General features: G+C 40.7%; 1 protein-coding gene across 5 annotated transcripts; it reads left to right on the forward strand.

Moving 5' to 3' along the window:
* The first annotated feature begins 3863 nt into the window (after nt 1–3863).
* On the forward strand, nt 3864–34772 carry LOC100347948 (zinc finger protein 84). Of its 5 annotated transcripts, XM_070065655.1 has the most exons (7): nt 3864–4129; nt 4979–5157; nt 24706–24748; nt 26514–26577; nt 27058–27184; nt 27424–27516; nt 28458–34772. In XM_070065655.1, exons 1-7 carry the CDS (start codon nt 3879–3881, stop codon nt 30728–30730), a joined length of 3030 nt encoding a protein of 1009 aa, XP_069921756.1. In that variant the 5' UTR covers nt 3864–3878; the 3' UTR covers nt 30731–34772. The 5 variants fall into 5 exon arrangements, with proteins under 5 accessions (XP_069921756.1, XP_069921758.1, XP_069921759.1 ...); XM_070065657.1 differs by lacking the exon at nt 4979–5157 and having other exon boundaries at nt 3889–4129; XM_070065659.1 differs by lacking the exon at nt 26514–26577 and having other exon boundaries at nt 3891–4129.
* Nucleotides 34773–72089: the final 37317 nt, after the last annotated feature.

The following is a 72089-nucleotide window of genomic DNA, read 5'->3' on the forward strand; positions in this document are numbered from 1 at the left end:
CTGCCTGCATATTATATTCACTTAGGGGCCAGAGAGCTATGCAACACTGTTGCTGGACCCTATCCAGTTATTTGTTTTTCCAATGTATTACTTTCTTGTCCTCTTAGCGCCCATTCACTCCCACCAGAGTAGACAAGAGAGTGAGTTTATTTAAGAGCCATTATGCTGAGCCAGTGGCAGGACACCTCTTTGGGACTCTATAATGTGTATTCTGGCTGTTCTGGGAAGAAATTTTTTTTTTTTTTACTTCTTTCCTGCTTCATTGGGATTTGTGTACCTAAGGTTGGTAGACACAAGAACTGTGGATTAGTGAGGTATTCCAAATTCAGCTTTGATTTATATAATTTTGTGGGTTTTAGAATTTAACTTTTTTAATTTAGATTGTTCTTACAGACACTGAATATATATTCTAGTTTCTAAGTAACTACATCATAACGAGGACCACTTTATATGGTAGTAGTTAAAAATATTTGGCTTGATGATTGCCATAGGGCTTATAGATAGCATCTGCCCATGAGATTGTGTCCTGGATTTGGGAGGATTTTATAAGTTGATTGGTGGTAGCCCTTTATTACTGATGAAAATTAATGTACTGAGAACATCTTGTCCTCTAAATAATAAAAACCAAATTAAGATTTATACATGAGTTCCCTTCTGACTTCATCTGCCATGGGAAAGCATTGAAATCCTATTGTTTCTGCCTTTTTGATCTCACCATACCTTGGTTCATGTATTACTAAATTAAATTAAACAAACTTTTTAATTGACTTCCCTGCTTTTTATTTTCCTTACCTTTGTGTCCAAAGCCTTTTGTAGTTCAGCCCACTTTTCCCTGCCTATATCTAGATGCTCCATATTTCTTACTCCCAATTTCTAGGGAAATCAAATAGCTGGTAGTTTTTTTTTTAAGATGTATTTATTTATTTGAAAGGCAGTTTCAGAGAGGCAAAGGCAGAGACACACAGAGAGAGAGAGAGAGAGAGAGGTCTTCCATCCACTGGTTCATTTCCCAGGTGGCCACAATGGCCAGAGCTGTGCTGATCCAAAGACAGGAACCAGGAGCTTCAACCAGGACTCCCACGTGGGTGCAGGGGCCTAAGCACTTGGGCCATCTTCCACTGCTTTTCCAGGTCATAGCAGAGAGCTGGATCAGAAGTGGAGCAGCTGGGACTGGAACCAGCAACCATGTGGGATGCCAGCACTTCAGGCATCGGGCTTTTATTCACTATGTCACAGCACAGGCCCCTGCTCGTAATTCTTTCAACATACCACACACAAGAATGATCAATAGATGCTTACTAAATAAATGAATGGAATCTCTTACATAGATAGGGTTAACATTTAACCTGCTTGGCTCTGGATAGTCCCTGTTTATATACTTCAAACTTGTGTAGTTATTAATATGCCCCTTTTATTATCAAATTTGTCTCAAAACAACAAATTGTGGCAGTCATCAAATAGATTTCTCCAAAATTGTGTTTATTTTTTATACCCTCATTTATTCATTCAAGTAAGAGACTGATTCTGTCTTGATGGTGAGTTTTAATGTCAAAGCAAACATGATTCTTGCTTTCATGAAGTTTTCAGTCTGGTAAGAAAGAGCAATCTACCCAAAGAGCATTGCCTGACATAGTAAATACTAGCGTGAAATGAATGGATAGATTTAAGCCTTCCTTATCCAGCAACTCTAATCTCATGAATTATAACTGACAGAAGTAATTATAAGCATAGAACTCCTTGTCATCCAGCTATCCATTTGTGTTTCTATTTAAAAACTTAAAAAAATCAAGTACACACATATACCTAAGTATGCATGATATTTATATGCTATCTTGATGTTAAACATAGGAAAAAATGACCATGGAGTAGTAGCTGCTTTGAATCTTCTTCCATTTTTAGACAAACTATAATCCTATGCGGGGCTCTACAGCATAGATTATCATTGTAGATATTCTTCTCTCTCACTTTTTGTTTTCCAGATGATAAATTGAAGGTTTTAGAAACTGAGCCCCAAGACGAAAGAAAGATTTCTAAAACCAGCATTTCATTTTGGTTGGCCTTTAATCTAGAGTTTTAACCATATTGTCATGGACAAATTCAATTCTAAACTCTTTCCACCCAAGTTTTCTATTCATAAATTGATAATACTATCTCCAGAACTAATCTAAGGTATAAATGATACGATGTAAGGCATTTACTTTCTTAACCTGGCTCCTACAAGCTACTTGGCGATGTTAGTTCTGTATCCAGTTCCCCTGTTTTCTGTACTTGGTGTATTAGAGGATGGCGTAAAATGATTTTAAAAGAACAGCAAACATCAATAACACACAAATAAAAATTGTATTCTCAAATCTGGATGCTAAACTATGCTGTCTACACCTCTGCTAAAAGTTACATTGAATTCATAGTCATTTATTATTTGAGAAGCTTTCCAGTAACAAAGCAGCCAGTAAGATTTTTCTGAGAAGACAGTTTATGAGAGAATCGTAATTTTGGGCCCAGTTAGCAGCAGTGGTTTTCACTTTCTATGATTTTGGTTCAAGAAAGGAAGAACACCAACAGCTCCTTGAGATTTGGGGGTGGGGAGGAAGAAAAGTAGGGATGCAACCAAAGAAAATGCCCTCTGGTTTCCAGTTTTTTTTTTCTCTAGATCTATTAACAATTTTATTGCTACTTGCTCCCAATACAACAACAGCATCAGTAGTGTACATGTTGATAAAAAGGAATGTGTAGCTTAGTAGAAAAGAAAGCTCAGAGATCAGAAGTATACTGAATATGCACATCTTTATGGGACGTGTATGTGTGTGACAGCTCAGCATTCCCCTGGGATCCGATGAATGCATGTTCATATAAACTAGAGAGAATTTCATTCTGGAGAATTTTTTTAGGGAAAAAAAGAACTTCTATTCAGGGCTAAGGGATTCTTTTACTGTCTGGAATTTGCCTCATTCGTCCAACCTTCTAAATTCTTGCACAAAGTAGCAGCGAATCTTTCGCGGTATAGAGTCAATAGCTTAGACTGGTAGTTTACAATGGTTAGAATGCAAGAGTCTGGGCATGCTGTGCTTTGAAAAGCTAACTGATCTATGTTTTCCTTTGTATAGTACATCTTTGACAGTTCCAGTAAAGACCTTTCAAAAACATCATGTTGATAGCACTTACCTCTTTCACATTCTCAAAAAATAATTTCTAATTCACTATTTCATTAGATAGCTAAGGTCATATTTTCTTTCTTTGAATGGAACAAATCATCCACTTTGTATTAACTGCTTCAAAAATTCATAACCTCAAATTTGTTCAATTTTAGCTCTTTGAGAAGGCTGTGGTACTTTGCTTCAATTTCTCCTCTATTAACAGAAGAAAACATGCATGCCTATGCCTCTCTAGTTTACCAAAATATATCTTTGATATTGGTGTAAATATTTAGTACATAAAAATACTATTGAGAAAAAAATCAACTTTTAATAAGTAGCTTAGGTTCTGAGTTCTATATACAAATACTTTACACTTACTCCCTGTTGAGAGCATTTCTGGTTTCACCGTGAGCAAGATAATCACTGACATAAATTACTAGCACATGATTGCAGTCAGATGCATTGTGGTTGTGAACATTTGGATATGAACCATGCAGAAAATAAATATCTCAATCCTTGACAAATGCTTTTTTGAACCTGCTTCCAAAACACTACTGTATTTGAGTGTCAATTCTAGTTCAATGATTTTTTTCTCAGCTACCAACATATAAATTATTTCCAACGCAGTCTGCCTCCACCCAAAAACCCAGCTGGTTTTTCTAGGAACGCCCTGGCCTGGACTCCATTTCCCAGAGGCGCCAGGTACTCTGACGTCTTCCGGCCTCCAATTGCCTGTAGCTGCGCATGCGCAAGCGCATGCGCGTGCTGCTCCAAGCGGCTTTAAGTTGGGAACGGAGGAAGTTCGCTTACTCATCAGTGGGTTCTGAGAGGCCGCAGTGCTGCTTCTCCCACCCTCGCCGCCTGTCTTGCCTCGCAAGTGCAACCCAGGCAATTTTCGAACAACCGCTGCTTCTGTGCGTCTGCGTCTGGCGCCCGTGGGTCCCACGTGCCGCGGACTTTCCCTGTCCCCCGCTCTCCGCTTTGCTCCACGGCAGGTACGGAAACGGGAAGGGGCGCGGATGCGTGAGGGAGAGGGGTGGGTGCGAGGGCGGCTGGCGGCTCCCAGCCGTGGGTCCTTGCCTGTCGGTGACCCTGGCGGCGTCCTCGGGCGCAGTCAGGGCTGGGCCCTGGGTGTCGTGTTTTCCACGGCCGGTCCCGCGTGCTACCTCGCTCAAACGCTCCTCACTGTGCTGTAGTTAGTGGTTACAAGAGCGAGGTCACCATGTGTGGTCACTGCGTAAGCTGCAGGCGGGAGCACAGTGAACCGGTGAGACCGCCTTCTCTATATTTAAATGACCCGCGGGATGCTGTCTGGCCGGGCCTCCTGCAGCATTCCGCGGCGGTTCCGTCCGCGTGGGGCTCGGTGGCGTTCAGCCGGGAGCCCGAGGCGGCAGAGGGGCGGGGAAGGAGGATCAAACTAGGATCTGCCCCCTGCCCGCATCCTGACCCTCGCCGGCCCCGCGGACACCTGGCGTCTGCGTCCCTGTGTGCTCGGCGTTTCCCCAGCGGGAGCAGCGTGCGTGGTGTACAGTGGGTTTGGGGATGGCTCCCTCCTCCGTGATTACTTAGCAGAGTTTTGCAATCCGGAGTATGAGGCCCCGGAAACGTGGCGGATTTATTTTGCTGTTTTTCGATGTCTGCCCACCCACCCTCACCCCTAAGCCCCTGGGACGGTCGGCAGATCTAAGCGTGCAGCGGCCTGGACTCCATTTCCCAGAGGCGCCAGGTGCTGACGTCTTCCGTGCGCCGAATGTCTGCGCGAGCGCATTGGGGGAGGAATGTGCGCATGCGCTTGCTTGGTTCTGTTGCTTGGCGTTGGGAACTGAAGTTCGCGTTCTCCTCAGAGTGGGCTCTGAGAGGCAGGGCTGCTGCTTCTCCCACGCTCGCCGCCTGTCTCGCTCCGCAAGTGCGACCCAGACGGTTTTCAAACAACCGCTGCTCTGTGCGTCTGCGTCTGGCGCCCGTGGGTCCCACGTGCCGCGGACTTTCCCTGTCCCCTGGTCTCCGCTTTGCTCCAAGGCAGGTACGGAAACGGGGAGGGGCGCGGATGCGTGAGGGAGAGGGGTGGGTGCGAGGGCGGCTGGCGGCTCCTAGCCGTGGGTCCTTGCCTGTCGGTGACCCTGGCGGCGTCCTCGGGCGCGGTCAGGACTGGGACCTGGGTGTTGTGTCTCGCACCGCCGCTCCCCGGCAGCCCAGTGCTACCTCGCTCAAACGCTCCTCACTGTGCACCGGAGGGGGGAACTGCAGAAGCAGAGCCGATCGCAGCCCAGCGAAGGAAGGCCGTGAGACTTCGGTTCTCTATATTTAAATAACCCCGCTTCCCACTTTGCAAGGATGGCAGAATGCCATCGGGCTGAGCTTCCTGTTTGTATCCTGAGGGGGTTCTGGTGGGGAGGGGCTCGGTGACCAGCAGTGGGTGTGGTGATAGAGGATCAGACTAGGGTCTGCCCCAGGGTCCCCCATCCTGCTCCTCGTCAACCTGGTGGGGTCCGCAGGGACACATCAGGCAGCTGGGGCCCTGCGTGTTTGGCCTTTTTCTCAGCGGGAGCAGCGTGAAGGGTGCTCAGTAGCTTTGTGGATTGATCCCTCTTTTTTTAACCTGGAGCTTGAAGCCATGGAAACGTAGCTGATGATATATTTTGGTGCTTTTCGATTTCTGTCCTCAGCCCGTCTTTATTCTGTTAGTAAGAATGTCAACTGTTATTACCTGCTTTTGATCCCTTTGTTAGAGTGGTGTTGTCACCAGATTACTAATTTATGAAGCTCATTTAGCATAATGAGGTTATCTAGGAAGTAAAATAGAAACTGAATCTTGGAAAGAGGTTATTAGGGTGACAGCATTTCTACTCTGAACCCCAGTGTGTTGTTTTTGACCTTGTCTACCACAATGCTTGTGAATGAACAGTTAATTGTTTCTGATGGGAAGAGCTGCTTCAGACGCATGAAACGACTGTAAGACCACTTTCTGAGCAACCACGTTTTGTGCCCATTAATATGACTTGGAAACAGCCAAGAACAGGATTCCTAGACTCTTGAGGGTTACTGGCTGCTCTTGGCACATCATTCCCTGCACTGCTCTAAGTTTCTGGCAAGTTGTTTACAATTTGTAAGAGAGAAATGTTTCCTGTGAGAGACATAATCTGGTAATGTAGCAGTGATGTCTTTAAGGAAAGGTGCCATGTGAGGAAGCAGTTTGATGGTGTCCATCTTCCCATTAATGACAGTCATTGATGTTAACCACATGTTGGGAAAAGGCATCCTCTCAGAATTGGATTAAGCCAGGAGGTTTCATCTATAATTTATCAGTTTTCTCAGTGTGAGGGAAAAGCCAAAATACTACATTATATAGATTTTTTTTTTTAATATTTATTTACTTGAAAGGCAGAGTTACAGAGAGGGAGGGAGAGACAGAGAGGTCAGTCTTCCACCCATTGGTTCACTCCTTAAATGGTCACAAGGCTTGGGCTGGGCCAGGCTGAAACCAGGAGTTAGAAGCTTCTTCCTAATTTTCCACTTGGGTACAGGGATTCAAACACATTCCCAGGTACATTAGCAGGGAGCTGGATTGGAAGTGGAGCAGATGGGTCTTGAACCAGTACCCGTGTGGGATGCCAGCACTGAAAGTGGCTGCTTTAACCCACGATGCCAATCCTAGGTGTTTTTTTTTTTTTTAAAGGGGAGGTTAATTTTTTCTGATATCACTCTCAATATAAATATTATAATTTGTAGTAGATGATGATTTTGGTTATATTTTGAGTTTCATTAAATTTCATTTTAGTGTATGTTTTTGAAGTTATTGGGTCCTAGTATTTATCTTATGTTATCCTTACTTTATTTATATTTTTTTATTTTTATTTATTTATTTGAGCGATAGAGTTATAGACAGTGAGAGAGAGAGAGACAGAGAGAAAGGTCTTCCTTCCGTTAGTTCACTCCCCAAATGGCTGCAGTGGCCAGAGCTGTGCCTGTTTGCAGTCAGGAGCCAGGTGTTTCTTCCCAGTCTCTCATGTGGGTGCAGAGGCCCAAGTACCTGGGCTATTTTCTATTGTTTTTCCAGACCACAGGAGAGAGCTGGATTGGAAGAGGAGCAGCTGGGACTAGAACCAGCGCCCATATGGGATGCTGGCCGCAGGCAGAGGATTAACCTACTGTGCCACTTCGCTGGCCCCTATCCTTGCTTTAATAAATAAACTTTCTCCCATCTCTTATTTAAACTACATTTTAGAAATGATTTATTTTGTGTATTTGAACGACATAGTGTCACAGAGTTAAAGATAGAGACAGAGGTGTCTTTCAGCTCCCAAATGGCTGCAGTGGTCAGGGCAGGGTCAGACTGAAGCCAGAAGCTTGAAACTCCATTAGGGATTCCCGTGTGGGTGGGAGGAACTCAAGTGTTGGACCAACTTGCTGCCTTTCACAGGTGTATTAGTAGGGAACTGGATTGGAGTGGAGCAGCTGGGACTTAAACTGATATTCATACGGGATCTGGCATTGTAGGTGGTAGCTTAACCCAGTGTACCACAATGCTAGCCTATCAGTAGACTGTTTTAAATTGAATCAATGACTATGAGAATGCAGATTCTAAATTCACAAGGGAAATGGAAAGAAGGTTCTAATTCCAGTTGGTTCCATGGGTCTTTTTTTTTAAGCTTTTATTTAATGAATGCAGATTTCATAGGTAAAACTTTAGCAATATAGTGGTTATTCCCCCTATACCCACCCTCCCACCCCCTCTCCTGTCCCACCTCCTCTCCTGTCCCACCTCCTACTCCCTCTCCCATCCTGTTCTTCATTAAGATTCATTTTTAATTAACTTTATATACAGAAGACCAACACTATACTAAATAAAGATTTCAACAGTTTGCACCCACCCACACACAATATATAAAATACTGTTTGAGAATATGGTCTACAGTTAATTGTCATAGTATAATGCATTAAGGATGGAGGTCCTACATAGGGAGTAAGTGTACAGTGACTCCTGTTGTTAATTTAACAATTAACACTCTTATTTATGACATCAGTGGTCACCCAAGGCTCTTGCCATGAGCTGCCAAGGCCTTTTGTGACCACAAACTCCGTCAATATTTAGAGAAGGCCGTAAGCAAAGTGGAAGTTCTCTCCTCTCCTCAGAGAAAAGTACCTCTTTCTTAGTTGGCCCTTTCTTTCCACTAGGGTCTCACAGAGATTCTTCATGTAGAACATTTTTTGCCACCGTGTCTTAGCTTTCCATGCCTGAAATTCTCTCATGGGCTTTTCAGCCAGATCTGAATTCATTAAGGGCTGATTCTGAGGTCAGCGTGTTACTTAAAGCGATTGTCATTTTATGAGTCTGCTGTTCCATGGGTCTTTATTGGACATCAGCTCTGACTGGGCCAATAAGCAAAGCAAAAGAAGTCAGAACTTTAGTTGATGTTTTGCTCTAAATCAGGATGGGGAGCATCCAGCCTATGGGTCATATAAGGTCCATGAAATCATTAGTTCTGGCCCTACCAAGGCAACTGCAGGTGGAACTGGATAATCAATCCACAAAAGGCTAATTTGTAAGTAGGTTATTTTTTACAGTCCATGGATGATGTTGTAAATATCCCAATGGGCTTGACAGAAAAACTTTCCCACTCCTATAAAATGATAGTGGCAAATCCAGTGCAGTTTACTAATCTGTTTATGAATGAATGAATAGGGACTGGTACTGTGCCCTAGTAGGTTAAGCCTCTGCTTGTGGCTCTGGCATCCTGTATGGGCACTGGTTCCTGTCCCTGCTGCTCCTTTTGTGATCCAGCTCTCTACTAATAGTCTGGGAAGGCAGTGGAAGATGGCCCATGTGCTTGGGCCCCTGCATCCATGTGGAGGGGCCCAGGTCCAGCTCTTACAACCATTTGGGGAGTGAAACAGTGGATGGAAGACCTCTGTCTCTGTCTCTCCCTCTCTCTGTAACTTTGCCTCTCAAATAAATAAAATAAATCTTTAAAAAAAGAATAGATGAATAACTACAATTACCAGTCCCTGTAAAGACAGGCACTTCCAGGCAACACATGCCAGACATCAATTATATTTCTAAATACCGTCAGAGATGCCAGCCATGTTGTTGAAATGGCTTTCATCCTTCTCAGAACAGAATCCTGTGTGATCAGAGAGTCATGTGCATCAAAAATAATGCTGCTGCTGTTGGCTCACAGAGAACCATTTCTGGAAATGCATGTTTATGGCCAGTGTGCTTGAGATATCCATGTGTACAATTGGTACTAACTCATGTACAAATGTTCTTTTCTAGATGTTCATGATGTGGGGATTCTTCAGTGTCTGGTGCTTGTTGGGGGAGATGAAGAGAGGATGCATATTTGAGGGAATTGCATAGCTCAAAACTGGTCTCTGAGTATCAAGTCTGCCATGAGTAGTGCTGCTTTAAATTATGGAACCTTCACCTACTCTATTGGGTGACTTGGTTTTACTAGGTCAGTAATGGAAAATCTCATTCTCTCCCATTCTCTATATATCTACCCTGCAAATAAATAAATAAATAGATCTTCCATCTGAGCTGGCTTCAATGGGTATAATATATTTCTCAGGGGATAATGTACTTGAAGGTTTTTGTAACTCTTTTTCTTTGCTTGACTCAGGTGAATTTTGCTTGGAATGTGTATAGACCAAAGCCAGCTATGTGTAGGCCACAGGAAGCTGTCTGATTTCTCTGAGTGACCATGGTGTGCTGCTGCTGCCCACTGTTCCTAAGGCCTGTGGTATCTCTTGCCTGAGCATCTGTAAGCCAGAAGGGTGGAGTCTCCACTACTTGGAGATTGCATTTTTTTCTCTCCTTTCTTCCCCTCTTTTTCTCTTGGCTGTTTCTGCTGGTCTACAAAGGAGACGTTTGCCCAGGAATAGTCACTGCCTTCATCTAAGATGCTATGTGGCCTCCTAACCTGGGAAGACTGCTTCTTGTGTGACAGTGGCCATTGAAGGGGACTCTGATGGACTCACACTGGGCATCTTCAAGGTGGACAACTTGTTTAACTTCCAACCCTCTGACAGTGCAGTGAATGCCACTGTATTAGCAAGTGTAGCTTTCTAGGGAATTTGATGGAGGAGAAGGGCTGAGGAAACTCATCATCCCTCATTTCATTGCTTTTCTGATTATGTTTCTCTGCTCTTGGTATTATTCCCCAGCTTTTCCATTGGTTCACATCCAGCAGATTGCATGATTCTATTTACACAGTTCTCAGCCCTTTTCCACTTTGAGCTATTTTTCAGAGAAGGACAAAGATGTTATCAGTCAGCATAAAGTATTTTAAGTGATTATGTTTTCATTTTGACTTCAGCACTGGAAAACTGACTTCTCTTGGGACCTGACAGTTTTTTTTTTTTTTTAATGACTTTTTAATAGATTTATTTATTTATTTGAAGGCAGAGTTAGAGAGAGGCAGAGAGAGAGAGCAAGAGATTGAGATCTTCCACCCACTAGTTCACTCCCCAGGTGGCCACAATGGCTGGAGCTGCGCCGATCCAAAGTCAGGAGCCAAGTGCTTCTTCCGGGTCTCCCACGTGGGTGTAGAGGCCCAAGTTCTTGGACCATCTTCTACTTTCCTAGGGCCATAGCAGAGAGCTGGATCAGAAGGGGAGCAGCCGGGACTCCAACCAGTGCCCATTGTTGGCAGCGACTTTATCCACTCTCCATAGCTCCAGTCCCCCGACCTAACAGATTTGATGAGTGCTTATCCTGGGGCTCACTTTGAGTGCTAGACACATTGTTCTGTGTGACTGTTTGATATGTTAGGTTTCTGTTTGTGGAAAAGTTTTTCTTATATTTTCCAAGTGCCTGGTTGGGTTACACCTGCCCATAGTGAGAACTAAACCTTTATTTGGCACTTGGAGACTTGGATTGCTGAGTCCTACAGTCTCCTGCATGAATTTAACCAGAAAATGTATCAGGAAGCATTTAGGCTGTGGGTAGACAGGGCAGTGTTCCTGGATCCTCATGAAAATTGATAAACTGATGCTTTTTCAACTTTTACTTCATTTTATTTTCTTCAGCAAGTTGTATCTGAACTTTGTTTCTACCTCTTCTAAAATTTTTGTGCTTCCACCCTCTTTACAACCACACATTAGTACCCTTTGTTCCTTCTCTATAATGCTGAGGAGAGTATGATGAAGACATTTCAGCTCTCTCCTCTGTCAGTACATGTTCCTCAGATTGTTTCCTTGAGTTAGGCACTGGATTAACTTGACTGCACTAAAAGGGATCTGCCTATACTCAGTGTAACTTTTCAATAAAAGTCATCATAAAATTTACCTGCCTTGTAAACCTCTCATCTTCTGTTTTGAAATATGTTTCACCCCCCTCCTTTTTTTTGGTAAAAATTAAAAATTTTATTTTTTTTATTTATTTATTTTTTTTTTAATTTCACAGGTAGAATTATGGACAGTGAGAGGGAGAGACAGAGAGAAAAGTCTTCCTTCCCTTGGTTCACCCCCCAAATTGTTGCTACGGCCAGAGCTACACCAATCCGAAGCCAGGAGCCAGGTGCTCAGGTGCTTCTTCCTGGTCTCCTATGTGGGTGCAGGAACCCAAGCACTTGGGCCATCCTCCACTGTCTTCCCGGCCACAGTGGAGAGCTGGGGTGGAAGAGAAGCAACCAGGACTAGAACCTAGGGCCCATATGGGATTCCAGCACCGCAGGCAGAGGATTAGCCAAGTGAGCCACGGCGCCGGCTTAAATATAGATTTACAGAGAAAGAGGGAGAGACAGACGGATGAGGATCTTGCATCTGTTGGTTCACTCCTCACATGGCCACAACAAACAGGACTGGGTAAATTGAAAGCCTGGAGCCTGAAACTCCATCTGAATCTCCCATGTTAAGAGTCGGGGCCCAAATACTTGAACTATCTTCTGCTTCTTCCCCAAGTGCATTAACAGGGAGATGGATCAGAGATGGTGCAGCTTTGATTTAAACTCTCACTCATGGGGCCAGCCTTTTGGCATAATCCACTGCCTGCAATTCTGGCATCCAAAATGGGTGATGGTTCATGTCTCAGTTGCTCCACTTATGATCCAGTTCCCTGCTAATGGTCTGGGAAAAGAGCAGAGGCTGGCTTAAGTGTTTGGGTCCCTGCCATTTATGTGGGAGACCTGGATGAAGCTCCTGGCTCCTGACTTCCACCTGACTCAGCCCTGGATGCCATCAACCGGCAGATGGAAGATCTTTGTCTCTCTCTCCCTCTTTCTCTGTCTCCCTTAGAATATATTTATTTATTTGAAAGGCAGAGTTACAGAAAGAGAGAGAAAGATCATCCATCTGCTGGTTCACTCCCCAGATGGTTGCAATAGCCAAGGCTGGGCTAGGCCCTGGCCAGGCCCATACCAGCAGCCACGAGCTTCATCATGTCTCCCACATGGATGGCAGTGGCCCAAGCAAGTACTTGGACTTTATTCTATTCCCAGGCCATTAGCAGGGAGCTGGATCAGAAGTGGAGCAGCTGGGACATGAACTGGTGCCTATATGGGATGCCAGCATTGCAGGTGGTGGCTTTACCTGCTACACCACAATGTCATCCCCTCTCTGTCTCTCTTTCTGTGCAACTACAATTTTCAAATAAATAAATCTTAAACTGACACTCATGGGATGCCACACACATTTGAGGTGGTGGTAGATTAACTCACTGTGTCACAATACCAACCCCACCATTCCCCTTCTGTTACTTGTGTGTCAAGATGCCTGTTGAACAGGTGTCAGCATTGTGTTACACTGTTCTACTTTAGTCTGGTTGTCATTTGTTGAGTGGGAAATAAGTGATCAAGGCTAGCTGTTATGTGATTATTGGTTCTTAAAGCTGCTATGTGATAGGGTGGAACTGGCTCATCCATTTTGTTTCTTAAAAATATAAATAGAAAATGAAATCCTCAAAGATAATATACCACAAAGTAGTTACTGGAGACCAATATTCCTTTTTTTCCCCCCACCTAACAGATTCAGCTGGTTTCTATGTTTCTATCTTTTTAGCCCAAACATGTATCAGACTTCTAGAGCAGGAGGAATATTTTTAGTCAATTCAGAACTTTTATTCAATTCAGAACTCATAGATGTTGTCCATTCCCTTCAGAGCACAAAAAACTCTGTTTTTGTCTGGTTTTCATTGTGTGGTGGTTCCATCCCCCACGGACATTGATTCTTTACACAGGAGTACATCTGAGTGGAGAAAAATTCATGCAGTCTATTTTTTGAAGTGAAATGGAATTTTGATCAAGACATTCTTGAGATTGTGATCAGCAGGGTGGGGAAATTTTGTTCATTGTGTTCCTACCTTGTGGAGTGCTCTGTGTTCTCCTTCCAGTGTACAGGCAGAAAGCCTATGGCTGTGTCTGACTGAGAGTGTTTGTGCAGCACTGCAGTATCTGAAGTTCCCTTTGTGACCATCTCTAACTGGACTGGGTTTGTGCCTCTTGCTCCTTTTCTTTTCCTTCAATACTGAAGCGGCCTTAAACAGAGTTATACTGGTTAGCATTGGTTCTTTTGGTTTTGAGTGCTTGGAAAGCAAGAGAAATGGTTTTTCTGCAGGAAGGGATTGAGGAGGCGCTAGACAAAGTCAGCAGTAGCTTTCTTGGCTTCATCATATGTCAGCTTGAGTCAGAATATTTATGGTCAGCTTTGGTTTTTTTAATTTTTTGAAACTTTTTTAAGTACAAAGGCAGAATGACAGGGAATGTTTTGTTTCTTTTTAATTTTAATTTTCTTTTTTTCTAGGATAGAGATCTTCTATATGCTGGTTCATTCCCCATATAGCCGTAACAGCCTGGGCTGGCCTAGACTGAGGCCAGGAGCCAGGAGCCAGATCTCTGCTGTGGCTGCAGGGGCCCAGGGACTTGGGACATTCTCTGCTGTTTTCCCATGCCGTTATTAGGGAGCTAGATGGGAAGTTGAGCCACCAGGACATAAACTGATACCTATATGGGATGATGGTGCTGCAGGCCATTTTTTTAACTAACTGTGCCATAGTGTGGACCCCTTTTTAAAAACACTTCTTTTAAAAAAAAAAGTTTATTAATTTATTTGAAAGGCAGAGTTAGAAAAATGGAACGATACCCACATTCCCACCACACACAGAGACAGAGAGAGAGAGGTTCACTTCCTCAGTGGTCCAAACAGCCAGGACTGGGCTAGGTCAAAGCAGGAGCCAGGAGATGCATCCAAGTCTCCCATGCAGAGGCAGGGCCACAAGCACTTGGGCTATCCTGTCATACTTTGCCAGGCACATTACCAGGGAGCTGGATTAGAAGTAGGGTGACTAGGATATAAACCATAGCCCATATGGGATGCCAGTGTCACAGGCAATGGCTTTACCTAATATTCCACAATGCTGGTCCCACATATGCTGGCAACATATTTAAGGGATATTAGAAAGCCTCCTTATTGCCATTAGCTGCCATTCAGGCCTGCCCTACAGAAGCATTTTGAAATAAGTAGCATTTCTCACATAATTGAATGGCAGCCTACAAGACTGCTGTAAACAGAGGAAGTTCCAGGGGCATGTGGGGCAGAGATGCTGAAAGGGGGTGAGGGTGAGAGTTGAAGTTGGAGGGGAAGGCCAGAGAGGTTGAGAAGTATTAAAAAGCACAAATAGGACACAGGTCATTTTTAATTTAGAATTTCTTTTTTTTTTTTTTTAAAGTTTATTTATTTGAAGTAGGAGTTACACAGAGAGAGAAGGAGAGGCAGAGGCAGAGAGAGAAGGAGAGGCAGAGGCAGAGAGAGGTCTTCCATCCACTGCTTCACTCCTCAATTGGCTGCAACGGCCGGAGCTGCGCCATTCCAAAGCCAGAAGCTTCTTCCAGGTCTCCCATGCGGGTACAGGGGTCCAAGGACTTGGTCCATTTTCCACTGCTTTGCCAGGCCACAGCAGAGAGCTGGATCGGAAGTGGAGCAGCCAGGACTTGAACCAGCTCCCATATGGGATGCCAGCACTGCAGGCAGTAACTTTACCATAACACTGTGCCACAGTGCTGGCCCTTAGAATTAATTTCTTTAAAATAGTTTCTGATGTAACTGACACACTTTTTAGAGTTTTTATCTAGATATTTTTATAAGCAGTAGAGAACTGATGTAATTAAATCCAGAAAGACACTCCTAAATAAACAGCTCACCATAGAGTTTTGATAGAAGATGAATATGGCTGTGTGCGTCCCTTGCTAAGAGCATAAGTTTTATGACTGAATTCGAGGTCATTAAAATCAGTTTATTTTATTTATTTGACAGGCAGAGTTAGACAGTGAGAGAGACAGAGAGAACGGTCTTCCCTCCATTGGTTCACCCCCCAAATGGCTGCTATGGCCGGCGTGCTGCACTGATCTGAAGCCAGGAGCCAGGTGCTTCCTCCTGGTCTCCCATGTGGGTGCAGGTCCCAAGGACTTGGGCCATTCTCCATTGTTCTCCTGGGCCACAGCAGAGAGCTGGACTGGAAGAGGAGCAACTGGGATAGAACCGGTGCCCCAACTGGGACTAGAACCTGGGCTGCCGGCGCCACAGGCAGAGGATTAACCTAGTGAGCTGCGGCGCTGGCTAAAATCAGTTTATAATGGAAACACTGACCACTTCTGTTGCAGCCACTCCTGGCTGTCACTCTACATCCCTATGCACATAGTCCACATGTGAGCAGGGTGAAAAGGGGTGCAGACCTGGAATAATGCACATGTGCCCTTTGCTTAAACCGGGGGACTGATGGACTGGAGTTCTTTGTTTCAGGTTGCATTTTTCTGTAGAAGATAACTCCAGTTTGCTTGCTTGTCCATCCCAAGGCAGCTGTTGGACTCTGTGGAAAAAAAGAACTTCTTCAGGGGTAAATTATTTCCCCTGGAAAAATAATACAAATAACAACAGTAAAATGATAAAAATCATGAGCTATTGATTCAGAGACACTAAGTCTATCCAGCATGGAATGTAGAAAAAAAGATTCTATTGTTTTTAAATGGAAAATGACAGAAGTGGTTTGTAAGAAGAGTTTCATGTACAATGCAGAATTTCCTAGGAAGGGGTCTGAAGTAGTTCTCTTTAATTGTCCCTCCCCAATGCTCATTGCTCAGGGAAATAATGCTAATATTTATAGACCAATTATGAATAGTCCTTGTTTGTCTTACGTATGAATTGTCTACAGATATGTTCCCCAAGCCCTTTAAAATAAAATAAGGAAACTTTACAACAGAAGAGAAGGTTGGCATTGTCTGCTGTCTTGGGCTAGAATCTGTGCATTTATTACCCTCTTAGCACCCTGGTTTCTGTTGTGTGCATCTCTTGATGGTTCTTTTTAGGCCACTCTTATATCCAGATTTCTGAATAAGTGACACAATCTTCTTCCTTCTTCCTCTTCTTTTTTTTTTTTTTTTTTTTTTTTTTAAATACTTATTTATTTGTTTGTAAGGCAGAGTTGCAGAGAGGTAGAAAGAGAAAGTCCTCCATCTGCCGATTCACTCCCTAAGTGGTTGGAATAGTTGGAGCTGGGCTGATCTGAAGCCAGGAGCCAGAAGCCTCCAGATCTCCCACACAGGTGTAGGGGCCCAAGGATTGGGGCTGTCTTCTGCTTTCTCAGGCCATAGCAAAGAGCTGGATCAGAATTGGAGTAGCCAGGACTCAAACTGGTACCCATAAGGGAATCTGGCACTGTGGGTTGCAGCTTTGCCCACTTTGCCACAGCATTGGCCTCTTGACACAATCTTTGGCCAGCCTGCCAGTCTGCTCACTTCAGCCTAAATTGGAGTTGGCTAGTTTGTGTACCCATCTCAGAGCCAAGGAAGCTCAGAACTGCCCACGACTGGCTCTTCCTTCTTGCTCACTCTGGAGATGGACTCTGCTCACAGGTCCCAAATGGCTTTGCTTGGCCCTCTTTCCTTGTTTTTCCTAGTGACCAGGCTGATTCTAAGGTAGGCAGGAAACCTGTTGGCTCACAGCAGCCTCTGTATTAATGTTTCACTCTCATCTGTGATATATTTAAAGTTTTCTCTCAGATCCCAAAAGCTTTAGTAAGGGGTGTTATTTTGTACTGAGATTTGTCTTTAATAAAGGCAAGTATCACTGAGGATTCTGTGTCCTCAGGATCAGCTGAACTCACTCAGGCCTGGATGGGGTTTCATGATCCTGGCTGCAGGCTGGCACATTCCCAGCTGTTGAGGGCAATTGGAGATGTACCAGCAAATGGAGGAAATAAATGATCTCTGTCTCTCTTTCTCCCCCTGCCTTTCAAATGAAATGAAAAACTAATAGATAAAAATTGGGAAAAAATTGTGCTTTGCCTTGTGTCCATGGACCAAAAAATTACTGTTGCTGTATGCAGAACTCATTTATACACTTTGCTAATACTCATAAATCTCAACTTAAGAGCTGGTTGATCATTGCTGTCTGGGCTGCCTACTTTAGTTCCCATTCTGGGATCCATCCCTTTCCATCATCTGCATTTCACTGTAGTGCTCATAAATCCCCAAACTGCCTCATAACTTTAGATCCTTTATTCATTCTTTATTCGTAGGTTGGCCATAAACTCACTTTCTTAACAGTATGCTGGTTTCTAAAATTCTTCGTAGGCAGAGATAATGGGGTCATTGATTTTCTCTGAGCCTTCCCCCAAGTCATTTATTTTATTTTTATTTTTAAAGATTTATTTATTTGAAAAGTAGAGTTACAGGGAGACAGAGGCAGAGGCAAAGGGAGGTCTTCCATCCTCTGGTTCACTTCTCAGATGGCCACAATGGCCGGAGCTGAGCTGATCCAAAGCCAGGAGCTCGGTCTCTTCTTGCAGATGCAGGGGCCCAAGGACTTGGGCCATCTTCTTCTGCTTTTCCAGGCCATTGCAGAGAGCTGAGTCAGAAGTGGATCAGCCAGAACTCGAACTGGCATCCATATGGGACACCAGTACTTCAGGCTAGGGCTTTAACCCTATGTGCCACAGCACTGGCTCCAGTGGTTTGCTTTATGAAGCTGATTTTGGGTGGTGGGTAGAAGTTTGCTGGATCAGAAGTTGGGGTATAGCAGTTGCTGTTAGAGAAATAGGGCTGTTGCTGCCCTTTCCACTGTGCCCCACACTGCAACCTATGCCTGACTTTGGATTCTGTTCTTAGAGTGCTGGATTAAGGCAGTAGTGATGCAGTAAAAGAAAAAAAAATGTTTTAAACATTTGTATTTATTAATAAAAAGAACAATTTCCATGTATTTAATCCACATCTAGGTCTCCCATATAGGTGATGGGGCTCCAAGCATTTGGGCCATCTTCCTCTGTCTTCCCAGGTGCATTACCAGGAAGCTGGATTACTAGGCAGCTGGAACAGAAGAGCAGCCAGGACTAATTTTAGGCTTTCTGTTATGGGATGCTGGTATTCCAGATAGCAGCTTAACCTACAGGATCACAGTACTGCCCACATGTATTATTTTTATAATTAAAAGATCTAGATTCTGATTTTAAAATGATAATTTGAAATGAAAAAAATATATAGACTTTAGTTAATGATATGTCAGTATCAGGGACACTGTTGTAGCACAGTTGGTTAAGCCACCACCTACAATGCAAGCAATTCCACCTGAGTGTTGGTTGAAGTCCCAGCTGTTCCACTTCCAATTGAGCTCCCTGTTAATGTACCTGGGACAGTAGCAGAATATGGTCCAAGTGCTTGGGTCCCTGCCACCCATGTGGGAACCCAGATGGAGTTCTGGGCTCTTGGGTTTGGCTTGTGATAAAACTAGAACATAAGCTTCATTCATTTTAGGTTCTTATTACCCATGCCCCTTCTTTCAAGAGACCAGTTCATTCTCACATCCTGTATTGTTTCCCACCCCACCCTCTGCATTCTTCTCTAGGTTTGACAGCCCACAAAAAACTTGAAAAACCTGTATGGAGAAGCTCACCTCCACCTACTAACTAAGATATAAAAAGGCCCAGCCTGCTGGGGTCTGGGCCCTCTGCCAAGTGTTTGGTCTGTGTGCACACTGGCAGTTGGTTAACCTCTGCAAGTTTATTTTCTTTGAATAAAGAAAGCAGAAATATTTAGAAATAGTTTTATCTCTAACTTTGAAATATTAAGCATATCCTTTTAATAGTTTTTTAATTGGTGATTCCCTGTGAATTTTCTAGCCAGCTTCAATAAGCTCTCTTCCCTATTTCTGACTCTTAAAATTATTTCAAATTATGAGATGATTCCATATCCTAACTTATTTAAGCTTTTCATTTCCCATTTTTGTGACAGAGCAAAGAGACATCAATTTTGTATCCTGTTGAGGTAATCTTTATATTCTCTGTCTCCCTAAGTTCTGATTGTTTAAAAATAGCTGTTTTTTTTTTTTTTTTATTAAAAGAGTTGTGATTTGTTTGAATATACACTCATCCTAAAGCATTTGATCACCTTGAAACAATGATCAAGTCTGGTCTATATTATATTGTTAAGAACTCCTATTTCTACTAGCTATTCTAAGTCTTCTTGGGTCTTTGGCAGGTATTCAAAAATCAAATGTCCGAATTCTTTGGAATTGGGCAGCGGGAGCAATGTAAGGATAAGTGGCAGGGCAATTAATCGCTGCTTTATGTGGTGATCTGCCGTCAAGGAGACCCAACAAGGCCAGTCCACCCCCAGTTGGGACCTGTTTTCAATATGAGGAGTCAGGGCACTGGGCAAACAGCTGTTGTAACAGAAACTGGCTCCTGAAGAGCCCTGTCAGCTCTGCCAAGAGCAAGGACACTAGAAACAGAACTGCCCTGGAGGTTGAAGGACTCTTGGGTCAGAGCTGCAAACCCTACTGCCCTCCCTAAACTGAAAAAGCCCTTTACTCTGCCCAACTTCCTAAATAACCACTGCCATTGAGGGGATGGCCTAGGGTCATTAACATTGCAGGCAGAGCTGTAAGTTTCCTTTTAGATTTGTCACCTATTCAGGACTAACCTATTCAGGTCAGCTCTTCTCCCAGGCCAGGTAGCTAATGGAAGTCAACAGGGTGTCTTCTAAGGGGGTTCATACCTCCCTTATGATGTCTCTTCCAATATCACACGTGAAGAGATAATAGGTCTGGGCCTTGCATATACCTGGCCAGTCCTTAACACCCACATGATTATTATGAAGCCCCTCTTGTCAGTTTCTGTTTGCCTCTCAATGGGAAAACTCCCTCCTTGTTTGGACAGCACCTTTCTTAGATTTTCTAATGACTCTTCTCTTAGTTTTGGACCCTGTATATCTAATCTGCTTGTTAGATTCATTTCCTCCAGATTTGAAGCAGTGAAATTCTAGATGGCCATGCACATGAAACCTTGAAAGGAGACAATTTCCGCCTTCTGCTGGAAGCCTGTCTTGAGCACAGGTCCCTACTTCACCCCTCTTCAGCTTGAAGAAGTCAGAGCAGTCCTTGCCTTAACTCCTGAAAGCAACCTGGGTTTCCATAAGCAGAGGGAGGAAATGAGGGAGCCCAGGACTAAAAGCAGGCCAGACTAACCACATCGTATAGCTCCTTGCCAGCACAAACACACTAAATAAAACAGAAGTGTTCAGGCATACACTGTCTTCACGCTATGTGCAGGACTCTTGCTTTCCTATATCCCCATTGTCCTGCCTCATTTTGACCATCTTTTCCATGGGCAATGTTTATAATTTCTCCTTTCAGCCTCATAATCATAGTGCTCCTATTCCTACCATGTATAATTGACATTTCAAAGATCGTTACAGGCGCTTATGACTTCTATATTTCAAGCCATCATGCTGGAACAACACAAGAGTGCTCTTCTTCAATCAATCCAATCCAGAGCATAGATACCCCACCCCATGTCAATGCTCTGTATCAGCAGGAGTAGCCAAAAATAGACCAGTGCCGCATCTCCTTATCTATACTCAGAGTCAGGATTGATGGAACAAGGACATAAGCCTAAGTCATTTTAGGTTCTTGTTACTCACTCCTTCCTTCCTTCCTTCCTTCCTTCCTTCCTTCCTTCCTTCCCTCCTTCCCTCCTTCCCTCCTTCCCTCCTTCCCTCCTTCCCTCCTTCCTTCCCTCCCTCCCTCCCTCCCTCCCGCAGAGTTAGAGAGAGAGAGACAGAAAGAATGGTCTTCCTTCCATTGGTTCACCCCCTAAATGGCCACTACATGCTGATCCGAAGCCAGGAGCCAGGTGCTTCCTGGTCTCCTATGTGGGTGCAGGAACCCAAGCACTTGGGCCATCCTCCACTGCCCTCCTGGGCCACAGCAGAGAGCTGGACTGGACGAGGAGCAACTGGGACTAGAACCCGGTGCCCATATGGGATGCTGGCGCCGCAGGCGGAGGATTAACCAAGTGAGCCATGGTGCTGGCCCCATGAATTTTTCTTATTTATTTAAGAGACTTAGAGACAGAGGATTCCTGTTCACTGATTTACTACCCAAATGTCATTCAATTCTGGTTTTTCATGTGCTATTCCAACCACTGCCACCATCTTCATAGAACTCCTGGCCCTGGAATTGTCCTCATATTGCACAGGAACTGTGTAGTTGGTTTCTGTGTCTTTGAATGTTAGCGTGGAGGTAAAAGGAACCTTGAAGAGCAGGACAGGTGCCTTTCTCTCAGTGGCATAGCTGACAGTCATAGATATGAGGTGTTAGGATCTGTCATTCAGTGCACCCCATAGATCTTGGCTGGTCCAGAAAGGGACACCAGTGGTAAACCTCAGTTCTAGAGCTGGAGAAAAGGTCAATAAGATTGAATTTTCAAGGATTTTTTTGTCAGAAGATGGTGTGTCTGACAAAAGAACAGTGTGTCTCCTTGTGTACAGAGGGTGGTTCCAAAAGTTCTGTAGACAGTCTGCTTCATCAAAGATGGCTATAGGATGGAGATGGGTGTTCAGGCCATTTGAGATGAAATGTGTATGGAGTGAATGTAGATTGCACCTCTGTCACTGTTTACCCATCTGTAAGGTGAGTGTATTAGCAGTACTCGTGAAATGCCCCAGCATTTCCTGAGAAATCACTGTGAGGTGTGTGCAGTTGCATTTGTGGGGTTTGATGGTGTATTTTCTCCAAGTGAAGTTTCTGGTTTTCTGCACTGGGTAGCCGGCCCAGCACTACTCATTTGAGGTTATAGAGGTTTATGTAAGATCTAGTTTCCAGGAATATGGAAGTTTGGGTACTGGGTGACAGCCCCATTTCCTTTGGAAGTGAGTAGTTTTTATGATACTTGGAGAAGGGAGCTGTAAAAATAGGAATCATTTCTGACAGAATGCCACTTGATGCTCTTTGAGACAATGCCTTAAGGCTTTAGAACAGAGATAAAAGAGTCACTGAAATGTGAAGATCCTAGCTTTGCATGGTCCAAGGAGTTATTGATCATACTGACCAGAGTGAACAAGATTTAATTGATATTACCTTACCTCATCCATAAATTATCAAAGATTGGATGTTAGTGGAAGCTCTGGACCAGCTTTCAAAAGAAAGTTGTGAATGGATTAGAAAGACAGGCAAGGGCCTGCAAATGTTACTTATTTAAGTGGTCTCAAGTGTGTGGTCTGGGGTAGAGGGATAACCTCTCATGTCTGAGAATCACAGTCTACATTGCTTCCTACCACATGCCTATTACTTCATTCCAGTATCATGATATCCAGAAATGGAGGTCTGTGATACCTAGTCTGCCATATATTTGGTATCTAGGCTATGCTGCTTCCCCCTGTATCCTAATAGTTCTTCCTGGTAGTTCAAGGAGGGTTTGCCAGGGTCTCTGCATGTAAAAAAGATGAAACAAATTTGTATTTCAGAAGATAAATGGTTTGAGTAGTGTAATGTGATTTGCAGATGACATCACCCTAACGTTTGGCTAGTGTTTTTTCGGTTGTGTCACACTTAATTAAAAAAAAAAAAAAAAAAAAAAATTATTTTTCAGGTCAATTTCAGAAGCTGTCACCAGCTTCAAATAAGTATTGCTGTAGAAGATTGCCTTGAGCATGTCTTTACTTTTGATCCTAATGCTATGTATGGTTTATGTGATTTCAAAATCATATCATAAAAATTTCCTACTTACTGTCAGTAATTTCTTCTTGAAAATATTGAACATTATATAGTATATATGCAGCTACAGAAAATTATTGTAAGCTTTTTCCTGTTTTTTGAATAGTAAAATTACATTAAATCAGACTTCATTTATTAATAAGTTTCTTAAAATTTGAACAGAGTATGACCACGTATAAGCAGAAATGTGCAGCATAATCTTACTATCTCCAGAGAATTTATTTGCATTTTTCCAAAACCTTTTTTTTCTTTTTAGTGTCAGCAGCTTTGCTATGATCAAGTTTTGAGGCATAGATCAAATTAATAGGAGCTTTTTTTCCTTAATTATTTGAAAGTGTTATATATAAGAGAGAGATAGACACAGATCTTTCAACTGCTAATTCACTCCCCAGAATGCTGCAATGGGCAGGTCTGGAACAGGCTGAAGCCAGGATCCAGGAGATTCATCTAGGTCTTCTATATTAGTAGCATTTACTCAAGTGCTTGGGCCATCTTCCACTGCTTTTCTTAGGCCACTAGTAGGGAGCTGAATCAAAAGCAGAGCAGCTGGAATACAAACCAGTGTCCATATAGGGTGCTTGCATAGCAGGTGGCAACTTTACTTGCTACATGATAGTGCCAGTCCTATGTTGATGGAAACTTGAACATGAGATTGTGAATTGTATTAATTGTATTTTGCATGCAATTGAACTTTCTCCCCTGCTCACCAACATGTATCAGTATTTGTTGTAGGTCAATTACCCATTTGATTTGTAATTCTGATTCAGTATTTTGGGATTGGCTCATCTGGGCAGTTCCTATGATGAGCCTGGGGTCAGAAATAAGGGATTAGTCATCTGAGGAACTGATTGGTGCCTTAGATATGACTTCACTTAAATGTCTGGTGCTTTGTGATGAATCCTATCTCTGCAACAGGCAGGCCCCAGGGTTTTCCAGAAGATAACTGTGTCAAATAAGGGAAATCTGAGAAGGCAAATACTTCACAAACTGTTTCTGTCACATTTACTGATATATCATGGGGTTAAGCAAGTGAAAAAGTGAAATCCAGAGTCTTCAGAAGGTATGGATACAGGGAATGGTATTATTTGGAATCATTACTGGTAAAGTGTACTGCATTAAATATACATGATATATGTTTGTTCCAATGCAATTTTGGCCAGAAATACGAAGCTGTAAGTTGCATGCTTTCTATAGAATTTCAGGTCTAAAAAAACAAGTGTTCTAGTGTACATACAAATATGGAATCCTGTGTGGTACTTCTGCATTAATAGAAAAATAGTAAACCCACAATAACTTTCTTCAGTGTACATTTTAGTGACAATGTAATATTTATCTCTTTGATAACTTCATTTATTTGAACAATAACCCTTACAGTTTAATTTTTTTTTTACTTTTACATTATTATTTTATAAAATTTGTAGAAAATGCTTTCATTAAACCAATAACTTCTGTTTAATCTATGATGCTTTTCCTATATATTTCTGTGTCTAAAGGTTTATTCCTTCACAGTGAAGCTGATGTTTTCTCAATGTATTCATTATTCTTTATTCATTCTACCATATATTTATATTTATATATTTTTTTTGCTTCACAGTTCAACATAGAAGGAAACTAGAGAAGTTCACCTTTTCTTCCAGGTATGATTCTTCACATAGTTCTAAGAGCAAAGAAAATCTATCACCTGTACGTGGGTTCGCTTTTTACTTTTGTTATTTTGTTATTTATTTTAAAGTTAGTGTTATACAGAGAGAGAAGGAGAGTCTTCTATCTGCTGGTTCACTCCCTAATTAGCTGCAGTGGCCAGAACTGCGCCAATCTGAAGCCAGGAACCAAGAACTTTCTTCTAGGTCTCCCACATGGGTGCAGGGACCCACAGACTTGGGCTATCTCCTACTGCTTTCCCAGAGCATAGCAGAGAGTTGAATCAGAATTGGAGCAGCCAGGTCTTAAACTGGCGCCCATATCGGATGCTAGCACTGCAGATAGTGGCTTTACCCACTACAGCATAGCACTGGCTCCCATGTTTTTTTTTTTTTTTTTTAATTTTTTATTTATTTGAAAGACACAATTACAAAGACAGGTAGAGCTAGTTCACTCCCCAAATGGTCGCAATGATCAGAGGAGAGCTGATCTGAAGCCAGGTGTCAGGAGCTTCTTCTGGTTCTCCCATGTGGATACAGCGGCCCAAGAACTTGGACCATCCTCCACTGCTTTCCCACACACATTAACATGGAGGTGGATTGGAAGTAAAGGCACTGGGACTTGAACTAGCACTCCTATGGGATGCTGGTGCTGCAAGCCAGGGCTTTATCCCTTTGTGCCACAGCCCTGGCCCCCATCAGTGGTTTTCTTACTATCTCCAGTTATTCCTCAGCTTATTATCAGTTTTCATTTTTTGAGGTTTGTAATAGTTTTCTAATTAAAATGGAAAAATAAAATTTACTCTCAAGGAATGTGTACAAACAACATGAATGAGGAATTTGGCATGATTATGAAACATTGCAGTCATCTAAGATAAGACAGTTTGCACTCTGGTCTTTCTGTTGCCGTGGCAAAATATATATTTGTTACATGTTTTACATTGGAATTTAGAGTACAATATGCTAAATTTTTGGGTCATGATGTCTGAAACAGTCTTTATTGTCATGCATAATATAGTGGGCAGTGTTTTAGTGCTACTCTGGAAATAAAAATAATTAGCATTCTGCAAGGGTTAGAGTTACCTAGTGCTAAAACAGAAATCAGTTAAGTTTGTTTTTGAATTGTTAGAGAATATAGTCTAGTTTTGAGAAGCTGAACTAGATTCAGGGATAGAATAAAAAATGGGCAGAAGAATCTACTGCAGGTTCTTTTATTTTCTAAGGTTGATTTATTTATTTGAAAGGCAGTTGAGCTGGCTTGGAAGTGGAGAACCCAGAACTCAAATCGTCTGTTCATATGGGATGCCAGCATTGCAGGTGGAGGCTTAACCTGCTGCATCAACATGCTGGAGCCTCCTGCAGTTTCCTAAACACGATTATATGCATTTCTCTCAGTTAGTCACAAATGCAGATTGTGTTGCAGACTTTCCCAAGTTCTGTTTTTGGGTAAATAATTCCATTGTTTTCATTTTAATTTGATATAATGTTATTTCAGTTCTTTGAGTGTTTATCAATAGAATAATCATAAACAAAGCCAAAAGCTATTTTCTGTTCTTTGTCTTACTTGAATCTTCTCTGTTGTTTAAAAATATTTATGAGCTTGATAGAGAAATTAGTTGATGGATCACAAGAGAGATAGCTCCCACAGACCTATTCACACAATAAATAACCGTACCAAACAGAGGTGGAGCAAGACTGAAGTCAGGAGTCAGGAATGGTGTCTAGGCCTTTCTCATTCATGCCTTCATCATTGATTCCCCAGGTCTGCATTAGCTGGGAGCTGGAAACTGGAGCTGGCCCTGGAAATCAAACTTATGCAATCTGAGGTAGAAGTAGGGTATCTTAGTTGGCATAATAAGCATAAACTAAATGCCTCCCCTCTCTTTTAAGATATTTCTTCTTGGCCATATTTGAAGTGACTGTGCATGGTGTCTTCCTGGAAATTGTTCCTGTTTGTTCCCATTATAGCTTCACTGATTGTTTCTTGTCTTTTTCCTGAATACTTCTACATTCTTTGCCCTTTTAAGAGTTAATATTGTCCCCTTTCAGCCTGCTTTGAAATTCCCTTTGACAAATTCTGGCCCTTTGAGATCTAAAACTCCTGTTTCCCTCCAGCTTGGGCTTTCTTCACAGCCTTTAGGTCATAGGTTTGACTCCATGTTGAATGCTTCTGTGTGGCTGTCCAAATGCTCAACAAGTATAAAATGAAACCACATCCTTCCTTCATACCCATATAAAAGATACACAGCTGTCAGTGTTTGATATGTGACAGAGTTGATATGTTTACCAGAAGTGTTCTATTACAGGTGATGATAGCATTTGAAGACCTGGCTGTGTACTTTACCTGGGAAGAATGGCAGAACATGAACAAAGCTCAGAAAATCCTGTACAGGGATGTGATGCTGGAGATCTACAGCAGCCTGTTCTCCTTGGGTGAGTGACACCCATCACAAGCCCAAGGGTCACATTTTCATGCTATTTAACAAATAAGTGAACACTTTATAAAAGTTTAATGATGGGCAGGCATAGCTTTGAGTCCATGAATAATCCGAATACCTACCATCTGGGAAAGGATTCAAATGGGAATATTTGTTGCATAGCTCCTAGGCCAAGCTGTACTCCTTTAATTAAAGTAGTTAATTGACAGAGTCTTCCATTGTTTCCATTAATAGGACACTGTATTACCAAACCTGACTTGATCTTCAAGTTGGAGCAAGGAGCAGAGCCATGGATGGTGGAAGAATGCCTAAATCAGAGCCTTCCAGGTCAGTCTGCACATAATGGGCAGGGAGGCCAAGGCAGAAAGAGGAAAGAGTGTAGTAGATGTTGTCTGGTGCTCTTTCCATAAATTTTTCCCAAGTCTTACTAGGTTAGGTATATCCCCCAAGTTCTAAATTGTCCTTCTTTATAGCTTCATACCTTTTCCTTCATTGATTTATTAATTCCTTCAGTACTTGTTAATTGGGTAACTTATAGAAACTCGTTTCAGACTGAATTCCCACTCATGGTTTTGGCCAGGTACAGAACCTGGTATTTTAATCATCTCAACACTGAACCAATAAATGCGAACTCTCTCTATATTGTCTCTTTCTAATTTTCTTTCTCTGTGCCTCTCAAATAAGAAAATGATAGGTTGTTGGGAACAGTTGAGGAATAAGCCTGTGGCTGGCAACCCTCTGTTCCATTCTTTTTTTGTGTCATATTTTCTGTCTCTCAAGTAAGTAAATATATAAGTAAATGCTAAAAGATGCTCAGAAAAGCAAATTACCTTTGAGATGTAGTGACTTTGAACAGCTCTTCTCTGGACTGTTGAGGAATAACTTTGGTTCTTTCTTCTTTCTTTTTTTGCTTTACTTTTTTTTTCCTTTTTTTTTTTAATCTCTCTTTTTCTTCCTCATACAAAGTGTTGAACTTTACCTAGAATAGAGTTAACCTGCTCTGTGTAAAGTTAATATAGATCTTAGTAAAAAAACAAGATTGCGAACAGGAGAGGGTATATGAAGACGTTCAGGAGTGTGGGTAGTAGGCAGGGTACTCTGGGAAGAATTACTGTGTTCTTAAAGTTGTGTTTATGAAATGCATGCAAATAAATTTGAAAAAAATCTTATGCCACTTAGATAACAAGTAACTTCATTCCTTTTCATCACTACTCCAGGAGAAACACTTTCATGTGATTCATTGATTTTTTTTTTTTTTTTCATTTCAGTTGCCATGAAAAGTGATGATGTAATTAGGACCAACCAGGAATTTCAAGACGAAAATTTGAATCATGATGTTACGACAAATAACAGGTCATCAACTCCCAAGATAGTTGAGATAAGCAGTTCAAATCATATTTCGAAACTGATTATCAAACATGAAAATTATTCAGCAATGAAACCTGAGGAATGCAATGTATGTCACAATGTGTATCCCCACAGTGGGCCTGATGAGCTACAAGCTGGAGAGAAACTTGATGCTGTTATGGTACCTGGGAACTCCCTCAAATGCTGTGAGCCTCTTAATGAGTATCACAATATGCAGACTGTGACCCAGTCATTTGAACATAGTGGATATGGGAAAGACTTCAAAAGGGAGAAGATATTCTTTAGATTTGAGATGGTCCATATGGGAGAGTCCTATGATGGGTCAACTTTCACTGTTGGAAACACAACTCAAATTGAAAAAACTTTCCATAATGATACTAACCTCAGTATGCATCAACAAATCACTACAGGAGAGAAATTCTATGAAGATATTGGGTATGTGGAACCTCTTGTTTACCAATCAGATCTTGCAATAAATCAGATACCAGATACAGGGAAAAAATCCTACTCATGTATACTTTGTGGGAAATCATTCAGTTATAAGTCTTGCCATAGCATCCATCACAGTATTCACATACAGGAAAACCACCATGTATGTAATGAATGTAGAGAAATCACATACCAGAAGTCAAATCTAATTAGACAGCATACAAGGGAGAAATCTCATGAATTCAATGAGTGTGGAACAGCCATTTTCCAGAAATCATACCTCATAAAACATCAGAGAATTCACACAGGGGAGAAGCCTTATGAGTGTAACGACTGTGGAAAAACTTTTGACTATAAATCACAACTCATAATACACCAGAGAATTCACACAGGGGAGAAACCTCATGAATGCAATGACTGTGGAAAAGCCTTTGGCCAGAAGTCAGACCTCATCAAACATCAGAGAATTCATACAGGAGAGAAACCTCATGAATGTAGTGACTGTGGAAAAGCCTTTGGCAAGAAGTCAAATCTAGTAATGCATCAGAGAATTCACACAGGAGAAAAACCTTATGAATGCAGTTGTTGTGGAAAAGCCTTTCTGTGCAAGTCACACCTGATCAAACATCAGAGAACTCACACAGGTGAGAAACCTTATCAATGTAGTGACTGTGGAAAAGCCTTTGGTAGTAAGTCAAATCTCTTAATGCATCATAGAATTCACACAGGGGAGAAGCCTTATGAATGTAATGACTGTGGAAAAGCCTTTGGCCAGAAATCAGACCTCATCAAACATCAGAGAATTCACATAGGGGAGAAACCTTATGAATGTAATAATTGTGGGAAAGCCTTTGCGCATAATTCAGACCTTATGAAACATCAGAGAATTCATGCAGGGGTGAAACCTTTTGAATGTAGTGACTGTGGTAAAGCCTTTGGCCAGAAGTCAGACCTTATCAAACATCAGAGAATTCACAGTGGGGAGAAACCTCATGAATGTAATTACTGTGGAAAAGCCTTTGGCTATAAGTCAAATCTTATAATGCATGAGAGAATTCACACAGGAGAGAAACCTTATGGATGCAATGGCTGTGGAAAAGCCTTTATGCGCAAGTCACACCTCATCAAACATCAGAGAATTCACACAGGGGAGAAACCTTATGAATGTAATGACTGTGGAAAAGCCTTTGGTGATAAGTCAAATCTCTTAATGCATCAAAGAATTCACACAGGGGAGAAGCCTTATGAATGTAATGACTGTGGAAAAGGCTTTGGCCAAAAGTCACAACTCCTAATGCATCATAGAATTCACACAGGGGAGAAACCTCATGAATGTAATGACTGTGGAAAAGCCTTTGGCTATAAGTCAAACCTTGTAATGCATCAGAGAATTCACACAGGAGAGAAACCTCATGAATGCAATGACTGTGGAAAAGCCTTTGGCTATAAGTCAAATCTCGTAATGCATCAGAGAATTCACACAGGAGAGAAACCTTATGAATGCAATGGCTGTGGAAAAGCCTTTCTGTGCAAGTCACACCTCATCAAACATCACAGAATTCACACAGGTGAGAAACCTCATGTATGTAGTGACTGTGGAAAAGCCTTTGGCTATAAGTCAAATCTTGTAATGCATCAGAAAATCCACACAGGAGACAAACCTCATGAATGCAATGACTGTGGAAAAGCCTTTGCCAATAAATCACGACTCATAATGCATCAGAGAATTCACACAAGGGAGTAACCTTAGGAATGTAATGGCTATGGAAAAGCCTTTGGCAATAAATCACGACTCATAATGCATCAGAAAATTCACACAGTGCAGTAACTTTATGAATGTAATGACTGGAAAAGACTCTTGCTGCAAATCACAACTTAAAACCATACTAGAGCATCTTTTAAGACTGGATGAGTGGTGACAAATTCTTTCAGTTCCTTTTTTTATGGAAGATCTTTATTTCACATTCATTCAAAATAGGTTGGCAGGGTATAGTATCCTCAGTTGACAGATATTTTTTTTCTTTTAAAACTTGGACTATATCTCTTCATTCTCACCTAGCCCATAGAGATTCTGATGAGAAGTCACCTGTGAATCTAGTTGGAAATCCTCCAAAAGTTGTTTGGCATTTGTGTCGTGCATGTTTTAGAATATTCTTTATGCATTACTGTTGAAAGTTTGACTGCAGTATCGTGGTAAAGATCTTTATGGTCAGTGCTATTATGTGTTCTGTGTGCTTCCTATATTTGGACATCCCATTATTTCTAGAAATTGGGAAAGTTTTTATAATTATTTCACCAAATATGCCTTCTAAACCATTCTCTTTCCACCCCTGGAACTGCATTTTGGGTCATGTTATTGTATCCCATAAATTTCCAACACTGTCTTTTATTATTTTCTAAAATTTTATTTTTCATATAATATATTTATACACACAAAGAGACACACACCCCCCACAAACACACACTCCTGTAGGTTTTAGGAACATAGTGATATTTCCTGCCCTCTCCTTGATACAAGTTCCAGACCTTCCGCCTCCTTGCTCTCCTGTCACCTCTCAATTTTTACAGAGATCCTTTTTCAGCTTACTTTATACACATAAGGCAAACCCTACACTAACTAAAGAGTTTAACAAATAGTATGAAGGAAAAAGAAAACATTGTTCCTCAGCGGAAGAGATAAGGGCTTAAACAATCATCAAATCTCAAAGTGTTCATTTCAACCCAATGTATTCTAGGTACTCTATTAGTTATCACAGATAAGGGAAAACATATCTGCCTTTTTGTGGATGGTTTATTTAAGTGCAGTGTTTCCCAGTTTCATCTATTTTGTTGCAAAAAACATGATTTATTTATTTACAGCTGAGTAGTGCTACATAATATGTAAATACCAGAATTTTTTAATCCAATCATTGATTAATGAGCATTTGGGTTGATTCAGATATTAACTTTTGAATTGAGTGGCAATGATTAGTTATCAGTAATACAGATAACTGTTTTAGATGCTGTTTTCTTTTGATTCGAGTAAATTCCCAGGAATGTGATGACTGGATTATGTGCTAAGTTTATATTCATATTTCTGAGATATTGCTATTCTGTCTTCCATAGTGGCTGGGCCACTTCGCATGCTCACCAACAATGGATTAGGGTACCTTTTTTTTTTCCATCTCCTCACCAGTATTTGTTATTTGTTTATTTCTGTATGTGAGCCATTGTAAATGGGTTGAGGTGAAATTTCATTGTAGTTTTGATCTGTGTTTCCCTAATAACTAGTAATCTTGAGCATTATTTCAAGTGTCTGTTGGCCAATTGTATTTCTTTGCTCGAAAAACCTGTTCAGGCCCTTTCCCATTTTGTTACTGGAGTGTTTGTTGTTGTTGTTGTTGTAGTTGAGTTTCTTGAGCTCTTTCTAGATTCTGTATACTAACCCTTTATCACTTGAGTCGTTTGTTAATATTCTCTCCCATTCTCTTGGTTGCCTCTTTGCTGAGTGCTTCTTTTGCAGTACAGAAGCTTCTCTGCTTATAATCCCAATTGTCAGTTTTGGCTTTGATTGCCTGTGCTTCTAGGATTTTTTTTTTCAAGAATTCTTCACCTATGCTAATATCTTGTAAGGTTTTCCCAATGATCTCTGATGATTTGATAGTACTAGGTTGTAGATTTAGGTCTTTGATTGATTTTGATTGGATTTTTGTGTAAGGTAAAGGTCTTTCTACATACTTCTGCATGTGGAGATCGTTATCCAAGCACCATTTGATGAAGAGACTGTCATTGCTCCATGGATTGATTTAGTTTCTTTGTCAAAGTTAAATTGGTTGTAGATATGGATTGCTTTCTGAAGTTTCTGTTCTTTTTCATTGGTCTACAAGTCTGTTTTTGTGCCAGTACAAGATTGTTTTGTGCATAACTGCCCTATATTATGCCTTGAGATCCAGTATTGTGATGCCCCCGGCTTTTTTTGTTGTTGTTATATGAGATTGCCTTAGGTATTTTGGTTCTCTTTTGTTTTCACTTGATTCTCAGCATGCTTTTTCTAGATTTTTCATAGCACTGATAAATATCACTTGGTCCAGGTAAATGATCTTTCTGATGTGTTTTGGATTCAGTTAGTATTTTATTGAGGATATCTGCATCTGTGTTCATCAGACAAATTGGTCTATAGTTTTCTTTTTCTGTTTTATCTTTTTCTGGTTCAGGAACTAAGGTGATGCTGGCTTCATAGAAGGAGTTTCCCTCTAAGGAAAAGGGGGAGAAACAAAGACTGGGTACAAAGTCACAGCAAGACCAAATTTATTCAGAGTTAACTCACAGAGGTTGACCTGCTGCCAGCATGCACTCCAAACACGTGGCTGAGGGTCCAGACGCAAGGGGCTGGGCTTTTTTATATCTTAGGTGGGCCAGGGGTGGAGGCGGGGAGGGTAGAAGCTGGAGGCTAATTTCTTCATATAGGTTCTTCTAGTTTGCCTCCCAGGCCACTAAACCTGTGGATGAATGCAGGGGGGTGAGGTGGAGAATAATAGTATGTGAAACTGAATTGGGATTCAGTGACAAGGGATAAATTTTGATTTTATCTATCTGAGGCTTATTTCTTTTTCCACAACCCTTCCTTTCAGTTACTTTGATTAGCTTGACAAGAATTGGAATTAGTTCTTTAAATATCTGATAGAACTCTCTAGTGAAGCCATCCAGTCCTGGGCTTTTCTTTATTAAGAGTATCTTTATTACTGATAAAGTTTCAGTCTTGGTTATTGGTCTGTTTAGGTTTTCTGTGTCTTTATGACTCAAATTTGGTAGATTGTGTGCAGGAATCTCTCCCTTTCTTGTAGGTTTCTCAGAGCCTGTGGTATGCCTTAATGGGGACGCCTTCTACATGTGTGCCTTGCAATCTGTCAGTCCATCCAGTCAGGCTCAAAGTAAGTGGGGACTGCAGATATTTCTCTCCACTAGAATCTCTGGATCATACAAGGGCCACTTGCCAAATGTAGCTCTCTCCCTGCATCTTCTGCCAGTACTACCACGAAGATGGCATCCTGTCTCAGCAAGTTGCTATGCATGTAAACAGAGGTTTTGGCATCTGCCACCCAACCTCAAAATGGCATCCACCCTTTCTCAGCCAAGCAGCGGGTACTGTTGTGGGGAGGTTGGGGTGAAGTAAACATTTATTTTACTTACACTGGTAACTACTAGTACCTTCTAGGCCCCAGAGCTCCAGTCTGGACTTGCACCATACTCTCCCTCCAGCAATGTCACCACGGGTTGCTGTAGTCCAGTCTCACCTTTGTCTCCAAGCTAGCACACTCTCCAACTCTCAGCTGCTGTAGTTTTTTTCTTGTGCCCTTGTTTATAGTGCATGGCTACATCTTCTGCAAAGGTCCATGGTGTTCCTCTTTCTTTTGTAGTTTCCAGTATGGTTTTCTTTCATGCTCCACTGGGAGTGTGTTTCCTCCTTTTTTTTTTTTTTTCTTTGCTATTTTATCCCTAGCCTAGTACAGTTTGTCATTCCTTGATCTATCATCTTGGAATCTCCTATACCTTATTTTCCACAATCAAAGATTTGTATGTAAAGATTTCTATTTTGTTTTCATTAGAGCAGATGACTTGCCCATGATGTAACTAAACTTAAAGTGAATCTGATATCACAACACAGTTTATCTTCTTTGCAGGAAAAGTAAAGAATTTCTCTTAACACTTCAACTTGCCAAACAAGACAATGCTGTTTGCTTTTGGTTCTCAGTGGTTTATTTATGTCTCCCTGGTTTATAGCATCATAAACTTGCATTTTAAGAAAATATTTTTGTTCAGAAGTTTGTATTTGTACCATCTTTTTATTTTTCCTTTGAATCATTACATTTAAAAGTCTTCAAAAGCAAAAGTTGGCCCCTGGAATCAAATGCTAAAGTGTGCACACTGATACGTGGATAATTTAACAAAGTTCACTCATTTAACTGGGCTGATCATTGCCAAACAGTGTTTAATGGCCATCATGGAACAATAATTTCATTTTAAATTATCTGCAAACCAAAATAACTTAACACAGAAACATTCACTTCCTCATATGTATATGGGATAAAACTATGAATAGTATATTTATAACCTTATAAACATATATCTTACCCAGACGTATTTTACTTTTTAACATTTAAAATTGTATCTGAGAGGCAGAGAAATTTACTTATCCAAATGTCTGTCGTGCTTCAGGGCCAGGCTAGGCCCTGAAGCCAGGAGTAAGGAATTCAATCCTGGTTTCCCACATGGTTGGCAGGAATCCAATTACTTAGCCAACACTGCTGACACCAAGAGCTGTGTTATCAGACTATGGTGCCAAGAGCTATAATTAGGATAAAACCCAAATACCGTGATGTGGGGGATGGGTGTTTTTACCTACATCATCATGACCAGGTCAAATGTCCAGCTCAGATGTATTTCAAATGAACACATCAGGATTGTTATTTATTTATCAACATTTAAGATCTTAGTATTAATATTTTCTTAAACGTTTATTTATTTGAAATACAAAGTTGGAGAGAGAAAAATCCTTTAGCAAGTTTGCTCCCTAAATGGCCACAATGGCTCAGCCAGACTGAAACCAGGAGCCAGGAGTTTCTTCCAGGTATCCCTTGTGGGTGGCAGGGACACAAACACTTGAGACATCCTTTGCAGCTTTCCCAGGCCATTAGCAGGTAGCTGGATCAAAAGTGGAGCTTTTGAATGATGGCAAAGCAGGCTGTGACTTTATCTGCTTTGACACAATGCCAGCTCAAAATGTTTTCTTGATTTTTTAAAGATTTATTTGTTTAAATGTCAAAGTTACAGAGGGAAGAGGGAGAGACAGAGTGGTCCTCCATCCACTGAATTCCTCCCCAGATAGTCACAATTGGCAGTGCTGGCCGAGGCTGAAGCCAGGAGCCAAGAGCCCCATCCAGGTCTCCCATGAAAATGGAGGGGTCCAAGCATTTGGGTCATGTGCTTCTTTTTCAGGCACATTAGCAGGGAGCTGCATTGGGAGTGAACAAACTATGTGAACCAGCTTGTATATGAGATGCTGACATTGTAAAGTAGTGGCTTAACCTATTACACCACAACACTGGCCCCTTAAGTTTTAATCTTCAGTATTATAAGATAGAATAAAAGTTGATGACTCAGTAAATCTAAGCTGAAAGCATTGCAGAATAGTCTGAATTGTAATATTTTCTCAAACATGAAAATATTACTGAGTAGAATCAAAATAATTAACTCATTTACATTTTGTGCCATGCCTTTTTTGTATAAAATTTAGGCATAAGTGAATTTTTCTTCATATGTGCTGTCAACATAATGCTGAAATTTCAATCACTTTTTTTTAAGATTTTATTTATTTGATAAAGTTACAGAGGTAGAGACAGAGAGAGGTCTTCCACCTGCTGGTTCACTCCCCAGATGGCTACAACACCCACAGCTGCACAGATCTAAAGCCAGGAGCTTCTTCTAGGTCTCCCACATGGGTACAGGGGCCCAAGGACTTGGGCCATCTTCTACTGCTATCCCAAGCCATAGTGGAGAGCTGGATCAGAAGTGGAGCAGCTTGGACTCAAAGTGGTGCCCACATGGGATGCTGGCGCTTCAGACCAGGGTTTTAACCCACTGCGCCACAGTGCCAGCCCTTCAATCACTTATTTTTTGATTGTCAATTAATTAAATGCCCCACTAAAGGAAGAGGATAGACTATCCACTAAAATAGGTCCCTGGTCTTCATATTTTCAATGCATTTAAATTAGCTTGTTCTCAAACTATTCTAGAGGGCAATGGCTTGGAACAGTGCTCATCTGCAGAATTACACAGGTTTTACCAGAAAGTGTAGTTTGATGTTGGGATCTTTTTAATGGAACATTGAATTTGGAAAATAAATATCTTTCATTCAGATAATGCCTTGTCCAGGACTTTGCCATTTCATGACTTAGTACCCTTGGAAACCAATTACTTAGCTTTTTAGGCTTCAGTTTCATTTTCTTTGAAGTTAAGATAATAGAAGATATCCTATTTTTTCCTGAAAAAATAAAATGTTGGAAATATTGTATAGAATAAATGTTAGCTGTTATTTTTATCCTCTATTTTTAGTTTTCATAACTAATGGTGTCTAAGTGTCATTACTGCAAGATGTTAAACTGTATGAATTTAGGTACAACTGAAAAAATTTTTGAGCCTTGAAAAGGATTTTAAATAAAGTATAAGTTCAACTTCATATTTAAAACAATATTTTTCTACATGTAATAGCAAACCCCTTTCACTTTCTGTTTAATTAGATTATTTAGCCATCTTCTACCTGATTTCCTCAATACTGTAGTTTATTTACTCATTTGCTGCTTGTGATGGTACCTTCGTATTTCGAAGAAAGTAAATGGTGTTCTTGTTCAGAAATGACCACTGATTTTGGGTCAGCATCATTGCATAAAACCACTGCCTGCAGTGTTGGCATCCCATATGGGTGCTGGTTGGAGTCCCAAATGCTGTATTTCTGATCCAGTTCCCTGCTACTGGTCTGAGAAAAACAGCAGAAAATGGCTACGTGTTTGGACCCCTACAGTCATATGGAAGACCTGGAAGGATCTAATGGCTCCTGCCTTCAGCCTGGCCCAGCCCCTGCTGTTGCAGCCATTTGGGGAGTGACCCAGTAGATGGAAGACTCTCTATGTCTCTCTCTATAACTCTGCCTTTAAAAATAAATTTTTTAAAAAATGAGAATTTTCTGCTCAGGTACATTTTACAAAGAACAAAGAGTACCTTTTAACTGGGTCAAGAGCTTTTGATTCTTCACCTATGTTCCTTCCCTATACTAAACTCACAAACCAGAGTCTGAATGTTTTGAAATCATTTCAAGGTATATTACAACAAATTAAGGTGCTAATCCTATAAATCACCCTGCAGAAAATAACGTGAAGCAGAGTTATTCAAATCATCCACAAAAGTAAAAATAGAATCATAAATATCAACAAAAAGGTAGAAAAGTGTGTTCTAAAAATTGTCTATGGTAAAATAAAAAAAAAAAGTAATAAAATGTAAGACTTAAATTCAACCACTTAAATATAGAAGGTATGATAACACACTTAAATGTCAATTTTAACAGAACAAATATAAAAGCAAGGCACAAATATATGCCACTCAGAATAAATACATGTTAAATATAAATACATGAGTATGTTAAAAGTAAAGATGCATATGTCATCACAAGTCAAAAAGGGTCCTATATTAGCATGGGACAATGTCAGTTTCAAAACAAAGAATATAATTCCTCTTAGTTTATCATTTATAATGAGAATTAAGAAGGAGGTCATAATTTTTTTAAAAGTTTTTTATTTATTTGAAAGAGAGCTCTTCCATCCACTGGCTTACTCCCCAAGTGGCCACTATAGCCAGAGCTTAATGGATCTGAAGCCAGGACCCAGGAGTTTCTTCCAGGTCTCCCATGTGGTGCAGGGCCCCAACAACTTGGGCCATCTTCCACTGCTTTTCCAGGCCATAGCAGAGAGCTGAATCCGAAATGGAGTAGGCAGGGCTTAACACCAGCACCCATATGGGATGCCTACATTGCAGACCAGGTCTTTAACCTGCTGCACCACAGCACTGGCCGCCATAGCATTCTTTTTTAAAAGATTTTTGAATTCTATTTTAAAGGCTATGTGACTGGAGGGAAAGACAGATATTCTATTTACTGGTTCACTCCCTAAATGGCCTTGATGGGACAGTCTCAGCTGAAGCTAGGTCCCCAGAACTCCATCTGGGTCTCCTTCAGGGCTGGCAGTGCCCACTTGGGCCATCTGCTTCCTTCCCATGTCCATTAGCAGGGAGCTGGGTCAGAAATAACAGCCATGACTAAAACTGGTCCTCAAATATGGAATGCTGGTGTCTTCGGTGGTGCCATAACCCACTGTGCCCTGACACTTACCCAGTGTCAGTTCTCCTAATAATGAAACTTCAGAATAATATGAAGAAAATAGTGATAGAACTGCAAAGGAACAGCTATTAAATCAATGTTAAATAGATTTCAGTGCCATCTTGAAGGCACATATAAGGATGTAATTTATTATATAAAGGTAGGGATATCTACTCCCTTTTATTCAGTGTTATGCTAGGCATTTGAATCTGTCAAGAACAGGTAATTTGAACTCATTTGCTCAGGAAACCTTCATAAATTTCATCAGCTTTTCTTTGTGAACTTTGGTCTTAATATGTTCAATCCTATCCCATGCATTGTGTTCCTGGGAATGACATAACTCCACCTTCATTTTCCAAGAACCTTGATCCAAGTTTCTTGCTGGCTACTAGTATGGGAAATAGAACATCAAGAAACACCTATCCAGATATTTTGAAAGGAAAAATGTTATTTTTTTCTTTAGAGTACTCAAAGTAGCAAACCTCATCTTGTTCTTACTATAACTGCAATGTCTGACAAAAATAGTTACCCTTTCTTGGCTTAAGGACAGAGCTCTCACACTAATAGAAGTAGAAGGGAATTACATCTCAATTTTGAGTTGGTAAGTTAACCAAATGCTAGGTCACAAGACACAATAAGATGTGTTCTGTTTATGTGATAATTTTATAAAATTAGTATTCGTCAGTAAGTAATCATAGAAAATTATGGTGTGTAAATTTTTTTGCTCTTTAAGATTTTTGATGTAATTACTAAATATATCCACCTATTTTTACAATACTGATATTTGGAATTTAATGTCTGTAAATGGCTGAAGAGGGCTCAAAGAATGGAATTCTCACTAATTTAATTACTTTGAAGTGTGTAGCTAGCTTTTATTTTGTTGTGGAAATTTTACAAATGATTATACTCAGGCATATTATCATCCTTTTAACTTTAGTTTTCTTTCATTTTGTGTATATTTGAAAATCATTTACCAATTTTTCTGAAGACTCTAAGATAAACTGCATTTTTTTAAGAATAAAAGATGAAAAAATATATATTCTAAAGAAATGTAGATAACACCTTGAAAAAGATGGGTTATATTACTGGCAAAGTTCCCTTATGTTATAAGGCTGTAATGTCTGCTTTATTGAATTAGGACATTAGTGAATGCTTTTCCCAGATGTACAGATGGTATCCTATTTATTTATAGATAATTTGGGGGAATGGATGTAGATAGGTGGAATATTATTATTAGAATATTCACTTATGTTAATAGTATTTCCATTCTTTCATATATAGTTCTTTTATATAGTGCCTGATATATACCGTGATAAGTAAATGTAAATTGCTTAAACTATACAGTGAAAAATGTCACTACATTTTCCCATTTAAGTTTTCTTTCTGTATATCAGATATAGACTTCTGGATCAAATCTTGGAATTTTGAAAAAAACCTATCTTAATAAATAAATTCTTGCAAGATAAAAAATATAGGAACTAAATTTGTCGCCATTGTACTTAGAAATAGTTTTAAGAACAGTTGATATTTAAGATTATATAAGTCTACAATACATTTAAAAGCACACACTTGATGTGAGTGGTGCATCATTTATGTTGCTTAGGAGGCCTGCAGCTTGGGTACAATACCTATTTCCACTTCCTATTCCAGCCTCTAACTAATGAACACTCAGAATAGCAGTGGTGATGGCTCAAGTAGTTGGTTTTTGTTACCCTTGTGGGAGATTCAGATTCAGTTCTGACTTCTAGTTTCAGCCTGTCCCAGTCTCAACTTTTGTGGCATTTGGAGCATGAAAAAGTGACTGGAAGCTCTTTCTCTCTGTTGTTTCTGCTTCCATCTTTCTCTTTATTTTCAAAAACAGTAATTTCTTTTGGGACCAGCACTGTGGTGCAGTGGATTAAAGCCCTGGCCTGCAGAGCCAGTATCCCATATGGGTGCTGTTTCAAGCCCCAGCTGCTCTGTTTCCAATGCAGCTCTCTACTAATGTACCTGGGAAAGCAGCAGAGTCTGACCCAAATTCTTGGGCTCCTGCACCCACGAGGGAGACCTGGAAGAAGCTCCTGGCTCTTGGCTTCAGATCAACCCATCTCTATACATTGCGGCCATCTGGGGAGTGAACCAGTGGATGGAAGACCTCTCTCTCTGTCTCTACCTCTTTCTGTAACTCAAATAAATAAAATCAATTTTTAAAAAAGTTATTCTAAAAAAAAGGTATTTATTTTTTCACAACCACTAATTATATTTTCATTTTAAATAAAAAATTAAGTGCTGCATGATTTTATGAGATTAACCATTGTGTTGGGCCACATATTTATTGTAAAAATCTATTACAAAAGTCAACTATAGTTGCTTTTTTATATATTATCAGTTACATCTCACATTTTTGTGAGATAAGCAGAAAAATAATCTTGTTGCCTTTTTTTACTCAGACTATGGATTATACCAAATATGTGTGAATGAATTGAGAAGTGTAACTCCCATTATTGAGGAAAATTCAGTATAATACAGCCATTCTTTTCAATAATTGTCATTAGTTTTGTCACTTATCAGCAGAAAGCTACCTAGTTTTGTTTCTTTTAAAACCACTTGTCAGAGGACGGGGTCCGGGTGTAGTAGGTGAAGCTGCTGCCTGCAGTGCCAGCATCCCATATGAGTGTCAGTTCTAGTCCCAACTACTCCACCCTTGCAAGGTAGATGCCTTTATCTCTGATTGGTAGAGGGAGTTATTTAAAGGCAAAAAGTATGTACATGGCCACAGTCATGCACAGAAACAGTAGCCAAGGCTCTGGTGCCCACACATTCCCTATACTATTATCAAAGATTCTGCCATTGGAGGTCAGAATCCCTCTCAGGGAAGACAGTGATCTCCCCAAGAATCTAGGGGGAGATTGGTTTTTGAAGAATAGTAAAGGGGTTCACAGGAGTGATCGAATCCCATTGGTGATTCTGAATAAATTTCCTACCAAAAAATGTTGAATGAGAATGATCCTAAAGACAGAATATGAAAATACTCTACTTAGAATTGGTAGGATAAATGACTAGGAGGAGTGATAGTTATATATTCATGAAAGATCAACACAATTCCATTAATACAAGGAAAGACAGGTGAGAACTCAGCTTTATGAGTGAATAAAGTAACATGTTTGTTCAGATGTAATATTTGATTGTATTTTTTGCCCTGTGTCTCATCTCTTGAAGAAATTTGTCAGAGGCACCAGGAACCCTTTAAGGATCATCACAGCTGGTCTTCATTGCCTCAGAAAATCCCTAATTAAGAAGTGATGCACTAAATCTTGCTTCCTTGTCCTCTGAATATGTTGCCTTGTTACTTCATTATACTACTTCTTGGATGAAACTAACCAAAATCAAACAGCAAGTGTAACTGGTGTGATTTCTCCGGCATAGAATGAACATTAGGTAGCCTGTTCAGGTTCTCTGGAGGGTGAACATATAAACAGCAAACCACTTGGCTGGCACTGCAGCTCACTTGGCTAATCCTCCACCTGCGGCACCAGCATTCCAGGTTCTAGTCCCGGTTGGGGTGTCAGATTTCTGTCCCAGTTGCTCCTCTTACAGTCCAGCTCTCTGCTGTGGCCTGGGAATGCAGTGGAGGATGGCCCAAGTGCTTGGGCCCTGCACCCGCATGGGAGACCAGGAGGAAGCACCTGGCTCCTGGCTTCGGATCGGCGCAGTGCCGGCTGTAGCGGCCATTTGAGGGGTGAACCAACGGAAAAGGAAGACCTTTCTCTCTGTCTCTCTGTCTCTCTCTCTCTCTTACTCTGCCTGTCAAAATAGCAATAGCAAGGTGGCTGCTGACCATATCTTGATGATGAGGTTTGAAATTTAAAGTGTAGCATAGAATGCTTATATAGGATTTTGGAATGTGTGTGTGAAAGAGAATAGTGCCGGCTATACAAGCTCTCAGTAGAGATTAAAATAATGCAATCTCTCTTCTGTGCCTCTGAGCTTCAACCCCTTTCAAGATCAAATTGTTTCAAGCATGTGGGTATATTCAGGGTATTCTGGTGTCCTCAAAGATAGGCAGCACCTCTCACTGGACACCCAGGGTGCTTTATAGTCACATATAGAGTTTGCATTTGAGATCAACATCAGCAAGTTTACTCACGGTTAAAATACAGATGAGTTTAGAGACTTAAGAGTTGAACCAAAAGAAGCGGAGGTGGGTATTTCTCCAGTATTTACAGTCATGCTGATATAGACTGCTATTCAAACACAGCACTAACATTAAGACTGATGATCAGAGGGCTGGAGCTGTGGCATAGCAGGTAAAGCCACTGCCTGCAGTCCCAGCATTCCATATGGGCACCAGTTTGAGTTCCAGCTGCACCACTTCCAACCCAGCTGTCTGCAGATGCACCCAGGAAACTAGTGGAGGATGGCCCAAGTGCTTGGGCCCCTTCACCCACATGGGAGACCCAGAATAACCTCCTGGCATCTAGCTCCAGATTGGCCCAGCTCTGGCTATTGTTGTCATTTGGGGAATGAACCAGCAGGTAGATCTCTATCTCTCCCTCTGTCTAACTCTGCCTCTCAAATTAAAAAAATACTGATAATCAGGAGTATGGACTGTGATGCCTTTAGAGATGTTGCTTAATGATCCAAATGAAGTTTTGGAGCATGGGTGAGAGGGAGGGTGATGTGGGAAGTATCACTATGTTCCTAAATCAGTATATATGAAATATAAGAAACTTGTATGACTTAAATTAACTAAGAAACAAAGTTTGATAATTAAAAAAGCAAAAGGACCCTAGTTGGGAGTAATATAGACAATGTCTATAAACCATAATTGAATGGAAAAATGACTATTTTGCCAATACACAGTAGATTTTAAGGTAATCACAGATCATTACAATTATAGAAGTATAACATTGTTAACCATTGATTTGACAAAGTAATAAAACAGTGTTTTACAAAACTATATTTGTGGATTGGATTAAAATGATGGAGTAGGGTGGGAGCTTACTGCTCTAGCCGAGGAGAAGATAGTTTGAAAAAAAAAAGGAGAGAATGGCAGAGGAAATGCCATGCAAAATATAGGGACACAGCAGACCTATGTAGAAGGTGTGAGTATGCACAAATCAGGACCCCAGCAGCTGAGAGCCTCTGAACCAGCTTTGGAGAGAGGTAAGACCAGACTGCAGCAGCCCAAGTCAGTGGTGATAAAGCTGCAGGAAAAGCTGAGAGAGAATCTGTCTTGGAGCCTTGTAGGAGATAGTGTACCTGTCAAAGTAAAGGAGGAAAAAAGGGGGCTGCACATTTCTCTCTCCCCAATCATGCTGCAACAGCATCCTGTAACAAGCAGATACAGAACAAGTGCCATTTTGGACATATGTAACAGCTCATTGTAGTACCCAACAACCAGTGGAGTGTAGACTTCTGAGTCTGGTGGGGAGAACTGATGGGGGGCTGGGTGCTCATGACTGTGGGAGGCTTGTGTACCAGGACTAACTGTGAAAACACTGAGGATGTGTGGGAAGGCTCAAGAGTGTGGCTGGGATCTTGGGCAGTCACTGTTGGAGCCTCCAGATACTTAGGGCTCTTTGGTTCCCTGGTAAGGGACATTGCTGAGGAATCTACTTATACCAAAAAAAAAAAAAAAAACAAAAAACAAACAAACAAACAAAAAGAGATGGTTTGCATGGTCCTTGTGGAAGTGCAGCTGCATATTATACCCACTGGGGCTTGTGTCCAGACCTGATCTCCTTTGAGAAGAGGAGCTGAGTCTATACAAACAGAAGAAAAACCTCCCCTCCGATTAAATAAAAAAAGGAGATTTACCAGGCCCATCATGGGTGTCACCTTAACACTCTCTTCACCCTGGAGCACTAAACAGAGCTCCCCAATCACACCCATCACATACCTCTAGGTATTCCCTGAAAGAAGACACTCCACTAATCCACACAGACATAGTCCAAAGACAAAAGCCACCAAAGCAGAAGAAGAAGGAGAAGAATAAGAAAGAAGAGAAGGAGAAGGAGTAGAAACCAACAAGTATTTCCACACATCCCAAATATTGTTGGGAATCTACAGGATACTATCAAATGACCCAACATACAGGTTTTTAGGAGTTCCTGAAGTTGTGGAAGGAGAGAAAGGATTATTAGTGAAATAATAACAGGAAACTTCCCTAATTTGGAGAAGGAAAGGGAAATCCAAGTACAGGAAGCATATAGAACGTCTAATAGACATGACCAGAAATTATTTTCATCATGACACTTTGTAATCAAGCCCTCCACAGTAAAACATAAAGAAAAGATTTTAAAATGTGCATGAGAGAAGTGCCTTTCAGAAGAACCCCAATGAGACTAACTGCAGACTTCTCATCAGAAACCCAACAGGCTAAGAGAGAATGGTGAAATATATTCCAAGTTTATGAGAAAGAAAAACAGTCAACTCAGAATACTGTACCCTGCAAAGCTCTCATTTATGAATGAAGGTGAAATAAAGACCTTCCATAACAAACAGAAATTGAAAGAATTTGTCACTACCCATCCAGCCTTGAAAAAGATGCTAAAGGATGTTCTGCACACAGAAACATGGTTATCACTACGAAAGAAGGTAAAAATATAAAATTACCCAGTAATAGTGCAAAGGAAATCCAAAGTAAAAAGTAGGAATATTTATGGGAAAATGGCAGGGCAATTTCATTACTTATCAATAGTCCCTTTAAATGTAAATGGCCTCAAATCTCCACTCAAAAGACAAAGACTGGCTGAATGGATTAAAAGACAAAACCATCTATTTGCTGCCTACATGAAACATGTCTCACCAACAAAGATGCATGCAGACTGAAAGTGAAAGTATGGAAAAAATATTCCATGCTAACAGAAACGAAAAAAGAGCTGGCATAGCCATCCTAATATCAGACAAACTAGACTTTTTTATTTTTTAAAAGAATTTTTAAAATTTATTTTATTTGAGAGATAGTCACAGATAGTGAGAGGGAGAGACAGAGAGGTCTTCCTTCCATTGGTTCACTCTCCAAATGGCTGCAATGGCTGGAGCTGTGCCAATACAAAGCCAGGAGCCAGGTGGTTCCTCCTGGTCTCCCTGTGGGTGCAGGAGCCCAAGAACTTGGGCCATCCTCCACTACTCTCCCAGGCCATAGCAGAGAACTGGATGGGAAGTGGAACAGCCGGGACTAGAACCGGTGCCCATATGGGATGCTGGTGCCGCAGGCAGAGGATTAACCTAGTGCGCTGAGGAGCTGGCCCCCAAAATAGAATTTAATACAAAAACAGGTAAAAGAGACAAAGAAGGACGCTATGTCATGATTAAAGGATCAATTCAGTGGAAATTTGTAATTATTATAAATGTATATGCACATAATTACAGGGCACCTGGCTATTTAAAAGAAATGTTATGGGATCTAAAAAGAGACATAGTTTCAAATACAATAGTAATGGGGGACTTAAATACCCCATTTTTAGAAATGGACAGATCAACCAGATAGAAAATCAGCAGGGAAACCTCAGAGTTAATGGACCTAACAGCTATCTACAGAACTTTCCATTCTACAGTTGCAGAGTACACATTCTTCTCAGCAGTGCATGGAACTTTCTCTAGGATTGACCATATGGTAGGCCATAAAGCAAGTCTCAGTATATTCAAAACAATAGAAATCATACCATGTATCTTCTCAGATCTCAATGCAATTTCCAGGAGTGGGATAGCTGGATCACATGATAGATCTATATTCAGGTTTCTGAGTTATCTCCATATTGTCTTCCACAGTGGCTGCACCAGTTTACATTCCCACCAACAGTGGATTAGGGTACCTTTTCCCACATTCTTGCCAGCATTGGTTGTTTGTTGATTTCTGTATGAGAGCTGTTCAAACTGGAGTGAAGTGAAACCTTGCTGTGGTTTTGATTTGCAGTTCCCTTATGGCTAGTGATCACGAGCATTTTTTTCAAGTGTCTCTTGTCTATTGGCCATTTGAACTTCCTCTCTTGAAAAAGTGCCTGACCAAGTCCTCTGCCCATTTCTTAACTGGACTGTTTTGTTGTTCTTGAATTTCTGGTGCTCTTTAAATATTCTGTATTGTTTGCAAATATTTTGTCCCATTCTGTGGTGGCCTTTTCACTTTGCTGAGTGTTTCTTTTTCAGTGTTGAAGCTTCTCAGCTTGATGCAATCCCATCTTACAACTTTGGCTTTGATTGCCTTCCTTCTGGGGTCTTTTCCATGAAGTCTTTGTCTATGCCAATGTCTTACAGGGTTTCCCCAATGTTCTCTAGTTGGGCCCCAGATTTGGGTCTTTGATCCATTTTAAGTGGATTTTTGTGGAAGGCACAAAGTATGGGTCTAGTTTCATACTTCTGCATGCAGAGATCCAGTTTTCCCAACACAGTTTGTTGAAGAGACTGTCTTTGCTGATGGAATTGAGTTTAGCAAGCTACCTAGAAACACTACCCAAGCATTTTCACTGCAGTTTATGCTGCTGGTGTAACTGGCCCAGATGTAAAGGGGAGGACCATCAATCTTGTCACTCTATTTTGCACAAGGCCATGGTCACCTAAACCTTATCTGACTTAAGGAAAAACTTGTTGATTTATTCAGGATGGTTGTAGAGCTTTTCCCTCTTCATATAAGACTTAAGTGACAATGTTGCCTGCCTGAAGATATGCAACTAATTTAGGTGAACTGTCTGAACTTGAATATGGATTAGTAGTATTAGAACTCTGAGCATGGAGGCTAATTATTTCTGCTGTGAATATGATGCATCAACTCAGGTGTATGCATTTATGTATTCAGAAAATAATTATAAGGACTTTCAAAAGTTTGAGAAAATTATTTAGCCTACAAATTGTCTCATCATTGAGTTTTAAAGTTCTTGGTAACTTTTGCACACAATTTCTTAATTTTTAAAGATTCATTCATTCATTCACTTGAAAAACATAGTGAAACACACACACATACAGAGAGAGAGAGAGATCTTCCACCTGCAGGATCACCCCTCCAAATTGTTGCAACAACCACGGTTGGGACAGCCCAAAGCTAGGAGTCAGGAACTCCCTCCTAGTTTCTCACTTGCATAGTAGGGTCCCAAGTACTTGGGACATTATCTATTACTTCCTTTTGCACATTATCAGAGAGCTGGATTGGAAACACAGAAAACAGAGCTGAAACTGTCAATTCTATAAGGAATTCCAGCATTGCAAGTGATGGCCTAACCTGCTGTATCACAATTCCACCCCCATGCAATTCCTTTAAATATGTATTTTTACAAAAGTAAAAGTGGTTATAGTTGTATATTATGAATATATTTATTTACATATTTTTAAAAATTAAAATTTATTTGAAAGGCAGAATGACAGAGAGAAGGAGAGTCAAGGAGAGACACCTTCCATCTTTATTTACTCCCCAAGTGGACACAATGTCCAGAGATGGGCCAGACACAAGCTAGGAACTAGGAATTTCATTTGGGTTTCACACATGGGTGGCAAAGGCCCAGTATTTGGACAATCTTCTGCTAGTTTCCCAGCTGCATTATGAGGGAGCTGGATCAGAAGTAGAACAGCTGGGACTCACACTGGTGATCTTATGGGATTCCAGCATTACAGGAAATAGCTTAACATCCTGTGCCACAGTGCTAGCCCCTACTGGTATATGTTTAACATATGAAATGTACACTTAAATTAGGTAACAGAGTAACTTTTATGTTACATGTATTTTATCACCATATGAATGGAGAAATTAAATAATTAGCTTTCAATCCAAAAATACCTTTTTCAAGATCTTATAAATATTATTTATGTTAATCATAGAAGTGAATGATTTATACTTAATCACCTATCTAAACATTGTATAATATAAAAGTATACACACTTATGCAATATAGTTTCTTCAGAGTTGACAACAATATTCTTTTTCCAGAGATGTTTTCCCAGTAGTCATAAATAACTATTGAAGCAGCTATTTTTCCTAAGTATTTGTTGAAAAAAAACATGATAATAGATCTCTTTAGTACTCTGTTAAACAAAATACTTGATAAGTTTGTACTATATTTAATAGTTATATTTTAATATAATAAATGGTGAATACCTTTAAAATAATCACTGTATGCAGATCCGTGTTCATTACAAGAATGCTATTGTGAGAAATCTTGTCTAAGAAGAAATTATCTTGGGAAATTTGGGGCAAATCCCCATGGTTGCCCTTTATCTGTCTCACAAACTAGCACTGCTTTTGTGAGAGAAAACGTGAGAGAAGACTCAAGGGTTTCTTTCTCACATCACTATATTTGGGTGTCCAGAATTAGGTGTTTCCTTCTCACATATACAAATTGGAGATTATATCACAAATGTGTTCTAATTAGGCAGTGAATACAAGTTGGGAATAGTCACGATGGAAGAAAAGCTGCAAGTGAACACCTTATTCTTAAGACTTAGTATTTCTTAGCAGGGAACTGGATCGGAAATGGAGCAGCAGTGACATGAACTAGCACACATGTGGGATACCTGCATCCCAGGTGGTGGCTTAACCCTCTGTGCTAAACACTGGCCCCTTAAAGATTTAATTTAAAAGTATTTAGGAAGTATAAAGTTTATTGGCATGTTGAAAGAATTTTAAAAATTATGCCTTTGGTGCAGAGTTACGTTGCTGCTTGGGACACCTACAACCCAGATCTGAGTGACTGGTTTGAGTCACAGCCATTAAACTTAGAATCCAGCTTCCTGTTAGTATCTTGGGAGCAACAAATGATGGCTTATGTAGTTGGATTACTGCCAACCATGTGAGGGACCTGGATTAGGTTCTAGGTTCTAGGTTCCTGGTGTTGGCCTGGCTCATCCCTGGCTGTGGCAGACATTTTGGGAACAAACTAGTAGATGGGGGATCTCTTTCTCTCTCTCTCTCTCTCTCTCTCTCTCTCTGCCTCTGCCTTTCTGTAACTCTGCCTTTAAAATAAATAAATAAATCTTAAAAAAGAAGATAGATGACATGATTATCATTTTTTAAGGTTGAATTGTATTCCATTGTGAATATATACCACACAATTTGGTTAATTCACCTTTTGATGGACATTTTTGGTGCTTCTAAATAATGGCTATTTTAATAATGTGGACATGAACACAGAAAGGAAGACATTTCTTCAAACTACTGATTTAATTCTTTGAATATATACCCAGGAGTAAAACTGTTGGATCAAATTATAATTCTGTTTTTCTTTTTAAGCCTTTGCCACATTTACTTTTACATATAGCCCCTTATAATGTCAACAAACACATTTCTTTTCTCTTCTAAAATATTAAATTCATTCACTCCAGTAGATTGGCTATTACCAAAAAAGGGAGATAACAAGTGATGGTGAGAATGCTGGTAAAAGGGAACCCTGGCACATAGTTGGTTGGAATATAAGTTAGTGCAGCCACCGTGGAAAATAGTATGGTGGCTTCATAAAAATGAAGCATAAAACCTCCATATTGTCTGGGAATCCTACATCTGGGTTTTAGTCCAAAGGAATTGAAGTCAGGATTTGTGACCTCAGCAAATGGTGAGTCTTTCCTGATGAAGTTATTCTAAGACATATCCCAGGAAAACAGGGGAGTAAGCAAAGAAGGAGTTATGAGACACATGAATTACTTCTCGGCCTTTTGGCTAAGATCAAGTGAGACACATGAAATAGAGACTCAACAAGAGAGGCAATGTAGAATCCAGGAGCATCAAAATATAAACATTACTAAAACTAGAGTCCTGTTTGGATTACGGTGAGTGAAGCCTCCCCCAAGGTTGCATCTATAAAAATGATAAAAATCATTTTTAGCCAATTCAAAGGAAAAGTTAAGTGGAGGCGAATGTCAGCACAAAGGCACCCCCCGCCCCCATCTAGTGTTTAGAATGGCAAAAGTTAGGGCCTGCACTGTGGCTCACTTGGTTAATCCTCCACCTGCGGCACCAGAATCCCATATGGGTGCTGGGTTCTAGTTCTGATTGCTCCTTTTCCAGTCCAGCTCTCTGCTGTGGCCCGGGAAGGCAGTGGAGGATGGCCCAAGTGCTTGGGCCCTGCATCCGCATGGGAGACCAAGAGGAAGCACCTGGCTCCTGGCTTCAGATTGGCGCAGCACTGGCCACAGCGGCCATTTGGGGAGTGAACCAACAGAAGGAAGACCTTTTTCTCTGTCTCTCTCACTGTTTATAATTCAACCTGTCAAATAAAAAAAAGAAAAAAAAAAGAATGGCAACAGTTGACTCATGAGTATCTTCCAGATTTTGCCATTAACAACTAAATTTTATCAGCTCCCTTTAATAAGACATCATCTGCAGCTGCTCCCTACAAACAAGAAACATCACAATTTTTTGTGAAGCTGTATCATGTAGATAAAAATGGATAGATTGATTGATAGATTTATAGATATATAAAATACAGGAATTAAATGTATATATTATTTGAAAGGCAGAGTCACAGAGAGAGAAGAGACCAAGAAAGTTATCTGCTGATTCACTCCCCAAATGGCTACAATGGCCAGGGCTGTGCCAGAATGAAGCCAGGGATCAGGAGCCTCATCTGAGTCTCCCACGTGGATGTGGGAGCCAAGCACTTGGGCCATATTCTGCTATTCTCTCAGGCCATTAGCCAAGAGCTGGGAAGTGGGGCAGCTGGGACTCAAACCGGTGCCTATATAGGATGACATATATTAAATTAATATTCAGTCTATCGAAATACAACAGAAGTCAAAGGACTCAGTCATATGAAAAATGCAGAAACACATTTGATAAATTTAGCATTCATAAAAATGGGCTGGAAGGGGACTGCCTCAACATCGTTCAGAGCACACATAAATATCCTGCTTCCAACCTCATACTCCGTGTTGTAGAGACATGTTCTCTTAACATCAGAAACAAGACAATGAGGTCCTTGCTGTTTCTACCCAATATTGTACTGAGGGATCTATGCTGTGGCATCAGGTAAAGGAAGATGTGGGACAGTGGTTGCAGGGCTGCTATGGAATTTGGGGCTAAGGTGAATCTCTGTGTGCAAGGACTGGCCCTGCTCTCACCCACAGCGTGCAGGGGACCCAGGGAAGATCTGCCGCAGTGTTGGTCTGGGGTCTACAGATTCCAGAGTTGACCACAGGGGTGACCGTGTCTCCCTACAGCTAGTTCCAGCAGGTCCACCATCTCCACCACTCCCCACCCTCTCAGCTTCATACACTACCATTTCTCAGTTTCAAATTTGTCTGGCTTCCTCTTTAAAGAGTGGCAGAGGCTGACCCAAACTGGGCCTCTCAGCAGCAGAACCTGTGACGTGTTTCACCTGCATACCTGACTGGGCAGTATGCAGAGCCTGTGGGCCAGCAGGATGTCACATTGCTGTAGCCAATCAGTATCTTCCGTAGGATGATGGGAGGTGGGGGGATTTAGGATTGTGCGGTGTGAGAGTTGTGAAGGGGGAAGCTTAAGCAGCCTCCTCCATCTTCCCCTCTTTCCTGGAAGCAATTAAAGCTTCAACCCTACGTTTCTACAGGAATCTTGTGAGCTGGAACTTGCAGTAACCCGCTTCAGGTGGGTTACCTTTCACTGGTTGTTGACTCTTAGACTTTTGTTTTTCTTCATATTCTCAGGTCATTTTTCTGTTTAATCCTTTATTTTTATATATTTTGAATATATAAATACCTATTATATATATATATATATATGTTTTGAAGAGTGCTTAAAGATATTACTAGATAATTTTGATTCAATTATCTTTTTTTTAAAGGTCTTCCTTCTATTGGTTCACCCCCCTAATGGATGCTACGGACAGTGCGCTGCGCTGATCCGAAGCCAGGAGCCAAGTGCTTCCTCCTGGTCTCCCATCGGAGTGCAGGGCCCAAGCACTTGGGCCATCCTCCATTGCACTCCCGGGCCACAGCAGAGAGCTGGACTGGAAGAGGAGCAACCAGAACAGAACTGGCGCCCCAACTGGGACTAGAACCCGGGGTGCCAGCGCCACAGGCGGAGGATTAGCCTAGTGAGCTGTGGCGCCGGCCGATTCAATTATCTTTTGTGTGTGTTTCCCAGTCTTCATTTTTGTTTAATATTTTCTCTTCATTTCTTGCTGGCATTTAGTAATCCTGTTGATTTTATGTATTGATCTTCTACCCAGCAGTCCTGTTACATTCACTTATCAGTTACATTTGGGGATTAGGTTCAATTATTTCTGTGTGTAATAGTGTCATCCACATATATTGACAGTTGTTTCTAAAAAGTTGTTACTGATATCTTATATTTCTTTTTTATTATTTTATTTCCTTGATACAAGCCCACCATAATGTCAAAGAGAGACAGTCAGCTTTCTTTGGGTGAACTTCTAAGGAAAGAGTCCTCAGTGATACTGTATTAAGTAATTTGTTGTACATTCTTTTAAGACAATCTTGCTCTGATTAAACAAATCAATTTTAAGTATCCTGTTAATATTGGATTTGATTTCTTTATGTATTGATGTTGAATTTTATTGGATGCTTTCTAACATTTATTCTAACTGATCATTTAACTCCTTTTATTCTTCACCTACCTGGATGATTATGTGAGAATGTTAAGTACTTTGCACTTTTTAGTGTATTTCCTTGTTATTGATTAGATTTTAATATGTGGTTTAATTTATATTATACTTTGACTAGAATATTTGTATCTCTTTATGAAAGAAGTGTTCTTTAATTTCATTTTTAACTTATGTCCTGCTCCAAGTTGGGTCATCTGTGGCTTCCCAAAAGAAATTTTAAAATACTCAATTTATTTTCACTTGTGGAGAGTATGGGAAATGTGATTTTTTTCTTCCTTAAAACATTAGAATATACCATACATTTGGACCTGAAATTTTGTTGTGAAGTTTTTTCCAAGTTTTTCAAAAATTTATTCAACTTTAGTTTTTACAAGAGTTTTTTTGTTTAATTTTATGTCATATTCATGCTTTAGGAAGCTGGTTTTCAAAATGTAGTGGATATTGGTCTCTATAGTCAAATTTTCCCTCTTAAGAATGTCATAAAATGCTCTTAGTATCTTGGCAAGTTCTGTGAGGTCTTTTTTTTTTCTTTCAAACTTTTATTTAATGAATATAAATTTCCAAAGTACAGCTTATGGATTACAATGGCTTCCTCCCCATAACGTCCCTCCCACGCGCAACCATCCCCTTTCCTACTCCCTCTCCCCTTCCATTCACATCAAGATTCATTTTCAATTCTCTTTATATACAGAAGATCAGTTTAGCATACATTAAGTAAAGATTTCAACAGTTTGCTCCCACACAGAAACATAAAGTGAAAAATACTGTTTGAGTACTAGTTATAGCATTAAATCTCAATATACAGCACACTAAGGACAAAGATCCTACATGAGGAGTAAGTGCACAGTGACCCCTGTTGTTGACTTAACAAATTAACACTCTTGTTTATGGCATCAGTAATCACCCTAGGCTCTTGTCATGAGCTGCCAAGGCTATGGAAGCCCCCTGAGTTCACTGACTCTGATCATATTTAGACAAGGCCATGGTCAAAGTGGAAGTTCTCTCCTCCCTTCAGAGAGAGGTACCTCCTTCTTTGATGACCCATTCTTTCCACTGGGATCTCACTCGCAGAAATCTTTCATTTAGGTTTTTTTTTCCCCAGAGTGTCTTGGCTTTCCATGCCTGAAATAGTCTCATGGGCTTTTCAGCCAGATCGGAATGCTTTTAGGGCTGATTCTGAGGCCAGAGTGTTGTTTAGGACATCTGCCATTCTATGGGTCTGCTGTGTATCTCGCTTCCCATGTTGGATCATTCTCTCCCTTTTTGATTCTATCAGCTAGTATTTGCAGACACTATTTTTGTTTATGTGATCTCTTTGGTTCTTAGTCCTATCATTATGATCAGTTGTGAACAGAAATTGATCACTGGGACTAGTGAGATGGCATTGGTACATGCCACCTTGATGGGATTGAATTGGAATCCCCTGGTATGTTTCTAACTCTACCGTTTGAGGTAAGTCAGCTTGAGCATGTCCCAAATTGCACATCTCTTCCCTCTCTTATTCCCACTCTTACATTTAACAGCGATCACTTTTCAGTTAAGTTTCAGCACTTAAGAAGAATTGTGTATTGATTACAGTATTCAACCAAAAGTATTAAGTAGAACAAACAAAAAAAAATACTAAGAGGGATAACATATCAAGTTGCTCATCAACAGTCAGGGTGAGGGCTGATCAAGTCACCATTTCTCATAGTGTTCATTTCACTTTAACAGTTTTTCTTTTTGGTGCTCAGTTAGTTGTCACCTATGAAGGAGAACAAGTGGTATTTGTCCCTTTGGGACTGGCTTATTTCACTCAGCATAATGTTTTCCAAATTCCTAACAGGGATCACTTTTCAGTTAAAATTTAAACACCTAAGAATAATTGTGTGTTAATTACAGAGTTCAACCAATGGTACTGAAACAAAAAAAATATTAAAATGGAGATTCCTCAGAAACTTGAAGATAACCCTACCATTCAACCCAGCCTTCCCACTCCTTGGAATTTACCCAAAGGAAATGAAATTGGCAAACAAACAAGCTGTCTGCACATTAATGTTTATTGCAGCTCAATTCACAATAGCTAAGACCTGGAACCAACCCAAATGCCCATCAACAGTAGACTGGATAAAGAAATTATGGGACATGTACTCTATAGAATACTATACAGCAGTCAAAAACAACGAAACCGGGTCATTTGCAAAAAGATGGAGGAATTTGGAAAACATCATGCTGAGTGAATTGAGCCAGTCCCAAAGGGACAAATATCATATGTTCTCCCTGATCAGTTAGTAGTACTAACTGAGCACCAAGGGGGAAACTTGTTGAAATGAAATGGACACTGTGAGAAACAGTGACTTGATCAGCTCTTGTCCTGACGGTTGATGTACAATGTAATACTTTATCCATTTTAGTATTTTTTTTTGTTCTGTGAGGTCTTTAAATGTGATTCTGTTTTAATTTTCTATAATTGGTTATTGGCTTTTAATTAACCTATTTATCTTTGTGTATTCGTTTCTGTGGTAATTTTCCTATTATACAATCAGCATTTCACTGATTCCTGCTATTACCTTTTTTCCTGGTTTTATTTTATTCTACCAGTTTTTTCTTTTTAATTACTTAGAAGGAAGCTGAAAGGACTGATTTTCAGTATTCTGAATATTCACTTCAGGATGTAAATTTTCTCTAAGCTCTGATAATCTTCATCTCCTTTATGCCCTGGTATATTTATAAACCTTATATATATAGGCTGTCTGTCCCAGTGGATCCACCCCCATGTGCCTGCAGCCTTTTCAGGCTTTGTGTTTCCATTGCTGTGCCTGTCCTGTAGGCTCTCTATAGTGTTACCATCCCAAATAACTGCGACCTGTGTTTGCCCTTGCATGCTGTCATTTGTTAAATATCTGTCACCTCAGTAATCTCCCCATGCTCCAGTCATGAGTTTCCAAGGCTATGGAAGCCCCTTAAGTTCTCCGACTCTTATCTTGTTTAGACAAGGTCATAGTCAAAGTGGAGGTTCTCTCCTCCCTTCAGAGAAAGGTACCTCCTTCTTTGAAGACCTGTTCTTTCCACTGAGATCTCATTCGCAGAGATCTTTCATTTAGTTTTTTTTTTTTTTTTGCCAGAGTGTCTTGGCTTTCCATGCCTGAAATACCCTCATGAGGCCATAAACAAGAGTGTCAATTTGTAAAGTCAACAACAGGAGTCACTGTGCACTTACTCCTCATGTAGGATCTCTGTCCTTAGCGTGCTGTACATTGAGACTTAATGCTATAATGAGTACTCAAATAGTATATTTCACTCTGTGTTTCTATGGGGGTGCAAACTGTTGAAAGCTTTACTTAATGTATACTAAACTGATCTTCTGTAAAAAAAAGAAAAAAAAAGAGAAGAAGAAATTATCAATTCCCAACTTGACTCTCACTGGGATTAAACATGACAATAGGTCTGATCTGATTTCATCATCATTTAAAAAATCATCTATTATTTTTCACTTTATGTTTCTGTGTGGGAGCAAACTGTTGAAATCTTTACTTAATGCATGCTAAATTGATCTTCTGTACATAAAGAGAATCGAAAATGAATCTTGATGTGAATGGAAGGGGAGAGGGAGTGGGAGAGGGGAGGGTTGCGGGTGGGAGAGACGTTATGGGGGGGAAGTGATTGTAATCCATAAGCTGTACTTTGGAAATTTATATTCATTAAATAAAAGTTAAAAAAAAAAATCTCTGTCACCAATGAGAGCTCTCAAAAGTACCTATTCCTGGTGTTGGCAACTCAATCCCTCCTGTCTCCAGCACATCTGAGTATCTCCCCCATGGCTGCACCTCATGTCAATATTCATGTTCTTTAGCCTCTCTACATGTAGACGTGATCTTCCCTTATGTGTCTGCATTACTAGTCCAGAGTGACTCCATCCCCTCTGCTAGCAGCCAATGGCTTCCTTTGGACAAGTGTCTGACCTTTGCTGAAGTGTCCTCCCTCAGGTGCCTGCATGCCATCTACCAGCAGCCATTGTATTCCTTGTTCCTATAGCCCCTTTGACTGAAACCCATGATTTTCTCTTCTATCTCTAGGAATGCCTGCACTTTAAATGTCTCATTGATCTTCACTCCCTCTTCTGCTAATGTGAAAATTTGCTTACCTGGCTAACTACTGAAAGATAACTTAGTTCCATACAAGTTTTACTTGTATGACGCTACTGTATATATTTCCATGTTATATTTTACATGGGCCTATGATTCACACTAGCTGGGAAAATATAAAGAGACAAGTGCGCTGCATGATGTGGTGATACTGTCATTGGCTTCCTGGTAACATGTGAAGATGTCTGGCCAAGTGCCTGTCCCACTTATGCATCCCCATCAGTAATGAATGAGATGTCCTGCTATTCTGAATTATTGCATTTGTATTGCCATGTTTTTTATTGTTTAATGATAATGACCAAAATATATGATTCTATCTTTTTGCTGTTTAAATGTGCTTTTCTTTAGTGCTCAGTGTGTTAATTTTTTTCATAATTTCTCAATATTTATGATGTTCTATATGCTTATTTCTTATCAGTATATATTTTAAGTTTCTGTGCATATGGTTGTCCAATTCTTTAATTACGTAATTTTTTCTTATTATTGAGTTTTACAAGTTCTTGGTAAATTTTGCATGCAATTCCTTCAATTTTTAAAAATTCATTAATTCATTTGGAAGGCACAGTGACAGAGGAGAGAAGGAGAGACAGAGAGAAAGAGAGAAAAATATTGAGAGAGAAAGCACTTTCATCCAGTGGTTCATTCCTCCAAATGGCTGCAACAACCAGGGCTGGAACAAACCAAATCTAGGAGCCAGGAACACCATCTTAGTTTCTCACATGGGTGGAAGAGGCTTAAGTAATTGGGCCATTATCTGCTAGTTTTCCATGTGCATTATCAGGGAACTAGATTGTAAGAAAACTCAGGACTCAAACTGGCAACCTGGTAAGGAATGCTAGCATTGCAAGTGATGGCCTAACTGGTGCACAATGCCAGCCTCATGCAATTTCTTAAATATGTATTTTTTTACAAAGTGCAAATTAGTTATAATTGTACTCTATGTGTTTATTTATTTACAGATTTAAAAAAAAATTTAAGATTTTAAAAATTTTTTGAAAAGTACAGTGACAGAGAGAGTCAGAGAAAAAGATCTTTCATCCTTTGATTTACTCCCCAAATAGCCACAATGGCCAGGAATGGGTCAGACCACAACCAGGACTCAATAACTTCATCTAAATTTCCCACATGAGTGACAGGGGCCCAAGTATTTGGGCCATTTTTCATTGCTTTCCCAGGTGTATTAGCAGCGAGCTAGACTAGAAGCAGAGCAACTGGGACTCAATCTGATGCTCACAGGGTTGATAGCAGTGCAAAGGATAGCTTAACCTCTTATGCCAAATGCTAGTTCCTATGAATACATATATATATATATAAATGAGAATAGGGTGTATTAAATATATTATATTTATATTAAATATATATGTAATACATATTTGGTTATTTACGTTATAATATATATTTATATTAAAAGGGGAATAGGCTAACTTTTATAGTACATGTATTTTACCACAATATAATGGAAAAAATAAATAATTTTCATTGATTCCAAAAAAGTATATGTTCATCAAAATTTTATAAATGTTATTTATATTAATCTTAAAAATGAATTATTTGTATCTCATTTTCTATATAAATATTCTATTATAATTTGTAAGTATTTGAAGTTATTCAATACAATTTATGAGTAAAGAGCAAAATTCTTTTCTTTCTTTTTTTTTTGACAGGCAGAGTGGACAGTGAGAGAGAGAGAGAGAGACAGAGAGAAAGGTCTTCCTTTTCCGTTGATTCACCCCCAATGGCCGCTGCGGCTGGCTCACTGCACTGATCTGAAGCCAGGAGCCAGGTGCTTCTCTTGGTCTCCATGTGGGTGCAGGGCCCAAGCACTTGGGCCATCTTCCACTGCACTCTCAGGCCACAGCAGAGAGCTGGACAGGAAGAAGAGACCAGGACAGAATCAATCCAGCACCCCGACCGGAACTAGAACCCGGGATGCCAGCGCCGCAGGTGGAGGATTAGCCTATTGAGCTGCAGCGCTGGCCAGCAAAATTCTTTCATACAGATATTTTCCCAATAATCATGTCATTATTGAAGCAGCTGTTTTTCCTAAGTATGCATTTGTTGAAAAAACATGATAAATCTCTTTAGTTCTTACATTAAACAAAATGAATAAAGAAAAGTTTATATTATTTAATAGTTATGTAGTAACTGATAAATAATTTTAAAATGCTTACTGAGATGCAGATCCTCTTTATTACAAAAATGTTGCTGTGAGAGTCCTTGTCCACGAGGAAATCTCTGCATCTCTGTACAATTTGAAGAAAATTCTCTTGGATGCCCCTCATCTGTCTCACCCACAAATAAACACTGCTCATTGAAAGACAGGGTGAGGAATGTCTAAAGGTATTCTGCCCGTATCACTACCCTTCGGTTTCCAGAATTAGGTGTTTTTTTCACATATGATGTCTCATTACAGAGTACAAATTGGGCATTATGTCACAAATGTGCTCTCCTACTTAGGCAGTGAACACAAGTTGTGTGTAGTCATGGTGGAAGGAAAGCTACAAGAGCACACTTTATTTTTAAGACATTTATTTCTTTGAAAGATAGATAGATGAATAGATGAATAAATGGATAGATACATAGATACATAGATAGAAATCATCCGACCACTAGGTTACTTCCCCAGTGGCTACAACAGCCAGGGCTGGGTGCCGCTGAAAGCCAGGAGCCTGGAGTCTAATTAGTGTAGGGGTCCAAGCAATTGAGCCATCCTCTGCCTCCTCAGGTGCATTAGCAAGGCGCTGGATCAGAAGTTGACTAGTTGACTAGTGCCCATATGGAATGACAGCATCATTGGTTGCAGTTTTATCCACTGTTGCCACAATCCCAGCCCCTTAAAAAACTTTTCTGTTCATCTGACTTTTACATGAAAAATTTTAAATAATCTTGAATTCTTGATTTTCGCAAGTATTTTAAGTGGAATTGTTTTCATGATTACTTTGCAAGCAGTTGGTTTTTGATGTATAAAAATGCTACTAACTTTTTTTGTAATTGTGTATCCTATAACTGAATTTGTCTATCATTTTTAATAGTTTTTGGTGAGGTATTCTTGTTCTTTAAATGTATAATTATACTAGGTCCATAAAGGTGACACACTTTCTTAACATATGTGACTAGAGGCAGGATAAACACTCTGCTTCAGTTCTAGTTAGTAGGGCAATACATTTTTAAAATTTTGAATAGTACATCAAATGAATCACTAGTACAGATGGTGATTTTAGGTAATAATTAAGCTTCATTCTCACATGTATTAAAATGTAATTAGCAAAGAGAATCTATGATTTCATAGTCATTGTTTTGAAATATTTGCTAAAAATGAATTCCTGTAAGTAAATAATTAATTTATACGTAGCCTAGCCCTTAGTAAAGTTGTGTGTCAGGATAGGGACTAATTTCTTATTTCTCCTATGTTATGGATTGCCCTCTATCTCATTTATAGCACTGTTACAATTTAATCAATATTAGTACCAATCTGTGCTGCACAAAGTGTTAGTACCAGGAAAAAATGAACAAAATTTATCTCATGACTATTTCACTGAAATTGTTATGCAAAAAGTATTTTTGCTAACCAGCATTTTGATATACTACAAACAGAAATGAGGCCATTGTTGTAGTCAGTCCTGTAAATAAGCTTAGGTGTCATCTTAAACTAATTCATAGATATTCCCAGTAAGGAGAGTGAACAGGCATCGTGGCAAAGAGGTTATGGCAACACTGGCTTTGAACCCCATTCTTCTTATGATTCAGCTTCCTGCTATTGGATACCCTGGGAGATGGCAGGTGATATTTTGAGTGCTTGTGTCCCTGCCACACATTTGGGACATTTGAATAAATTTATTGCCTCCTGGCTTTAGCCTTGTCCAATCCTGACTTTTGTGAGCATTTAGAGAGTCAACTAGCAAATGTAAAATTAATCTATCTCTCTCTTTCTCTCTCTGTCTTCCCAACCCTGTTCTTCTCCCTATTTCTCTGTTTCAACTAAATTTTTAAAAACCATATTTTGAGAAAATCAATTGCTAGTATGAGTACAATACTTTAAATAGGCTTTCCAACACTGTGGAACCAGAGTTTAAATATTTTCCTTATAAAGAAATAAGTGAAATGAAAATTGTGAATACTCATCAGGCTGAAAATAAGAGTCTTTCACCAATTCAAAATTTGGCGGGGACAAGGAACCTATCACAGAAAATGGTTTCATGGTCTTTTTAAAAGTATATTATTCAGCTGCCCCACTAGAATTATTTCTTTGTCCTGAAAGTGAAGGAAATATAAATTATTTTTACAACTGAAATTGCTGAGCATAGCATGTTAAGTAGAGACACCAAGAAAGTTTCTCATAAAATAACATTGTGATGATACTCTGTATTCTAATATCAACTGCAGGTTCCTTAGCTCATCTTCAGTTTTCAGACCCTCAAGAAAAGATAAAATGGGCCGCTGAGATGCAAGTCATTAGGGAAAGATCTTTATAGATCTGCAACATAATCTCTCAAATGTAAGACTATGTGAACACTATGGCTTTGAAATCATGTTTGGAATTAAATGTCCTTGAGTCATAAGCAGGTTGAATACTGGGTTTTGTTTTTGTTTTTGATTTTTATAAATTAGCTTTTGTGAAGCTGTGAAGTCATTTGTTGTGGCACTGTTTTTGCTCTTCCAAACAGTAAATGCTCTGGAAGTGTTCAACATGGGTAGGAAAATACTTTAGTCTGTCATTTGTGGTTGCTTCAAATATGCCTCTGGTATCTTCTCATGCAAACACAAAATAAAGCTGTTAGTCCTCACCACCATAGCTACAACACAAAACCAAGATGATTTTTCTTTATACTTCTGAGTTCCTATGCTGCAGAATAAGTAGTGTCACCAAGCCCAGAATCAGCCTCTTTCTGTGTGATGTCTGTCAAATTACTTCCTCTTACTGTGATACTGTTTATTTTTTATTTATTTATTTTTTTTGGACAGGCAGAGTGGACAGTGAAAGAGAGAGACAGAGAGAAAGGTCTTCCTTTGCCATTGGTTCACCCTCCAATGGCCGCCGCGGCTGGCGCGCTGCAGCCGGCGCACCGCGCTGATCCGATGGCAGGAGCCAGGAGCCAGGTGCTTTTCCTGGTCTCCCATGGGGTGCAGGGCCCAAGCACCTGGGCCATCCTCCACTGCACTCCCTGGCCACAGCAGAGGGCTGGCCTGGAAGAGGGGCAACCGGGACAGAATCCGGCGCCCCGACCGGGACTAGAACCCGGTGTGCCGGCGCCGCAAGGCGGAGGATTAGCCTAGTGAGCCGCGGCGCCGGCCGATACTGTTTATTTTTCTATAAAGTAAATGGCCAGCATTATTTGCCAAGATCCTTTGACCTCTGGCAATGATAATATCCTGATTAAGATTATAGAACTTGATACTGTTGGCATTTTAAAAATGTAAGAAATTCCTCACTTGCTGAATAGATTGTATCAAATGCTGAATGAAATGAAAACAAGGACGCAATCATACAACGAAAAGGACACATTGGTGTTTAAGTCAGTGACTCTGTATTTGGGAGAGTTAAGTGCACCTTGGGTAGTTATACAAATGTAAGAAATGCATTCCCTGCAACCATGGAATTCTGTGTTTTTTTTTTTTTTATCAGTCAAAAGCTGATAGTTGAACTGTACACTTCTATAATAAAGTATATTTGAGAGGCTGAATCCAATGTTTAACAATATACTAAAACTTTCTATTAGGAAAGAAATGTTTGGTTTGACATAAAATTCAGAGCATTTTATTCAAACTAATCCATTGTGTTCAATTATCTTTTATATGGCTATGGTATTGGAACCACTAATGTTATCTCCCTTTGGAAATTACTCCTAAAAAAACTGGGTTAGGTGCTGGTGCTGTGGTGCAGTGGGTTAAAGCTCTGCCTGCAGCACCAGCATCCCATATGGGCACCGGTTTGAATCCCAGCTGCTCCACTTCCGAACCAGCTCTCTGCTATGGCCTGGGAAAGCAGTAGAAGATGGCCTAGGTCCTTGGGCCCCTGCACACACGTGGGAGACCTGGAAGGAGTTCCTGGCTCCTGGCTTCCGGTCAGCCCAGCTCTGGTCGTTGTGGCTATTTAGGGAGTGAACCAGCAGATGGAAGATCTCTCTCTCTCTCTGTAACTCTCTCTTTCAAATAAATAAAATAAATCTTTAAAAAACATTGGGTTAGATTTCCATGGTGCTTATCTATGGTGAAAAATGCATTTCATTATCAAAAAGCAAAATCATAAGCCCAACAGAAATAGAGGAAAGCCTAAGATGTATACACTTGCAGAAATTTATCTCTACCAGAACTAATTTGTAGTCCATAGAATTTTGTATTATAGTTTTAGGTAGAGAAACTTTTTTGGGGGGATAGTTGTTTCTAATAAATAATTAATATCAATATCCCCCCTTTGTCATGGAAATGAGGACCAGCCCCTAGAGAACAAGTAATCAGTCCTCTAGGGAAGAAGATCTAATGTGTCTTGGGATGACAGAATCATTCTACCAGGATGAGGGAAGTGTCAGTGGCACCCCTTCCACAACCAATCAGTGTGGGTAAGGTATATGCAGTTTAATGGCTTGGATAGTAACTTGATGAATAAACCGTGGTCTGGAAACCCTAGAACAGGATTGTTTGTGTTTTCTGAGTAGCCAAAGCTGGGGGAAGATACTGAGATTCTGGAAAATAGGACTGAGAATAGGAAACTGAAAAAATACAACTTTCCTGTCAAGAGTCATACAAAAAGGTAAAGTAGTCAGGGTATATGCAATCTTGTGCTTTTCTTTTGAGAAGAGGTTTTACTGAATGAGTCTTGAAATTTTCACATAAAAATTGGAATGATAGTGAATAAATGAAAAAGTGAAATCAGTGATAAATAATGATCCAGCTCCTATGTGCAAGGTAGTGGGGCAAGTGAGGAGGGAAAATTAAAGCTGTCTAAGAAGCAGCCCTGAGCTGAGGAGCAATCCAGCCATGGCTGTCAGACCCCTGCATACTACAGAGCACTAGGTACTGGAGTCCATGTGTAGAGGAACAGCATTTCTGGATGACAGCAGCAGGGAAGGTAATGTTCAACCTTGTATTGATTCTAAGCATCTCCTGAGTGTCTCTATGGAAACACTCTCTGCACTGTTCCATCTTCCTAATTTTTTTTTTTTTTTTTTGCATTTTGAGAAATGAAAGTTTGAGAGGATAAGATTCTTCTTCACTGGTGCTTAATGATTGTCTATGAAATTGGTGTGTTGTGGAAGTCTTCCTTTACTTTGGTCCAGTAGGTGGAAACAATATAGGTAAGGCAAGCTAAGATATTGACAGTGAAGGCAAGGTGTAATAAAATGAAGGCAGCAGTAAATATATACCAATGAATAATTGTAGCAGGTGGATTAGTCCAGGTGAAGGGGAGCACACACTGCCACCTTGTGACTGGAAGTCAAGTATGTTAGTTTGCAGAACTGGAATCATAAATTCTTCTTATTTATTTATTTTAAAAGATTTATTTATTTACTTGAAAGTCAGTTACACAGAGAGAGACGGAGAGGCAGAGGCAGAGGCAGAGAGAGAGAGAGAGAGAGAGAAAGAGAGAAAGAGAGAGAGAAAGAGAGAAAGAGAGAGGTCTTTCATCTGCTGGTCCACTCCCTAATTGGGCTCAGTGGCTGGAGCTGCACTGATCCAAAGCCAGGAGCCAGGAGCTTCTTTCGGGTCTCCCATGTGGGTGCAGGGGCCCAAGCACTTGGGCCATATTCTACTGCTTTCCCAGGCCATAACATAGAGCTGTATCGGAAGTGGAGCAGCTGGGACTCGAACCGGCGCCCATATGGGATGCTGGCACTGCAGGTGGTGGCTTTACTGTACACCACAGCACCGGCCCCTATTTTTAATTTTTATTTGTAATTGTGTTAGTTCTGTTTATTTCTTAAGTATAATGAATATATTGATGCTCAATCAGAATATATGAAAAGTATATATTTTATACAGGGTTATTTGAAGTATAGATACTTTTATAAAGTAGAAAAATCATTGAATAAAAGCAACTTGAATGTAAACGTGTAAAAAAGATTTTTAATATCTTCTTTTAAACTTGTTTTTGGTGCTTTGATTTGTTAGCAGTCAATATGAAAAGAAATGCTATCCTAAAGAATAAAGTCTGGAGGAACCAGGGTAGCTAAGCCTGATCATTCAGAATGCCTTTATACCAAAACGGTTCAATTTAAGTATCAGAACTTAATATTGTGGTTTAATGGAAATTATTGTCCTCTAATTTTTAATTTAGATATTCTATCTACTTCATTGAGTTTATTTTATATTTTCCTGGCTTCTTATCATAGGTGGATAATTCATTTTCTTGTTTCTTGTTCTTTAATGAATGCATTTTGAATGATAAACTATTGGTGCTGGCGCTGTGGTGTAGCGGGTAAAGCTGCTGTCTGCAGTGCCAGCATCCCATATGGGCACTGGTTTGAATCCCAGCTGTTCCACTTCGGATCCAGCTCTCTGCTATGGCCAGGGAAAGCAGTGGAAGATGGCCCTAGTCCTTGGGCCCCTGCACCCACATGGGAGACCCGTAAGAGGCTCCTGGGTCCTGGCTTTGGATTGGTGAAGCTCTGGCCATTGCAGCCAATTGGGGAGTGAACCAGCAGATAGGGAACCTCCCTCTCCCTCTCCCTCTCCCTCTCCCTCTCCCTCTCCCTCTCCCTCTCCCCTCCCCCCTCCCCCCTCCCCCCTCCCCCTCCTCCTCCCCCTCCCCCTCCCCCTCCCTCTGCTCCTCCCCCTCCCTCTCTAACTCTGACTTTCAAATAAATAAATAAAATTTAAAAAAAGGAATGATACACTATTCCCTGAAAACTACTTTGGTTACTGTCCAAGGTACAGTGTTATAAAACCATTTCTCATGAAATGAGTGAATAGAGTGAGAATAATGTTATGGCTTCAGAACAAGTGTTATAAAAATGTGAGACTTTACAGCAGATGTGAACCTCAGCATGGTCACCAACCAGATGAGACCTGAGCTTATTACTCTGTACCTGTCAAAAGAAGCTCTCTCACCTGAGCAACGGTAATATTATTATCTATCTCACTAGCTTATAGGATAATATACCAAAGTGTCTTGGAAAGAAACTGGAATGTATTTTTTAAGATTTATTTATTTATTTATTTATTTGAAAGGCAGAGTTACAGAGAGGCAGAGGCAGAGAGAGGGAGAAAGAGAGAGAGAGAGAGAGAGGTCTTCCATCTACTGGTTCACTCCACAAATGGCTGCTCCCTCTGGTCTCCTGTCGCTCCCCGTCTTCGTGGAGGAACGACACAGGACCCTGCGCTGTTCTTTCGTCTGCTCGGCCCTCCCCGGGTTTGCTGCTGGTTCTTCCCGGGTTGGCTACTATCCCTTCCACCTCCGTGGAAGGGCAGTTCCCCCTGGCCACATTCCCCACTTCCGCAAGGGAGCGGCACACCGCCGGCCGGCTCTCTCGGGGGCTGCACAGGTGTTCCCCTTAGATGTTCCCCTTAGATGTTCCTGGTGCATGCCGTCTCTCTCCTCCTTTATAGTCCTCCTCCGCCAATCCTAACTCGGCTGCCCACACGCCGAGTACGCTGCTCTTCTCCAATCAGGAGCAAGTCCTACAGTTTATTGGCTGAACTGGAGGCAGCTGTGTAGAAGCTGTTTTCTTCTCTCCCAGTGCCATATTGTGGGAGAGCAGATGCATAGAATAAGTCTTAATTCCAGTAACTCAGTCTAGTCCGGGTTGCTCCCCACAGATCCCCCTTTCTTTTTATTTTTTGGCGTTGATACGCGCCTGTCTTCGGTGTCCCGCGGCACACACTCTGCTCTACTTGCTAGAGTTGCCACAGGTTCTTACAAGTCCTATCAAGCAAACCGAATCCAAGCCTTCTCATTGCCATATTGTGGGGAGGCTTATTGGTGCTGATTCGTGCCTATCTTCGGTGACCTGCAGCTCATACTCTGGTCGAGCCGCCTGTTGGTGCTTACCGCCTTACTAATCAGGCAGACCGAATCCAAGCCTTCTCATTGTGGTATTGTGGGGAGGCCTTATTGATGTTAATTCGTGCCTGTCTTCAGTGACCTGCGGCGCATAAGCTGCTAGCCACCCGCAGGTTCTCACCGCCTTCCTAATCAGGCAGACCGAATCCAAGCTCTCTCATTGCCATGTTGTGGGGAGGCCTTTCTATTTCTCTATTTCTCTATCTCCAGGCATTCCTATTTCTCCCATTTTACTTCTATCTTCCAGCATTCCTATTTCTCTCATTTTACTTCTAAACTTCTGTTTCTCTTATCCCTGCGGCTTCCCGGTGCCCGCCCCGAGGCTGCTTCTCGGCACCTCGCCGCCCCGCGGCAGCTTCACGGCTCTGCGCGGCTTCCCGGCGCCTCGCCCCGCCGGCGGGCTCCCAGCTCTGCGCGGCTCGGCTTCTTGCACACACTCCGCGGTCTCCACACCCCTTCGCGTCCGCACCACGGCCTAGTGCCAGCCCCGCGTTCCCTATCTATTCACGCCCCGTGCTCTCTCTGCACGCAGCGGCTTCTGCGAGTCACACAGCCCCAGCTCACATTTCCGCCACTACCGGTATTCAGTCCAAGTTCCCTGGACTAACCTGGCGAATTTCAACCTGGCGGCCCACGTCTCTGCCTCTGGTTCCAGATTTTTGCCTTTTGCTCCCCGGGGTGACTTGAAGAATTCCAAGGTGGCTTATGTCTCCGCCTTGGCCTGCACTCGCGGCTTCATCCTCCCTAACATTTTTCTCTACCCAGTATGTTTCCTTAAGTTTTCTTCCAACAATATTCCTCTCATTTCTCCTGGCTTCTCCCCACAGTCCGTATCCGAGTCCAAGCCTCCTCCAGGTTTCACTTTCGCTTTCAATCTCCTAGCTTCCTTCCATAGTCCGCATCCGAGTCTATGAAAGCTTTCACTTTCGCTTTCAATCCTAACTTCTTTCCCACAGTCCATATCCGAGTCTATGCCTAGGCTTTCAATAGTTTCTTCCAGCACCTTTTTCGTCCGGCTTTTCCCTAGGCTGTTTGCTAGTCTCTCTCTCCGATATTTTCCACTTCTTCCCGTTTCTTTCCTCTTAGGTTTCCTATCCGTCCTAGGTTTCCTATCCGAGTCGCGGCACCATTATGTCGCTCCCCGTCTTTGTGGAGGAACGACACAGGACCCTGCGCTGTTCTTTCGTCTGCTCGGCCCTCCCCGGGTTTGCTGCTGGTTCTTCCCGGGTTGGCTACTATCCCTTCCACCTCCGTGGAAGGGCAGTTCCCCCTGGCCACATTCCCCACTTCCGCAGGGGAGCGGCACTCCGCCGGCCGGCTCTCTCGGGGGCTGCACAGGTGTTCCCCTTAGATGTTCCCCTTAGATGTTCCTGGTGCATGCCGTCTCTCTCCTCCTTTATAGTCCTCCTCCGCCAATCCTAACTCGGCTGCCCACACGCCGAGTACGCTGCTCTTCTCCAATCAGGAGCAAGTCCTACAGTTTATTGGCTGAACTGGAGGCAGCTGTGTAGAAGCTGTTTTCTTCTCTCCCAGCACCATATTGTGGGAGAGCAGATGCATAGAATAAGTCTTAATTCCAGTAACTCAGTCTAGTCCGGGTTGCTCCCCACAGTCTCCCACGTGGGTGCAGGGGCCCAAGCACTTGGGCCATCCTCCACTGCTTTCCCAGGCCATAACAGAGAGCTGGATCAGAAGTGGAGCAGCCAGGACTTGAACCGGTGCCCATATGGGATGCCGGCTCTGCAGGCAGAGGCTTTACCTGCTATGCCACAGCATGGGCCCCTGGAATGCTTTAATATTAAGCACTAACTGCTGAAAAATCTCAACGGAAAGTAATCTAATTTAAGTAAATGTCTCCCTACAGGATCCTTTGTCTACAATTAGCGGACATTTGGATAACTTTTTCTTTAAAACTTTAAAACTGTGTTTGGGGCCGGCGCCTTGGCACACTAGGTTAAGCCTCCACCTGCAGCACTGGCATCCCATGTGAGTGCCGGTTCTAGTCCTGGTTGCTCCTCTTCCAGTCCAGATCTCTGTTGTGGCCTGGTAAAGCAGGCCCAAGTTCTTGGGCCCCTGCACCTGCATAGGAGACCTGGAAGAAGCTCCTGGCTCCTGACTTGAGATCAGCACATCTTCGGCCGTTGTGGCCATTTGGGGAATGAACCATTGGATGGAAGACCTTTCTCTCTGTCTCTCTCTCTCATTGTCTGTAACTCTACCTGTCAAATAAATAAAATAAAATCTTAAAAAAACCTGTGTGTTTATGCATGAACTGCTTATCAGTATATGTGTATGTATGGCCATTTGAGATATGAACCAGTGGATGGGAGAACTCTTTTTTTCTTTTCCCCTCCCCTGCAACTCTCTCATTCAAATAAATAAATTTAAAAAAAAAACTTTTGTGGTTTAACTTTTCTTATTGATTCCACCAAGACCCAGTTAAATGTAGAACTATTTCTGCTTATGAGTGCCATTTTTACAGTTTTTTTAAAATTTATTTTATTTACTTGAAAGACAATATGAGAGAGAGAGAAAGAGAGAGAGAGAAAGATCTTCCATACACTGGTTCACTCTGAAAATGGCTGCAAAGGCTGCAACAGCTGAGGCTGAGCTAGACCAAAGCCAGGGGCCAGGAGTTTATCCAGGTCCCCCACATAGGTGCAGGGATCCAAGGACTTGAGCCATCTTCTGCTTTCCCAGGAGCATCATCAGGAAGCTGTGTCAGAAGCAGAGTAATTGAGACTACAACCATCATCCATGTGGGATGCTAATATCACAGGCAGCAGCCCTACCTGTCCCTCCACAATGCTGGCCCCTATAAATGTAATTTACCTGCCCTAGAGAAACATTCACTTCTGCTCCCCCCAAAATATCATGATTTACCTTTTTGGTTCTCCAAGGATGACCTAGCACTGAATATTTTCACTTGCTGAGAACTTATGTCTTAACATTATTATCAAATATATTCTACATACAAATACATGCAAGACCAGAAAGTACCTAAGCACTACATAAGAAACTGGGATACAAAAGAGAAAAGATGCAATTTCTGAATGAACGGAATAAGCCACATACTTCTCAGATTATCGAAAAGCATCTATCAACACTAATATTAGCCTAAAGTTGTTCATATGGACAAATCTTTGTTTTATACAACAAGAATTATTTAAGGAAGCTTTCAAGAAAGACTTCAACTTCATTTGGTAATCAAGTAAATGAAAACTAAAAAAGTGAGATATCCATTATAACTTATCAAAATAACTATTTTTCCTTGCAAAAATGCCACTTTTAGAGAATTCTATTGAAAATGTGAAATTACGAAATTGTTCAAAATCATTATAAGCATAAAAACTTTGAAATTGTACTTTCACACAGTAATTCATCTATGAATTTAGACTATAGAAGAACATAATACACAAAATTTTGTAGAAAAAATTATTATAACATCACTTAGAATATTGAAAAGTGAAGCAGTATTTTGCTTTTTGTTTTAGATGACTGCATCCCACATTGGAGTGCCTACGTTTGACTCCCAGTTCTGGCTCCTGACTCCAGACTCCTACCAATGCAGACCTCATAAGAATGCCTAACACATGGGAGACCTGCATTGCATTCCTGGATTTTAGGTTTTGTCCTGACCCAGTCCGGGATATTGCAGGTATTTGGAGCACGAGTGACATGCCATCCTCTCCACCTGTCTGATTTTCTCTTCCTCAAATAAAAAATAGAAAAAATGAAAAGGAACAAATTATTTTAAGATTAAATATTCATTGGTAGTTTAGTCAAATAAATTAGTTAACATTTTAGAGGAATAATATACAAAATTTAAAATTGTTGACCAAGATTTATATAATTTTTATTTATTTAAAAGGCAAAAAATGTGGAGAGAGAGAAAGAGAGAGAGAGAGAGAGAGGTAAGTCTTCTGTTCGTTCACTTTCCAAATACCTGCAACAACCAACTCTAGGCCAGGCTGAAGCCAGGTGCTAAGAATATAATCTAGTTTTTCTACATTCATGGCAGAGACCAAAGTGTTGATCGGAAGTCTGCTGCTACATTAACAAGAAGCTAAGATTTGAAACTGAATTAGGGAATGAATCCAGGCAGATTATGGCCTGCTAGATTGCTGCTATCCCATGGGAGATTTGAGTGGAGTTCTGGGATCCTGACTTCAGACTGGCCCAATAATTGCTGTGGCAAATAATTGGGAAGTGAACCAGTGGACAGATGATCTCTCTTTCTCTCCATCTTTCAAGAAGATGAAATAAATTAATAAACATTAAAAAAACTCTAACCTACAGATAATAACAAAAATTGGGTAAGAGTTCAGAAATGATAATGAAAACTCTCACTTCATGCTTTAATGTCATAGAGGAAAAGATAAAATTAACTTCATCTAAATTAAAGACTTAATTCATAAGAAACAATAATGTTGGAAGACCTGGAAGGATTTTTTTTAATATATAATAGACAAATGAGGAAATGATATAGATTCAATTTCACAAGAAAGATAAATTTCAATGACAAGAAATCGAAAGTATTTTAAACTTTAATGACAACTTAGCACAATGAAAAT

The sequence above is a fragment of the Oryctolagus cuniculus genome, chromosome 20 (assembly GCF_964237555.1).
Source record: "Oryctolagus cuniculus chromosome 20, mOryCun1.1, whole genome shotgun sequence".
NCBI classification, from domain to species: Eukaryota; Metazoa; Chordata; class Mammalia; order Lagomorpha; family Leporidae; genus Oryctolagus; species Oryctolagus cuniculus.

Coding starts and splice junctions, on each gene's coding strand:
- LOC100347948 (XM_070065655.1), top strand. CDS start 3,879: ATGCGCAAGCGCATGCGCGTGCTGCTCCAAGCGGCTTTAAGTTGGGAA. Junction 4,130..4,978: donor TCCGCTTTGCTCCACGGCAG/GTACGGAAACGG, acceptor CGTTCTCCTCAG/AGTGGGCTCTGAGAGGCAGG. Junction 26,578..27,057: donor TCAAACTTATGCAATCTGAG/GTAGAAGTAGGG, acceptor GTTCTATTACAG/GTGATGATAGCATTTGAAGA.